The 72089-nt window shown below is 39.8% G+C and overlaps 1 protein-coding gene and 1 long non-coding RNA gene across 2 annotated transcripts; both read right to left on the minus strand.

The window, feature by feature from the left end:
• Window positions 1-1877: 1877 nt before the first annotated feature.
• LOC133662338 (uncharacterized) lies at window positions 1878-3992 on the minus strand. The gene is made up of 4 exons (XM_062066254.1): window positions 3793-3992; window positions 3399-3533; window positions 2918-3223; window positions 1878-2832 (listed from the first exon to the last, which is right to left on the minus strand). The coding sequence occupies exons 1-4, from the start codon at window positions 3976-3978 to the stop codon at window positions 2710-2712; spliced, it is 750 nt and encodes a 249-aa protein (XP_061922238.1). The 5' UTR covers window positions 3979-3992; the 3' UTR covers window positions 1878-2709.
• A 28316-nt stretch (window positions 3993-32308) lies between these two features.
• Window positions 32309-45089, minus strand: LOC133662340 (uncharacterized). The gene is made up of 5 exons (XR_009828092.1): window positions 44933-45089; window positions 33588-33636; window positions 32673-32809; window positions 32507-32585; window positions 32309-32418 (listed from the first exon to the last, which is right to left on the minus strand). It is a non-coding gene; the product is annotated as an uncharacterized LOC133662340 (long non-coding RNA).
• Between the last annotated feature and the right edge of the window lie 27000 nt (window positions 45090-72089).

A 72089-nucleotide genomic window follows, 5' to 3' on the forward strand; every position in this document is an offset into this window, starting at 1 on the left:
GAGGTACGTTAGAGTGAAGGACTAAAGAGGCAGTGCAGGGTGTATCTTTTTTCGCTCTGACCGTAACTTAGGTACAAGGGTTCATTGGATTCCACACTCTCTCCTTTTTCTATTGTGGATCACGGATTTGTATTTTAAACCACCTCGGATACTATATCCTCTTGAAAATGAGAGTCGAGAACGCGAAATGGACATTCACAGTGACTTTTATCTCCACGACAATACATCGTTGAAGCTCTTTAGCTACGGAGCTAACGTGATAGCATCAGGCTCAAATGCAGATAGAAACACAATTAAAAAAAAACCCTGACTGGAAGGATAGACAGAAGATCAACAATACTATTAAACCATGAACATGTAAATACACGGTTAATAATTTCCAGCTTGGCGAAGCTTAACAATTGAAGCTAATTTAGCTATGGAGCGGCGGCAGGCGTTGTAGCTTTCGACGACACCCCGGCCGCCATCAGAGTCGGCAAGAAACATATATTTCCCCAAAGTTACGTACGTGACATGCACATAGCGACGCGCACGTACGGGCAAGCGATCAAATGTTAGGAAGCCAAAGCTGTACTCACGGTAGTGCGTCTGCTATCCAGTTCAAACACAACACAACCTCTTGGTGTTGGTGTTGCTGTAGTCCGCCGCTAATACACCGATCGCACCTACAACTTTCTTATTTGCAGTCTCCATTGTCCATTAAACAAATTGCAAAAGATTCACCAACACAGATGTCCAGAATACTGTGGAATTGTTCGATGAAAACAGAGCAGTTTGTATGGTGACACATTGGGTCAGAATACTTCCGTTGCCGTCGTGACGTCACGCGCATGCGTCATCATACCGAGACGTTTTCAGCCGGATATTTCCTGGGAAATTTAAAATTGCACTTTATAAGTTAACCCGGCCGTATTGGCATGTGTTGCAATGTTAAGATTTCATCATTGATATATAAACTATCAGACTGCGCGGTCGGTAGTAGTGGCTTTCAGTAGGCCTTTAAATGTTCCATTGAAAATATAGAACATTACACATGGCACTCGAAAATCTATCAAAAGGTTTTAGTAGTAAATGTTTTAATGTCATTTCTAATATAAAGTAGTGTAAAGTCTTGTATCTGTCCGTAAACTCGCCATGAAAGTGCTAAAACATACCTGTGTAGTGAGTTTACCTTATTCACCTAAGGAACTTTAGTTATTAGAGAGTTCCAGTCGGACGGTTTTTCACGGGACACATTTCCTGTGTGGTTGTTTCCGGATGAGGAGATGCTGCGCCGTAGTTGAAGTAAAGTCCGAATATCATTAAAACAGTTAGCTCCATCTTTTGACACTTCCTTCCACTCCCGTCCTTGCACGCTACACCGCTACGACAAAGATGACGGGGAGAAGACGCTGTCGAAGGTGAGCCACGTAAATAAGAGCGCCCACAAAACGGCGCATCCGGAAGCGACTGTCAGAAAGCGGCTTGACGATGGTCTGTAAAACATAATCTATGCAACGTTTTGACTAGGGATGCAAATTATCGATTATTTCATTAATTGATAGTTGATAACCTTATCGATCGATCATCGATTAGTTGATAAAGCGGCGTTTTCCCCCCATCTGAGATTTCCCCTCAATAAGGTACAAAATCAAAATCAAAATTTTGCTGGTATAAAATACAAAGGACATTGTATTCCCTAATCAAATGTTTATTTGATACAAAAGTAAGTCATCTTTGTAACATGAGGAATATAATATAAAGTGCACTTTAGTCTTGTCACACATGCAAGACTTGGTAGTGGCAGCAGCCATAATAGCTAGCTTTATTTTATATAATCCCTCTTGAACTGGGAAAGGTGCCTAATGCCTATCTGTCAACTTGAAAAAATACAAGGAAGACATCCCTGAAAATTGTAACAGCAGGCAGCAAATAAGTAAGCCTGTTGGCTGTTGCAGTCTGCTGCAGAACTTCACCTTTGGACTCAGGTGAGGCTGACAAGAACTGAAGTGAAAAAACATGTCACTCACTCACTACTGTAAAGACAAGAAAAATAAAGTAACATCAAGTGCACAACATGCACAATGCACATCTTAGTCTGTCTCACAAACTATTAGAAGGCTAGCAGCCTGCAAGCTGCAACATTAATTGAATCCCTCTTGAACTGGGAAAAGTGCCTATATGACAGTCAACTTGAAAAAATATAAGGCAGACATCCCTGAAATTGTAAGTAACAGCAAAATAAGTAAACCTAAGCCTGCTGCAGAAGAACAGTCATTGATTCAACTTAACATTTGGGCTCAAGTGAGGCTGACAGAAGAACTGAATGAAAAACATGTCACTGCATAAAATAAAATAAAGTGCATGCACTATGCCCATCTTAGTTTGTCTCTCACAAACTATTAGTGTAAACATTAATGTAATAATCAGTCAGCTTGAAACAGGCTGACAACAACTTCAAGTAAACATTCCTGAAAGACAATGGTGATCGTGATAGTAAAATATTAAGCAAGCCAAGTTTAGCCAACCCTGGCTACAACAATCAACTTAATATTTAGATCATCAGGCAGGTGGACAATTGAAATTTTAACAAAGGGAAAAGTCACATTTTAGAGAAGGCTCTCTGCCTCATACATGTAACATGGCCCATGGGTACAATTGCTTATTCATTTTTATTCAAGTATATGAGCATGTCTACATGCTCAGGTGTGAGCCGTGAGCGCAGCTTGGTTACAGTAAGGCCACATGCTGAGAACACGCGTTCAGAAGGCACTGATGTAGCAGGGATACACATGTATCGTTTTGCCACTTTTGCCAACCTCGGATACCTTGCTTCATTTTTTCCCCACCAATCTGTGGGATGATTGGGATCAGAATCGAGGTTTGGCACAGCATCCTTCAGAAAACTGTCCAGCTCTCTCTCCACATCATTAGTGACCTGGTTGGTGTAGTAGGCACCCAGGAGTTGAACCATAGCAGATGTGTGTCTCTGTGGTGCAGCTTCCTGGACAGGCACGTCTGGCTGAGCCCCCTCCTCCTCCTCTCCAGTGGTACTGGCAGAGGCAGAGCTTGCTCCATCTGCTGTTGTGGATGTGGAGCTCACATCTTCTGCTTGAGCCAGTTCAAGCAGTTTGGCATTTGCTGAAATCCTCCTGGCTGGGCTGAGAAATGACAGGTGCTTGTGCCGAGGGTCCACCATCGTTGCTATCATTGGGGTTGATGTTAGGAAGTCATCAGATGCAATCTGTGTCAAATAAAAACAAATAAATAATATAACTTCAATTATTAATATAATAAGCAAGCAGTGCCACCTAACCTTACATGGGCAATGCATATTTTGTACAATGCTATGTATGTTTTGTATAGGTTATTTATTAGATGCTGCAATAATAATATTAATAATAGACATTAGCTGTTACCTTCATCCGTCTGCTCAGTGAAGCAGCCACTTTAGATTTGAATTCTGCCACTTTGCCTGAGTCTCCCTCGACTCTCTTCTTGAGGTGCACGTCGATTAAACCGAAGCTGATGGGATACGTGTTGGATATGGACACCTGAAGAAAAAAATATATATTAGTTGAGTTTAGTTCCTTTGTATAGAAAAGTTTCATAACAGTACAGATTCACAGGTTAGGTAAATAGGTACAAGGTCAACTAAAAGAAAGCTTACGTTTTCTTTCCCCCTCTTTTTTTTTACTCATAATATATGACATTGGAAATATATTACACAGAGAACAGTGATATGCATAAAGTAGCATTCAAATTCAAATGACAAAATCGTGCAAGGGGGGGGGGGGTAAAGTAATACTCTACCTCAGTCTCTGTAGACATCACGGTAGTTGCTGTCTTCAGAGCGACTAGAACAGGGCCCATTTCCTCCATGATTTTCCAGTGGTCGTCTCTGATCTCAAGTGTCCGAGCATCAGACAGCTTGGTGAACGTGCGGTCTGATAGTACGGCGCACACCGCCCACCGCTGCTCCACCAGTCTCGCAAACATGTCACAGACTGAATTCCACCTTGTTTTGCAGGATTGAATGAGCTGGTGGCGTTCCAAGCCCATTTGGCCTTGCTTGGTTTCCAGCGCTTTGGTGGCTTTAGTGCTGTGCTTAAAGTGTTTGACCAATCTTCCTGCAGCTGCGATGACTTGGTGCAGGGTCCCAGCGAAACCATCGTTGATGGCCAGTTGTAGGGTATGGGTGTAGCATGGAACAGAGGCCCAGTCGACTCGAGGTTGGCTGTTTGCTAAGACGATGTTACTCGCGTTGTCGTGAACACAGGCTATCACTCGCCCGGTCAGCCCCCATGCATGCACAATTTCATTCAGCCGTTCTGCTAAATTATCAGCCGTATGGCTCATCGGCATACTCTCTGTGGCTAGGACTGCCGACCTCATCAGCCAGTCCTCCATGTAGTGGCAAGTGACGGTGATATAGCTCTCTGTTGTATTTGACGTCCAACAGTCAGTGGTTATTGCTACATGCGTGTTGGCCAGTCGTGCTTTCAGCTCGGCTTTCTTTCTTTTGTAGCGAGCCTCTATGCGGGTTGTTATTGTTTCTCGAGAAGGGATTTGGTAGTCTGGCTCACAATAGTTCATCAACTCACGAAACCCCTTGCCATCCACAATGCTTATAGGCAGCATATCCTTTTCAACCATGTTGCAAATCCTCTGGGTGATGCCCTCTGCCCGTGCGTCATCACACACCGCTTTTCTTTTGGAAAACGCTTCGGCGACGGAGGGCTGGCCTGGCCGTGCTCCGCCTCCACTCTCTCCTCCAAGCACAGCGGCATGTAAACTTTTTAGGTGGTAATTTAACGAACTGGTTGAATTGTTGTACTTCAAAACAGCCTTACATATTTTGCACGTTGCATCGTCCTCTTTTAGGGTGAAATGTTCCCACACAGCACTTCTCTTGCGTCGCTTCATGTTTGTTTTTCTTCTCTCGCATGTGGACTCTCATGTGTACAGCGGACATGTAGGGCTGGTCACGTGATGGTGTTGCTGCTTGGAAAAAGTACAATAAGCAACAACTCCCTCGTGTGGACTAGCGAGGTATAAACTCAGCATTACCTTCACACAGAAAACCACCGCACCGACCGTGACAGAACGGAATTGTCAATTAATTGAAATCGTTAATTTTAATCGGGTAATTTCTTAACGGCAATTAATCGAAAATCGATTAATTGTTAACATCCCTAGTTTTGACCAAATAACAACCATTACATGTTATGTAGACCAGTGGTCCCCAACCACCAGGCCACGGCCCGGTACCGGTCCGTGAATCGATTGGTACCGGGCCGCACAAGAAATAAAAAAAGAAGTTTTTAAAAAATTTTTATTAAATAAACATAAAAAACACAAGATACACTTACAATTAGTGCACCAACCCAAAAAACCTCCCTCCCCCATTTACACTCATTCACACTCATTCGCACAAAAGGGTTGTTTCTTTCTGTTATTAATATTTCTGGTTCCTACATTATCAATATATATCAATACAGTCTGCAGGGATACAGTCCGTAAGCTCACATGATTGTATTTTTTATGACCAAAAAAACACCCGCCCCCCAACCCCGGTCCGTGGGACACATTTTCAAGCGTTGACCGGTCCGCAGTTACAAAAATGTTGGGGACCACTGATGTAGACCACAAGGAAGTGTTTTACATTTAAAAAAATAAATAATAATACTCCTTTAATACGCCCTGTAACCCGGTGCACCTTATCGTCCGGAAAATACGGTATATTTGCCGAGTTAAATTAATAATTATTTATTATTGGTCGACTTCAAAGTAATGCAGAGATTTAAAAAAATAGAGGTATTATTAGGGATGATGTTTGATAAGAAATTATCGAGTTCGAGCCTATTATCGAATCCTATTATCAAACCGATTCCTTATCGATTCTCTTATCGAGTCCAGATAGGTTGTTGTATATGGAAAAAAACACAATAATTGGTTTAACAAAAGCTCACTTTTATTATATAAGAAAACAATTTAATCTAATAAATAAATAAATATTGACTGTTACCCCCCTAAAAACATAAAATAAAATAAATAAATATTGATTGTTGTTACCCAAAGTATATTAAGTGGGATTTTTCAGAAAAACAAATATATACAGTAACACAAAAACAACCTGTCTCTGTGATCACTATAGGTGTATAAATAATAATATAGTGTTAAATAAAATCAGTCACTTTGGCACAAAACTGAAAATAATACAACTCTCCAAAAAGTGCACTTCTGCTGCTATTTGACATAACTGTTTGTTATGATGCTTTGACATGTTTGCACTTTATTTCTTTATTGAAAGAAACTTCTATGAAGAGAAAAGTTGTTTGCAAATGTGGTTACAAGTTAAAGCTAAAAAAAGAAATACACTTCATTGAGTTAACATTATTTCTTTATAGGGGGAAAGATGTGATGTTATGAGCTACGGAATATAACAACTACACTACCCAGCATGCAACGGGAGTGACGAGCATGCGCGGTAGCCCCGAAAAGTGTTGTTGCATGTCGTCACGTAAGAATGAGGTTATGAGCACGCTGTGAAAGTAAACGTCAAGAACTAAGCCAACACGCCTCGTCTGCATTATTTATAATTAGACAGACAACACATATACAGTGTGATTTTGTTTTGTTTACAAGGAAAGAAAAACAAAAGTTAAAAAAGGGAGATGTGTTGTATATATATGTATGTGCTGCGGTTGCTTTAAGAACGTTGTGACAGCTGCCGTAAAGGAGGTGCGTTGTTAGCCTGGTTGCTATGTTTCCGGTTGGTCGTAAAAGTGTTCGTCATGTGTTTGTAGTCTGCTCAAATATCTCAGTAAAGTTATTCATTGGATTATACCTTTTGTTTTGAACTTTATTACACCTTGGAGCGCTTTTTCCCGTCCATTTTTTTCCTGCTTTCGCTATCTGCGCCTAATGACTGAGCTACGTGACGTAATTTCTTGTGATGTCACACGGAGCATTTCTGGTCGGGACAGGATTCGTTCCGAGGGATTCGAATAAAGAACCAACTATTTTTCTTTACTATAGTGGTCTCGATAACTGGTACCGGTTCTCAAAAAGGGATTAGAGTCCGAGAACTCGGTTCTTTTCTTATCAAACAACCGGGAAAACCGGTTTCGAGTATCATCCCTAGGTATTATTGCCACAATTTCAACAACTTTTACTCTTCCGTCATTGCAATGAATGACGCATGAGGGCCCTAGTGACTCCCATCACGGTTTTTTTTTTTAAACAATGCACTTACTGTAACTTAAATCTATATCTGCGGCCTAACAAAAAGTAGACTTTTAAATACTGAATTTAAGTATTGTGAATTGATGTATTTGTTGTAAATAAAGTACTTAAATTGTTTTATTTGCCATTTAAAGCTGCTGAGCACATTGTTCAGGTTTTTGTACGGTTTAGAAATAATCAAAGTTTACTTATACAGTGTTAAATACGATTGGTTTGTTTTGTAAGTAATTGGTGTTTTGACATTGTTATTCAAATAAAGATTGTTAAAAGATAGGGTGAACGGTATACTGGTACTAGCATAGTATCGCGGTACTAATGAATCAAAAACGGTAATATGTTTGAAAATTACCAGTTCTATTTTTTTAACGGGCGTGATTGCGCGCCGTCACGTCATGACGGTGCTGGTTTTACGAGCAGAGGAGTATGTTCGGCAGCGCACAATCACAGAGTACTTACAATCAGACACGATGTGTAGACAAATAAGGGAGAACGGACGCATTTTGGCCTAAAAACTGATTATAAAGCTGAAGCTTTAACACTGTAACGCTTAAAGACATGGCTAGCTAACGAGCAGCTAACATCTATCCGCAGTCGGCAGTGTTTTAGCTACTTCTAAATCACTAATCCTCGCCTCCATGGCGACAAATAAAGTACGTGTCTTACAAGTATCATCCCTGCAGGACAAAGAATAGCTAAACATGCTTCACTACACACCCTAGGAGGATACAGTTCACTGGCGTCACCGCTAACAAAAGCTAGTGCCCCTGAATGTAAACAAATGCCATTGGTGGATCTACACTTGACATCCACTGTAATGGTACCAAGTACAATAGCGTATTTAGTCGATACTACTATGATTACATCAATATTTTTTATCGTCACTAAATCTTTTTAACTTTTTTCAAAATTCATATTTTGTTTATAAATTCAGTAAATATGTCCCAGGACACATGAGGACTTAGAATATGACCAATGTATGATCCTGTAACTACTTGGTATCGGATTTATACCTAAATTTGTGGTCTCATCCAAAACTAATATAAAGTATCCAAACAGAAGAAGTGATTATTACATTTGGACAGAAGTGTATATTGAACATGTTGAAACGAGATATAACCAGATATTAACAGTAAATGAACAAGGGGATTAATAATCAATTTTTACAACTTGTCCTTTATAATTATGACAAAATAATAGAATGAGAAATATAATATGTTACTGCATACGTCAGCAGACTAATAAGGAGCCTTTCTTTGCTTACTTACTACTAAAAGACAAGTTGACTAGTATTTTCAGTATTTTATTTAAGGTTTGTTCTTTGTTCTACGATTGCAATAAGAAACATATGTTTAATGTACCTAAAGATTTTTTGTTAAAATAAAGCCAATAATGACATTTTTTTGTGGTTCCCATTATATAGGAATGTATCAATATGTTTTGGTACTGGTACCAAAATATTGGTATCGGGACAACCCTGTTCCAAAAATAAAACCATGGTAACTGACGGGGCGGGCACGATCATAACGGCCGTAAAACGAGTTGATGGAAGTGACGTAGTCTTTGCACAGGCGTGGACCGATTGTGTCTTCCTGAACTGATCGTGTACTTAGAGTGAGAATCCTCAGACTTCCCAGTACAAATTGAACGCACCAGAAGCCAAGCCCGACGTCCTAATGACTGTAATGTTGGCACATTAACGGAAGTGTTTACATGTCGTTTCCAGGGAGACCGTCTGCTGCGTGACATGAAGGTGAAGGCCTCTTTCTCTGTACGTCTCCATGTTGGCTGTGGAGGACGTAGCTCAGCGTTGCATATCAGGGTGAGAGCCACCAGAGGGAATCGGTGAGTGTGATGATAGAGGTAAGTGACTAGTTTTACCTAAAGGCCTCATGAGAAACACTACATCTCTTTAAAATGCTGAAAACCGTTTTGGCACTGAGAATTGTCTGGTAAACGTTATTATAGCAGTGAAAATATGTTTTGTGTATACACATTAGAACAGGGGTCGGCAACCCAAAAGGTTGAAAGAGCCATATTGGACCAAAAATACAAAAACAAATCTGTCTGGAGCTGCAAAAAATTAAAAGCCATATTACATACAGATAGTGTGTCATGAGATATAAATTGAATTAAGAGAACTTAAAGGAAACTAAATGAGCTCAAATATACCTACAAATGAGGCATAATGATGCAATATGTGCATATAGCTAGCCTACATAGCATGTTAGCATCGATTAGCTTGCAGTCATGCAGTGACCAAATATGCCTGATTAGCCCGCCACACAAGTCAATAACATCAACAAAGCTCACCTTTGTGCATTCATGCACAACGTTAAAAGTTTGGTGGACAAAATGAGACAGAAAAAGAAGTGGCATAAAACACGTCCTAGAAAGTCAGAGAAAGTTATACATGTAAACAAACTACGGTGAGTTCAAGGACCGCCAAAATTAGTAGGACAAAACGGCGCTCGCCAAATACTCGAGTCAGTGAAGAATGTTTAATATAAACAGTGTGCTTTATAACAATTAGGGAGGTTTGTGTCATGTTTGTCCTCCTACAGACACTATATCAGGGGTCTCAAACTCAATTTACCTGGGGGCCACTGGAGCTAGGGTCTGGGTGAGGCTGGGCCGCATCAGGTTTTCAACAAAAAAAACGCATTTATTAAAAACAGAAAAAAAAAGAAAAAAAAAACTGTCTTCAATGCTTTTGCTTCTGCTATACCCTACACTTTTTCAGTGCTTTGGTTCCGGTTTTCCACAAGAAAAGCTCTGATAAAACATTCCACTGTTCTCAAATATCTTAATTTTTAATTTTCTACACAAAATAAGATGAAAAAATAAATAAACAAATAAAGAATAAAGAAAATAAATCAATCAATCAGTAATAAATAAATAAAATAATAATAAAACAGCAAATAAGAAAAACTTAAGAAACCACATATAGTTGGTGGGTAGAGAAATTATTTTTTTTCAGATTCAAATTAACAGTATTAACAGTTATTTAACCTTTAACATGAACATTAATGAAACTTTCAACATGAACTGTTCTGAACATGGCTTCTCTTGCCTACTTTTGGCTAGAGGTCTGGCAGCGCTTCCTCTCGCATAGCCGAGCCACATTTGGCTTGAGGGAGGAAGCAATTGAGACCCTCAGTAGACTTTGAAGATGCTCATCAGTAAGTCTGGTCCTGTACTTGGACTTATTGAAGTTCAAGGTGGAGAAGAGCTTTTCACACAAGTACGTGCTCCCAAAGAGGCACATGGTCCGCTTGAACATTCTGGAAAGCTCAGGGAAGCTGGGAGTCAATTCTCTCAAAAATTGCCCAAGCTTGTCTGCTCTTCCACTCACCTCCCTGAACTTGGCTTTGAGTTCAGAGTTGCACTGCAGGTCAATGAGCTCTATTTGAAGCACAGGAGGGGCATCTTGCACATCAAAGGAGAAGGGGTCCGCAAAAATTTGAAATGTGGCTCTGTGCGTCTTGAAGTCTGCAAATCTGTGGTCAAATTCCTCCTGTAGCTTCAAAATGGCATCAGCATACTTCTCACCACTGAATGGTGTGCCTGCATCCACAAGTGCCTTGCATGCTGGGAAATGGCAAAGGTTTGTCTGAGATAGCTGAACTTTCCATAGCATAAGTTTTGTGGAGAATGCTCTCACATTGTCATAGGCAGCACTGACAAGTTGCCCCTGGCCTTGTAACCTCTTGTTCAGTACATTAAGCTCATGCGTGACATCAACAAGAAAAGCTAAGTCCATGAGCCATATAGGATCACTTAACACAGGAACAGCCACCCCATTCTTCTCCATGAAGACTTTCACTTCTGCTCTCAACTCAAAAAATCTCTTCAACATGTTTCCCCTGCTGAGCCAACGTACCTCGGTGAAGTAAAGCACGTCCCCATATTCTGACTCCATTTCTTCTAAAAAAGCACGGAACCTTCTGTGTTTTAAGCCCCTGGATCTGATGTGGTTGATGCATTGCACAACAACAGACATCACGTTGTCAAATTTCAGGCATTTGCTGCAAAGGGCCTGCTGATGGATAATGCAGTGCAGAGCTATGGCTTCCTCCACACCCTCCTCTTCCAGTTTTTTTTGAACAAGTGCCACCAGTCCATTTTTCCTCCCTGTCATTGATGGCGCTCCATCAGTTGTTATCCCAACAAATCTCTTCCATGAAAAACCGGCATTCTCAATGGCATCACACAGCTGGTGAAATATCTCCTGAGCGGTGGTCTGGCCATGCATTGGCATTACTGTGAATAACTCCTCTGTCACTTCAAAATTGTCATCAACACCACGGACATATATTGCGAGCTGGGCAGTGTCAGTGATGTCTGTGGTCTCATCAAGAGCGACTGAGTATACACTGAAACATTTTGCTTTCTCACACAGTTGATCATAAATGTCACTTGACATGTCACAAATGCGCTCTGCCACGGTGTTGGCAGAAAGGCTGATGTTGCTGAACTGACCTTTCTTTTCTGGACAGACAATACTTGCAGCCTGTAACAGGCACTTTTTGACAAATTCACCTTCTGTAAATGGCTTTCCTGCTTTAGCAATCATCTCACTAACCACATAGCTAGCTTCGACTGCTGCGTTATTCTCTTTGGTTACTTTCTTAAAAAAATATTGTTGCTTCAGTAGACATGTTTTAAGATTGGCAACTCGGTTGGCTCTCTCATCTCCCTGGTATTTTGCATAGTCCTCAGCATGTCTAGTTGTGTAATGACGTTTCAAATTGTATTCCTTATGCACCGCAACTTTCTCTGTGCAAATAAGACACGTCGGAGTGCCCCTGTGCTCCACAAAGAAATACTGAATTTCCCACTTTTCCTGAAATTGTCTGTGCTCATCACCAACCTTTCTCTTCACTGCAGGCTTTGAGAAAGACATGTTTGGGGCTGTGTAATATATAATTTCACTAGGTATCGCTGTTGTGTTGAAGTTTAAGTTTTAGTGTTTAGCTGACGTACAAAGAACGTAATTTCCGCTGGTACCAGATTGGCTCAGGGTCCTGCGCCTGCATATGACGTCGAGCACGGCACAGTTAGTGATTGGTTGAACGTCAGAAACCATGGAAACACAAAGTGTTTGTGGTGGCCGTTTAATATTTATATTATAAGTTCTCCCTATAAACGTGCATTTTTTTCACACTGACAGGCTCAGATAGTTACAATAAGTGTCCGACAACATACTAGAAAGGAGAAATGAACGTATGTCTACCTTTAGCTTGAGATCGCTGTTTGTTGCGAGAGCCAATCAGTGTGGAGAGTCTCATAACGTTACTGCACACAGGTCCTGTGCGGTGTCCTGCAGGCTGCTGTGCCCGCTGCAGTTTATGGAAGACAGAGTTTACCGACAACCGTTTAACGACCAGGAGAGTTTATGTTTCGCAGCCGGCTCTGGAGGGAGAGAGCCGGTGAATCCCCTGTTTACTGACCGGGAGGAGAGAGCCGGTGAATCCCCTGTGAACTTCCCCTGACCGGGGGAATGGGACTGGACCGGAGTTCGCTGGCGGTTTACCTGACCGGGAGTTTCGGAGGGAGAGAACCGGGGGAAAACCGACGAGATTACATACAAAGTCAATGCAGACCGGAGGTTGTTTATTTTTTTCGCGGGACTGGACCGGAGGTCTGAACCACTGCTAGCTGGCAGGCAGCCGGCTCAGAGCAGCAGCACTGAAGGAGAGAACTGGGGGAAAAACCCACAGTTTACCGGCGGCCGTTTACTGACCATGGGAGTATTTTTGAGTATTTTGCGATTATTTTTGTCGCTTTTGCTGTGAACACCCCTTTAGTCCACACAGCAGCAGAACAACAACAAACAGCGATCTCAAGCTAAAGGTAGACATACGTTCATTTCTCCTTTCTAGTATGTTGTCGGACACTTATTGTAACTATCTGAGCCTGTCAGTGTGAAAAAAATGCACGTTTATAGGGAGAACTAGGGAGAATGTGACGCCTCCAGAGGGTATCATGTACCCAGAAATGACAGCGGAGCTTCGGACTTTCAGAGCAGTACAGCGCAGTGATGGTGGTGATCTCAGTCATGGATGATGAGAGAAAAAGCAAAACAGGCGGGCTCGCTCGCGTATGGGCGGGACAAAATCGTGTCAATTGTGTCCGGTGTGCACACAGCTTTAAGCTGTCATTTCTGGGTACATGATACCATACAGCATCCATGTCAAACTCGCGCGGGCCGCACTAACATTAAACTTTCATATCAAGGCGGGGGCCTCAAACTAGCGTCCGGCGGGCCGCATTTGGCCCGCGGGCCGCGAGTTTGAGACCCCTGCACTATATTAACACAAAAAAAATATATTTTTTCCCCTCATCTTTTTCCATTTTTCATACTTTTTTGAAAAAGCTCCAGAGAGCCACTAGGGCGGCGCCAAAGAGCCGCATGCGGCTCTAGAGCCGCGGGTTGCAGACCCCCGCATTAGAAGTAAATGAAATTGCCTACAATTTGGCCTACATAAAAAAAGTTGTATACGGATAAAAAACCTGATTAATACTAAAAAAAATCAGGGCTGCACTGTAATGGCCAAAATAATATTCACAATTATGATCAATAATTAAATCACAATTATTAATCACGATTATTTACTGTTATGTAAAACATACCGTATTTTCTGGACTATAGAGCGCACCGGTATATAAGGCAAACCTACTAAATTTTAGAATAAAAAAAAAATCCATATATTCGCTGCACTGAACTATAAGCTGCAGATATATACGTTGTTGAAATATTACAGAAATATTTTGTAAATGTTTATTTACATACATTACTTTTTTCCAAATGGTGTCTGTAACACGGCAGTAAAAACGGCTGATCAAACAAAATCGAAGTCATCGTCATGGACCCAGTGGCTGCTCAAGATAGCTCTCCAATCAGCTAAACCGACTCAATAACTCCCCGGTAACTCCATCTTTTGACACTTCTTCCACCCCCGTCCTTGCACGCTACACCGCTACGACAAAGATGACGGGGAGAAGACGCTGTCGTAGGTGAGCCATGTAAATAAGAGCGCCCACAAAACGGCGCATCCGGAAGCGACTGTCAGAAAGCGGCTTGAAGATGGTCTGTAAAACATAATCTATGCAACATTTTGACCAAATAACCACAATTACATGTTATGTAGACTGTTGATATAGACTTAGTAGACACAACGTATATTAAGTATATTGAGTTTTATTCAGACACTGAGGCAGCCGACATGTCAACATAGTTCCCTCCATGACATACCATATCCCAGCAGCCCCCACTGCCCCGCCTCCAGCATGAATAGCCGTAAAGGGAACCATAGAACTGTCGTAAAGTGTTCATTGGAGAACAACACACGTTAACAATCTCCCTCTTCTTTCTTTAAAATAAGAAAAACAAAAGCCAAGTGCAACAAGGGAAAAGGCAATTGAAAAACATTCAAGAAAATAACAAAATACAATCAGCATTCTCGCCTGTGTTTTTTTTTATTTTTTATTTTTTTTTATTTTTATTTTTTTTTAAACAACAATTAGGGTGAATTCCAATTAGGGTGGATTCCACAGTCCTTCACATAGTGCTTTCAAGAGCACTAGGGATGATGCCCCCTTTTTCGTCAGACAGTCAGCTAGTTGGGCTTTTGTCACTGACCAGAGCACCTTTTTGATTGTTTTACTCTGAATGAGCTCCTTGATCCCGCTTATATCCAACCGAAGTCTCTTCTCTGTGACCTGTTTAGTGGACTTAAGGGCATCATAAAGAGAGTGATTGTCAGTCACACAGACCAACGTGGGAGCATTTAATTTGGTGGTCCCAGTAGTGAGCTCCGAAAAAAGAGTAGAAAGGAAAATAGCATTGTCTATTCCATCCGACATAGCGAGTGTCTCTCCCGCAAGGGTGCTCCGCACCACACGCCTGATCCTCTTAGATTGCCAACAGAGAGGAGAAAACTTCCCGTTTTCCCCCATGAGAGTGATCAATGTCCCTCCTTGAGTACCTCCATCAGGCAAGTTTCCCAGCGAGGCATCACTGAAGACAGTCAAGTTCAAAGCATCATTATTACCCAAATGTTGAAATTTCAGAGTAACCTTTCCTGCTTTAAGTTTACGAATCACCTTATTTGCATCATGAATGGACTGCACAGTAGCATTTTTCAGAATAGATGCCAAAATACAAGCGTCAAACATAACATCAGGTCTAGTTTGTTTTGCAACCCAAAGAATTTGTCCTATTTTTGATCTCAGCTGCTCTCTTTCCGTTTCACTAAGAGCTGAATCTCTCTGTATAGCACGTGCTGGCTGCATGTTTATGGGTTGCATGTTGTCAATATAGCCCTGCTGATTCATCTCAATTACACCATTTACAGTGGCAATGTCCATTCCTACATAGCAGAAATTATCATGTTCCTCACGTCCCACACGGAACGCACACTTCAGTCGAGGAATCACATCAGTTACAAAGTTTTGTGAACCTGCCCAGAGAAAATCATCCACATGACATGCAAGTACCCCTTTTACTTTGCATTGTTCATCCAACCAATAAAAGACTGCAGGATCCACTTGTGACACTTTACCACTTGTGCTCAGCATTATTTCTTTCACTCTATTATACCAATAAAGTGATGCATCAGCAAGACCATATACACATTTCTTAAGTTTCCATAGCACCCCTTTACTGTTTGCTTCTGGGGGGGGGGTGAACATGAATGTCCCTTGATAACTCCATGCCTTGCAAAAAGGCAGATTTAATGTCCATAGAATGGACCTTCCACTGATTTTGGCTAATCACTGCTAGCAATAACCTCAGGGATTCAGAAGCACAGGTTGGTGAATCTTTTTGCACCTGTTGGATATTGAACTCTTCAAAACCCCTGGCTACAAGTCTAGCTTTAGGCACAATACCGTTCTCAGTTTCTTTTAGACTACAGACCCAACGGGTGGAAACACATCTTTGGCCTGTATCTTCAACTTCTTCAAAAACATTATTATTGTTCCAGTTTTCAATCTCTATTTGTTTAGCTTCATCAAATGATATGTCTTTTGTTATAAGTACATCAGCATCCATGACTTCTGAATCGGACTCAATGCTGAGACTATTCACACGTGACAGATCAACAGCTTCTTTTTGACCATGACTCCCATCATTTTCAATAAATTGCAGGTTATACCAATTTTTATACCCTCCTGTGGCTTTGCCTGCTCTACCTAGGACTTTTGCTTTACATAGAACACTTTCATCACTTTTCATAAAGGTTACAGTATGTCCCGCTTTTACCTTGACACTGGACACAGGAATAACAGGGTTATCATTATAGACATTGTGCTCCATTTGAGTTTGAATTACATCATTATGAGTCACTAACGAATGAGCTCCCTCTCCTGCATTGGACTCTCTGTCACTTTCCTGTTCGTTATCAGCATCTGTGTTTTGTGTACTGAATGAGCCACCTGTGGCTCTGTTCACTACATCTGTGTTTTCACTGTCTGCTGCTTGATTCTGTACAATTATCTCACTGTTTGTGTCATCGAGAACCTCACTTTGAGCAGTTGTGTGTAACTTATTAAGCCTCAAGTGATGTACTCTAACAAGGATACCACCATGTCTTACAAATACAACAGCCCCATCCTGACCAATAACTATCCCTGGTCCCTTCCACTCTGTACTGTCAGCTCGTTTGTAATAGACCTTGTCTCCTGTCTCATATTTTTCATCTGTGGATCTGAGCTGCTTACGTAACGCTCTCCTTATTCTCTCTGAACATTCAGCTTCAGTGAAAGCCTTCCTAGAAGCATGCAACGCTGATATGTGTTGTCCTACCCTTGCACTAACAGTAGTGCCTTCGAGTGCAGGTAGTTTATCAATTAATACAGAGGGAAGGTTAGGGTTTTGACCAAATACCAGTTGATGTGGGCTATAACCATGAACACTGTGCATACAGTTCTTAGCCATAAGAGCCCAGTCTAGGGCAGTGTGCCAGTCACATCCATTTTCCCGTCTCACCTTCAGTAGGATGTCGGTGAGAGTCTGATTGTCTCTCCAACAGCCCGTTGCTCCAGGGACTGTATCCTGCTGTTGTCCTCGTCTCGATGTTGAAGTTTTCGGCCATGTCACGAAACTCTTCATTATTGAACTCTCCACCGTTGTCGCTGTACAAAATACGAGGAGGGCCGTGAACACTTATCCATGTGTGGATGAGGGCGTTGACCATTTCAGAGGCCTTCTTTGTCTTCACAATGCTTCCTGCACTGAACCGGGTGAATTGGTCGATCACATGTAGATACCACACTCCTGGCTCCAACTCATGCAGGTCCACCGCCACCGTCTCATTATATTCTGTAGCTAGAGGCAGACCAACAGCTGGCCTCGGCTTCGCTTTGCTGTATCTCTGACATATGTCACAATCATGCACTATTTGTTGCAAAATAGTGAGGCAGTCCTTGTCTTTATTACCCGAGCTTTGAATTAGCCTCTGCAGCCTGTCTGCAGATGCGTGGCCAAACTGTTTGTGTAGCTTGAGAAGGATTTTGCGCTTTTCGGCTGAAGACATGTTTTCTGTCACTGTCAGGACTTCATCTTCAGCTGTCGCTGCAAGTATCACGTCATCTTTCATTTGCTGTGTTGTGCTGTTTTTGTCTCTTATGTCCACACAGTAGTGTCCTGAGCTGGTGAACTCAAGAGGAATCTGCTGTTTAAACATCACTGCTCTGTCATTCTCCATATCTAAAACAGTTCCTGCCTTCTTCAGTGAGGACTTACTCAGCAGCAGTGGAATGTCAGCGTTGACCACTTCTGTCTCAATGTGACATTTTGTTTGTCCTATTTTGGCAGGTAGTTTCACTTTTCTGGTGGAATATACTAAGTTGCCATCTCCAAAACGAAATGGTCTTGAACTGGTGTTTTCTGTCCTCATCATTTTGTCTGTCTGCTCTTGACTGAGACAACTAACATAACTGTCAAGCCATTTCTCCCCACATACTGTACGAGTGCATGCCGTGTCTATGATGGCTGATCCCAGGGATTCAGTTATGAAAATCTCAGCGTCAGACATAGGGTCATTTGTCAACAACGTTATGTTAACTTCTTCTACATTTTCGTCTTCTGTTAGTCTTACTTGTTCGTTCTTCTTGTAAGGACAGTCCTTGGCCCAATGAAATGTGCTTTGACAAACGGCACATCTTGAACGCTTACCGAACTTATCCAATGGGTTGGTGCCCGGCAACGGTGTCCTTTCACTCTTCTGTTGAAACGTGTTCCGTCTTCCCTGTCCTTGTCGTTGTCGTTGTTCAGTGAAGAAAGCTGCATCTTGGTTTAGTTGAATCCCGTGCGACAAACCTGGCGCCGTTTTCGCTCCAAAAATCCGCTTGAGTGCCGACTTCATGGACGCAAACTTTAGGTCGGGGCACGCCGTTAGTGCAAGTTGTCTGTTTTTCTCATCGAGGCAGGCCGTGTCCAACAACTTGAAGGCTAACACAGCATCTGGAAGCGCCATGTCGTACTTTTTAATTCGATTGTATCGCTGCTCAAAGTCAATTATGTAGTCTGCCATTGAAACGGAACTGTCTTTCATTAAACGATCAAACTGGGAATACGCTTCGTACGCGCGGTCCTTTTCTTCTTGCTGAAACACACCGTCCAGTTTTGCTAGTAATGTCGCCATACCAGTGTCTTTGTCCAAGTCGTCTGCTGGTATCTCCATAGCGATATCCTTGGCTCGTCCTTCCAGACCCAAAGCCACAGCAAGCGCCTGCTTCTTCTTGTCGAGTTCGGTAACTCGTGCCCATATGTTAACTTCATTTTTCCAACATTCATACGGCCTGGTTTCGTCAAACTTCGGCGGTACTCTGTAGTTCGCAGCCATCTTCAAACCATCCTCTGCTACCAATGTTGATATAGACTTAGTAGACACAACGTATATTAAGTATATTGAGTTTTATTCAGACACTGAGGCAGCCGACATGTCAACATAGTTCCCTCCATGACATACCATATCCCAGCAGCCCCCACTGCCCCGCCTCCAGCATGAATAGCCGTAAAGGGAAACATAGAACTGTCGTAAAGTGTTCATTGGAGAACAACACACGTTAACATAGACCACAAGGAAGTGTTTTACATTTAGAAAAAATAAATAATATGACTCCTTTTAATGCGCCCTATAACCCGGTGTGCCCTATCGTCCGGAAAATATGGTATATTTGCCGGGTTAAATTAATAATTATTTATTATTGGTTGACTTCAAAGTAATGCAGAGATTTTTTTAAATATAGGCATTATTGCCACAATTTCAACAACTTTTACTCTTCTGTCATTGCAATGAATGACGCATGAGGGTCCTAGTGACTCCCATCACATATTTTTTTTATAAACAATGCACTTATGTAACTTAAATCTATATCTGCGGCCTAACAAAAAGTAGATTTTTAAATATTGTATTTAAGTATTGTGAATGTATGTATTTGTTGTAAACAAAGTACTTAAATTGTTTTATTTGCCATTTAAGGCTGCTGTGCACATTGTTCAGGTTTTTGTATGGTTTAAAAATAATCAAAGTTTACTTGTACAGTGTTAAATACTGTAGTCTTAAGTAACGATTGGTTTGTTTTGTAAGTAATTGGTTATTTGACATTGTTATTCAAATAAATATTGTTAAAAAATAGGGTGAGCGATATACTGGACTCAATAACTCCCCGGTGACGTTTTGCTGAATTTACTGAGGAATTTGTGAAACTACAACAATACAAAAAGAATGCCGTTCTTTTTTGTTTTCCCCCAAATATTTTTATTGAATTTTGCAGACAGTACAGCATAGTGGATCATGGCAACAGCAAGTTGAGGTATCTGCACATTTTACAATATGTTACATAATAAACTCAACCCTTACAATACCCGCCCACTCAGTTCGCAAGGTAATTGTCCCCTAGTGTCCATAACAGATATAGACACACATGAATATATGCAAACATAGATTCAATCTAATGAAATATATTAAAGATAAATAAATGAATAGATAAGGTCAAATAAATAAATAAATAATACATAAGATATACCATAAAATATAACGTAAAAGTAAATAAACACAAGGAATGAGGGTCAGGGGGAGGGGGAATGGGGACTTCAGCGGTCAACTCTGTCTAAATTATGTTACTCGAATCGCTTGGGGTGAATTCAAGCTTGTCCCTAATAAGATCTCAGAGGGGGCCCCAAGTTTTATGGAACGATGACACAGATCCTTTCTGCGAAAACCGAAGCTTCTCTAATTGTAGACACCGCAAGACATCTGAACACACTTACATCATAATACATCACACAATTTCATATCATTTCATTTTACATCATGCCCGAAAAGGAGTAGGAAGAAGCAAAGCTTATTTAATCCTACCCCTTTCCCACTTCAAAGTGTTTACAATTATATAGAATCATTCACTGACCATTTTATACAATAAAATAACATCTATGAATTAGTATATACAACAGTTTTGTAATATGTAATTAATTAATTCAGTCATTAACATACTGAGATGAAGAATATATTATTTTCAATAAGGTTGGAAGTATTTCTCATTCTTCTTCTTTGTACTTTGTAAGCACTATTATTTTGAACAACCTCTTAAACTGGATCATATCAGTACAATTTTTAACTTCTTTACTTAATCCATTCCATAATTTAATTCCACGTACTGATATGCTAAAAGTTTTAAGTGTTGTACATGCATATAAATGTTTGAAATTATTTTTTCCTCTAAGGTTATATTTCTCCTCTTTAGTTGAGAAGAATTGTTGTACATTCTTTGGTAGCAGGTTATAGTTTGCGTTGTACATCATTTTAGCTGTTTGCAATTTTACCAAATCACCGAACTTTAATATTTTTGACTTAATAAATAAAGGGTTTGCATGTTCTCTATATCCAACATTATGTATTATTCTAACTGATCTTTTTTGTAACACGGTTAGCGAATGTAGCGCACATTTGTAGTTATTTCCCCATATTTCTGCACAATAACTCAGATATGGTAACACTAAATGGTAAATGGGTCGTACTTGTATAGCGCTTTTCTACCTTTTTTTTTAAGGAACTCAAAGCGCTTTGACACTATTTTCCACATTCACCCATTCACACACACACATTCACACACTAGCGAGCAGTAGAGAATATGAAGTGATTTTTGGCCCCGGACGTGTTTTGTTTTATTCATTATTGAAATGTTTTTTGCCACTTTATTTTGTATGTTTTGTATATGAGATTTCCAGTTCATTTGATCATCTATTAATACTCCCAAAAATCTGGTTTCTTTTACCCTTTCGATGTCTACTCAGTCTATTTGTATTCGTGTATGATGCTCTTTTCTACTATTACCAAATAGCAATATTTTAGGTTTACTGAGATTCAAAGATAGTCTGTTTTTGTCAAACCATCTTTTTAATTTGTTCATTTCTTCTGTTATTATTTGTATTATCTTCTGTGTGTTCTCTCCTGAACAGAAAGCAGTTGTGTCGTCTGCAAATAAAACTAACTTAAAGTCCTTTGTAACTTTACAAATGTCGTTTATATAAAGATTAAACAATCTTGGTCCCAGTATTGATCCCTGCGGTACACCACAGGATATATCTAGCCGTGTTGACATATTTTCACCCATCTTCACATATTGCTTCCTGTTGGTTAGATAGCTTCTTACCCAGTTCAATACCAAACCTCTGATGCCATATCATTCTAATTTTTGTATTAAAATGTCATGATTAATTGTGTCAAATGCTTTTGTTACGTCCATGAATACTGCTGCCGCACATTCTTTACCATCTATTGCATTGGTAATTTCCTGTTATTTTGATTAATGCTATTGATGTTGAGATATTTGCTCGAAATCCATATGGGTTCTCCACGAGCGTCCCACATGATTTTGGAGAATTGTGGAAGTAATGAAACTGGTCTGTAGTTAGTAAACTGGTGTACGTCTCCATTCTTATAAATTAGTACGACTTTTGCAATTTTCATTATGTCAGGGAATTTGCCGGTTAAAAATGATACGTTGGCGATATATGTCAGAGGTTCTAAAATGTCTTCTATAACCTTTTTTATCGTTACCATATCTATTCCATGACAGTCGGTTGAGGTCTTGGATATACAATTTTTTACAATTTTGATTATTTCCTCTTTTGTTACGCTTTTAAGAAACATGGAATTGGGATTTCTGTCTATGAGCTCACTCAAGACCTCAACTGACCCATCATCTGCATTTGGAATTCTTTGATCCAGATTTTTTCCGATATTAACAAAATAATCATTGAAACGTTCAGCTATTTGGTTCATATTGTCATTTTTTGTATTTCCATCTAGAAGGTACTGGGGGTAATCTTTCTTAGCACCATTTTTAATATGCTATTTAGGATGCTCCTTGTTGCTCTCATGTTGTTTTTGTTCTTGTTTAATAATTGACTGTAGTATTCCTTCTTACATGTTCGTAGTATACCAATTAGCTGGTTTTTATATTTCTTATACCGTAATTTCCGGACTATAAGCCGCTACTTTTTCCCCTCGTTCTGGTCCCTGCGGCTTATACAAGGGTGCGGCTTATTTACGGCCTGTTCTTCTCTGACACCGACGAAGAGGATTTCGGTGGTTTTAGTACGCAGGAGGAAGACGATGACACAATGATTAAAGACTGACTTTTCATATACCGGTAGGCTGGTTATTTTGATAACGTACAGGTGAGCACTTTGTATTACTTTGCACCGTTGTATTATTTGTACTCTGCACGAATGCTGTTCGCCATGTCAAAGATGTGAAAGTTTGATTGAATGATTGAAAGATTTATTGTTAATAAATGGGACGCTTTGCGTTCCCAAACAGTCATCTCTGTCCCGACAATCCCCTCCGTGGTAGCAGGAACCCCTATATACTACGGTAATTACACATCAAAACCCTGCGGCTTATAGTCGGGTGCGGCTTATATATGGAGCAATCTGTATGTTCCCCTAAATTTAGCTGGTGCGGCTTATAGTCAGGTGCGGCTTATAGTCCGGAAATTACGGTACTTATTTTCTGCCTCTATAGATCTGTGTTATAAATATTCGATACAATGTGTTTTTTTGTGACAAGCATTTTTCAGTCCTTTTGTCATCCACGGGTGGTTGTTTTTCTTTTGCTTCTTACTACGTTCTTTCCATGGGCAATGTTTATCATAGTGTTAGAAAGGTGTTGACAAAATTCCCATGTGCATCATCTACATCATCTTCATTGTATACATTGTCCCAAATTTGTTTCCTCAGATCCTTCTTGAAGGAAATCATTCCTTCCTCTGTGCATAGTCTTTGAAATGTATTTTTGTCAATGTTCTTCTTCCTGTAGTTCCCATCATAAATAGTAAAGACTGGCAGATGGTCGCTGATGTAGGTTGTTAACAAACAGTCCACTTGTTGTATTATTATCAAAGACATTAGTGAAGATATTGTCAATAAGTCTAGCACTGTGACTTGCAATTCTGGTTGGTCTTGTGATTTGGGGATACAAACTCATACAATACATTGTATCTGTGAAATCATTAATGGACTTTTGCTTGTTGCGGTTCAAGAGATCAATGTTGAAGTCTCCACATAAAAAAAGTACTTTTTGACTGATTCCTTTGAAAGTTCCCTTAATCCAGTCTTCAAATCCTTCAATACTTGAGTTGGGTCATTTATACAACTGATCAATACATTTTTTTTTTTTCATGACATATCTCACTGGTTATACACTCTAAAACATTGTCAATAGCTAGTGACATGTTTTTTACCACCTTGTAATGGAAGTCCTTCATCACATATACAGCAACTCCGCCTCCATTCTTATTTACTCTATTAATATGATTGAGTTTATATCCTTCTAGTCCAAAGTCCATTCCTTTTTTTGGATCCATCCATGTCTCTGATACAGCGATAATTTTGAAAGGTTCTTTAAATTGTTCAAAAATGATTTCATATTGTTAAAATTGGCATACAAGCTTCTACAGTTAATATGAATAATTGACAGTTTATTGGAATTAATGTTGGTGTTGTACTGTATTTCTGTATAATATAAACAATTATTGTCCATGTGAGAAAAAAAATGTGTGTCTGGATCTATAGCACTGTCCAATTCCGTCCTGTTATAGTCAATGCTGGAAAAGGTTATAAATTCTCTGTTTGATTGATTATTGTTTTTGTGTCATGGTTGTTTAATTTTTTTATCGTTATTGATATTTATCCAGCTCTGCTATTTTCCTTATGACTATTACTCTTGCTTCCTCTGGTGTTCCATTTAGTTTAATACATATTTTGCAGTTTGCTGTCCATGTTTGTTGTATTTTTCCTTGTTTTCTTAAGCTACGTGCTTTTCTGGCTATGTCTGCGTTTTTCTTTGTTAAATGTTCATTTATGTACACGTCTGTTCCTTTCAGCTTCCTCCCTTGTTTTAGTAATGCGGTTTTATGTTTCCTATTGACGAATCTCATTATTATTATTACTGGTGCCGAATTATCCTTCTTCTTATGGAGTGGGTGGCAAGCTTCCACATTTGCCATGTCCATGAATATACCTTTTGACTCCATGAACGTTGCCATTTGCCTCTCTGTGGAGATGTCCAAATTCCCGGGCTCCTCTCCACCATTGGCGGTCACCGCCAATTAAGTCCGGTCAGAATAAAATAAAAAATTAAGAGTTGAGCAGTGTCTTTTACATCATTACTTTCATCCAGTGCTAGTGAATATAGCTTAAATATTTTGGGTTTATGTGGCATATTAGGGTCCATGGCATCAAAGTGTTTAACATTTAAGGTTTATGTGACATATGATGTCCATGACGTCACATAGTGTTACAACATTTCAGGTTTATGTGACATGTGAGGCTCATTACATCACAGCGACTTTACAAAACCACCTGAGTTGGTTATAGTTCATGTGTTGTCATTTTAAAAAAATCTGAATCCATTGCTACTGTAATCTAAAACCAAGAATAGTTTAAAAGTAAAATGGGTAAAAATGTTATTGTGATTAGGTGTAATTACATATAAGAACATGTGAGCCGAGGATGTCGTTGTGGCTTGTGCAGCCCTTTGAGACACTCATGATTTAGGGCTATATAAGTAAACTTTGATTGATTGAACTGTATTGGTTTTGTGGATTTTGTCGCTAACAATAATCTGGAATAAATACGAAACACTTGCTTTTTTAATTGCTGGTAACATACTCAAACTACCACAGAACATGTGGAAAAACAAAAATGTTTCTTTGTTTTATTTCAACATCTTTCTTTTTTTTGATATGACTCTGTTATGGATGTAGTACTTTATGGTAAACCAATCTCTGTCCTGTAGAGCTACTGGTTCTTTCTGGAGGCAGGCTTCACAATCTTTTTTTACCTAGTACTTTGTTGCCAGTTATAAAATGCAACATGTGTCGTTCAACTGCTTCCACTTCTTCACCTGTCCACTTGCCTCTCACCTTTGCAGCTGTCATGAGGGAGACAAAACACAATGTCTTACTGAAGGAATAATGACTATAACACAGTGAAAAGATGCAAAACAGAATATAATATTATAGTTAGTAATGTGGATTATTTATTTACCTCACTTTCGAGTGGAGCACGTTGAAGAAGCTTGAGAAATACCCATTTCCAGCGCTGTGTCCTGCTGTGAACCTGAAAGGAAGAATTAGAAAACTGTAAAAGTAAACATTTAACGTATTGCACTTTGTACAAACCCTGTTTCCATATGAGTTGGGAAATTGTATAAGATGTAAATATAAACGTAATACAATAATTTGCAAATCCTTTTCAACTCATATTCAATTGAATGCACTACAAAGACAAGATATTTTATGTTCAAACTCATAAACTTTATTTTATTTTTTGCAAATAATAATTAACTCAGAATTTCATTGCAGCAACACGTGCCAAAGTAGCCACTGTGTTACATCACCTTTTCTTTTAACAACACTCAATAAACGATTGGGAACTGAGGAAACTAATTGTTGAAGCTTTGAAAAAGGATTTATTTCCCATTCTTGTTTTATGTAGAGCTTCAGTCGTTCAACAGTCCGGGGTCTCCGCTGTCGTATTTTACGCTTCATAATGCACCACACATTTTCGATGGGAGACAGGTCTGGACTGCAGGCGGGCCAGGAAAGTACCTGCACTCTTTTTTTTTTTTTTACAAAGCCACGCTGTTGTAACACGTGCTGAAAGTGGCTTGGCATTGTCTTGCTGAAATAAGCAGGGGCGTCTATGAAAAAGACGGCGCTTAGATGGCAGCATATGTTGTTCCAAAACCTGTATGTACCTTTCAGCATTAATGGTGCCTTCACAGATGTGTAAGTTACCCATGCCTTGGGCACTAATGCACCCCCATACCATCACAGATGCTGGCTTCTGAACTTTGCGTTGATAACAGTCTGGATGGTTCGCTTCCCCTTTGGTCCGGATGACACCATGTCGAATATTTCCAAAAACAATTTGAAATGTGGACTCGTCAGACCACAGAACACTTTTCCACTTTGCATGAGTCCATCTTAGATGAACTTGGGCCCAGAGAAGCCGGCGGCGTTTCTAGATGTTGTTGATAAATGGCTTTCGCTTTGCATAGTAGAGCTTTAACTTGCACTTACAGATGTAGCGACCAACTGTATTTAGTGACAGTGGTTTTCTGAAGTGTTCCTGAGCCCATGTGGTGATATCCTTTAGAGATTGATGTCGGTTTTTGATACAGTGCCGTCTAAGGGATCGAAGGTCACGGTCAATCAATGTTGGTTTCCGGCCATGCCGCTTACGTGGAGTGATTTCTCCAGATTCTCTGAACCTTTTGATGATATTATGGACCGTAGATGTTGAAATCCCTAAATTTCTTGCAATTGCACTTTGAGAAACGTTGTTCTTAAACTGTTTGACTATTTGCTCACGCAGTTGTGGACAAAGGGGTGTACCTCGCCCCATCCTTTCTTGTGAAAGACTGAGCATTTTTTGGGAAGCTGTTTTTATACCCAATCATGGCACCCACCTGTTCCCAATTAGCCTGCATACCTGCGGGATGTTCCAAATAAGTGTTTGATGAGCATTCCTCAACTTTATCAGTATTTATTGCCACCTTTCCCAACTTCTTTGTCACGTGTTGCTGGCATCAAATTCTAAAGTTAATGATTATTTGCAACAAAAAAAAAAGTTTATCAGTTTGAACATCAAATATGTTGTCTTTGTAGCATATTCAACTGATTATGGGTTGAAAATGATTTGCAAATCATTGTGTTCCGTTTATATTTACATCTAACACAATTTCCCAACTCATATGGAAACGGGGTTTGTACATAAACACAGACCACCTCCCCTGCTCTTACCAGAATCCTTGTTTCGGTCTCGACGTAGCAGCGTGCGGTCTGCTAGCTGCACCGCAGCGTCGAGGATTAGGGGGTGAAGCCAGGTTTCGGAATTGACCAAAAAACAACAGTCTTGGATGTAGCTTTTTCCAGCTAGCTCAAGTTTTAGCTCATCCATTTTGTGAGCGATGGATCTGGCGTTGGTGAGATATATGCTCGGCAGCGGAGGCTTGTGGGGTTGTTTCTTGATTCTCTCCAGGAGACCAGACCGGCTGCCCCGCTTTTTTTCATCTCCCGCCGCCGCCTGCGTCGCCTGCCGGATCCGATAACAATCCACGGAGATTCCGGTGGTCTTGCTATCTCGTCGGGTATGTTGTGTGAGCGGTGGAAATCGCTAGAAACGGCTATCCTGTGTTGAAAACCAATGTCCAGTAGGTTTTGACGACTGTGTTGTCGCGAAGGTAGACAGACATAACCAAAACAATATAAAAAACATAAAAGGAAGCACCGAAAGTGGGAGCTGTAAGCTGCTGCGTCCGTGCGCGCCACGGCCGGCCACTAACTTGGCCAGTGTCCAGTCCGCATGGATGAGCGAGGATGCGTCTAAGAATGTGTGTGTGTGTGTGTGTGTGTGTGTGTGTGTGTGTGTGTGTGTGTGTGTGTGTGTGTGTGTGTGTGTGTGTGTGTGTGTGTGTGTGTGTGTGTGTGTGTGTGTGTGTGTGTGTGTGTGTGTGTGTGTGTGTGTGTGTGTGTGTGTGTGTGTGTGTGCGCGTGCGTGCCTTTAAAAGGCTGTGCCTGTTGCCAAGTGACGTGGGACGTCAGCGCCCAGACAGAGCAGAATAGTTCAGCTGTGTTTGTTAGCTTAGCAGCGGCAGTTAAGATAGTTCTGTTGAATGTTTTCACTGTGTTGTATTACCTCTGGTCAATTAAGAGATGGAATGTGCCTCAATAGCTGTCATAAGTTCTTGTCCAAAAACGAGGTATTATTTACTTAAACTAAAGGTTGTCACCTTAACCGCTGATTAGTTCCCTCCTACACTCAAAAAAATGACTCATTGGATGAACTCAATTAAAATGAGGGCAGGATTTCCATCCAACAAATATATGTTGCCCCAACTCAAAATTAGTACATTCTCACAATACAATAAAAATGTGTTAATCCAATTTATTTTTAGCAAATAAATCCAAACTGAAATTATTGCAATAACTAAGCGAAATTTATTTACATTTGTCAGAATAATTTTTAACAAATACATCTAAAATGAAATTATTTTGGTTTCTAAGTGAAATTTTTTTATATGTGCCCAACTCAAAATTAATTGGAAATTAAGCAAGCTAAAAATCACTCTAGATCCCATAAAAACACATCAGACAAAACCTGGTTGGTATTTTTAATGTAGAATAATTCTTAATTCAACAATCTTGAATATAACACCACAAGATGTCAGTTACTTGCAAACACAAACCAAAATGTTGCGTTTGAGTGAAAACAAAACATTAAGAAGTCAATTTTACATAAAGATGTCAGATTTGCTACCAACACATACCAAGAACTTAGTTTTATATAAACAAAGATGTCAAATTGACTTGATACAAAGCACAGAGAACTCAGTTTTAGTTATAAAACCCCCAAGAAACAGTTTTACCTTTTCTTAAATAACTCGAGGCAAACTTTATGAGAAATGGTTCTCCAAAATAGTTTAAAGTGGTGTAAAATTAACACTCAGCGCCACAAAGGAAACTGCAAAAACACATCTGAGTCCTGCACAAGTGTGCTAAAGGAACCATTAGCCTTAATGTACTTAGAGTTCCATCCATCCATTTTCTACCGCTTGTGCCTTTTGGGGTTGCGGGGGGTGCTGGAGCCTATCTCAGCTGCTTTCAGTAAAGAAAAGAAAACAAGGCAAATACAAAATTCCCATGCATCAAATTGGCAACAAACAAAAATAAATAAGAAAAATTTAACATTCACAGACCAGGAATCTGATACTAATGGGATGCTAGTAGCAAATATCCTTTGAATGTAAGCAAGTAAAAACAAAACATGAGACAGTACTAGCTATTAAAAAAATAAATAAAAAATTAATAAAATCCAAAATCTTGAATCGAACTTAATCCATTTATCCTGAGTTGAGTGATGAAACGGAGGAGAGAAATGGTTGCGAGAAGTGTGGAGGGTAGTCACACTCAGAGATAAAATGGGGAGGTAAAGTTCATCCAGTCTAAACCCTAAAGTAATCGCTCTCCACTCCCCATGACTGCATTTCAAATGTTAATCGTGTACTTCCAGCAGTTCAGTAAACAGCCTCTTCTTCCCTGTAACTTAGTCAATTCTGAGTCCAATTCTCAAGTTCAAAATGTTGTAGGTCATAGATTGTCTTTAAATGGGGTGAAAATGAAGGCAAAAACAATACAACCAAAAATAAAGATCTGATGATGAACTTTGTCAACAAGTGTTCACCTCTCATGCAAGCAACTTGATTTTCAGCTGCTGTATCTTTGTGTTCAGCTTGTGCCCATCCAGGTTCATTAGGATCTTCTGGAAAAACTCAAATGTGTACTTGAAGTTGTCTGGAAACCTTAGATCAAGGGCATAAATGAGCCCAAACATCATTATGATTCCCATGATGACGGTGTCCACGTTGCTCAGGACTTTGATGCCTTCGATAACAACTCCATCGCCATCTCCACGGATTATGTATATCTCATGACTGTGAGGGCAATGTCCTTTTCTGAATCCTCAGTGGCGGAGGCCTGAACAACAACACAAAAACAGAACACTTGTGTTAGGTAAAATGCTGAACACCACTAGCAGAAAATTAATTAGCTGTTTTTTTTTAAGTCCTGTTTGCCTGTCAAATTAATCATTTATGTATCATGAGTTAAACGTGATTGGAAAGTTAACCATATATATATATATATATGTATATATAAATATATATATAATAATAATATAATGTTTGACATTGGCCCGTAAATAACTTCAGCAAGCAGCCATGAACATAATGCAATTGCTGCAACATGATCCTTTAGGCCAGTGTTTTTCAACCACTGTGCCGCGGCACACTAGTGTGCCGTGAGATATTGTCTGGTGTGCCGTGGGAAATTATGCAACTTCACCTAATTTATCCCAAAAATATTTTTGGCAAATCAATAATTAGAATCTGCCAATAATGTGCCGTTGCTTAGTGTCTGTGCTGCGTAAAACCCGGCAGGGTAACCACGTAATACTCCATGTCAGTAGGTGGCAGCATTGCTTTGTAAAAGTCGGAATGTGTCGGGTGAGACGAGGATGGTTTGTTGTGATCCCGATATGCAGACCACAGTGGGAGGCAGGGTGCAGGTAAAAAGGGTATGTAATGCTTAAACCCAAAATGAATGAAAGGAAAAGGCTATGCAAAACAAAAGTCAAACTGAACTGGCTACAAAGTAAACAGAGACAAAATGCTGGACGACAGCAAAAACTTACGGCGTCTACAAAGTACATCCGTACGTGACATGACAATCAACAATGTCCACACAAAGAAGGATAGCAACAACGTGAATAGCCTTGCTTGCTAACACAAAGCAGGTGCGCGGAGGCAGGGTGCAGGTAAAAAGGGTATGTAATGCTTAAACCCAAAATGAACGAAAGGAAAAGGCTATGCAAAACAAAAGTCAAACTGAACTGGCTACAAAGTAAACAGAGACAGAATGCTGGACGACAGCAAAAACTTACGGCATCCACAAAGTACATCCGTACGTGACATGACAATCAACACTGTCCACACAAAGAAGGATAGCAACAACGTAAATAGCCTTGCTTGCTAACACAAAGCAGGTGCGCGGAATAGCGCTCAAAGGAAGACATGAAGCCACTACAGGAAAACACCGGCAAAACAGGAAGGGCCACCAAAATAAGCAAGACAAGAACTAAAGCACTACACACAGGAAGACACCAACACACTCAAAATAAGACACAACGACTTGGTGGAGTTACATTTTTTGTAGTTTTCTGCTGGTGCTGTGCCTCCGGATTTTTTTAATGACAAAAATGTGCCTTGCCTCAAAAAAGGTTGAAAAACACTGCTTTAGGCAACCACATCCCTATAGAGATGGACCTGTGGGACAGAAATAGCTGTTTTACTCCACAGGGCCTCTGCCCGTTTGCCACTACTAGCTTAGGAGACTCTGACTCTCTTTTCTTGCACCTACCATTGATTTCAAACAAAAATTTAAATTCAAAGAGCCCCATTGTTTACAAAATGCCAGTTATTCAAAAAGTTGTAGTGTGTTGAGCTCAAAGGACCACAATATATGTAAATAAGAATGGGTAACACTATTTCATGCTGCTGTGTAACACAAACTATTAACTTACCAGATATTCCTTGAAGAAAGTGTCTGGATCTTCATTGAGGTAGATAACAAGGCTTCTCAGGATGCACTCCCTCCTGATGTCAATGTCGTCACACTAAAGCAGGGTGAAAAATCAAAACAGAATTTAGCAAAATATTGGTGCAACAGTGGCACAGGGAGGGGGGCAAGTTGACGAGAGTGTGTAAAGAAAACTAGATAAACCAATACAGCTTCTGAAGACTAGAGTATAGCATCTTTAACACATTTCTGAGCAGAGCACACAACCATAAAATAAATAAGTGTATGTGTGTGTGTGTGTGTGTGTGTGTGTGTATATATATATATATATATATATATATATATATATAAATTAATAAAACAGTTCTACCATTTCTACTTACCAAATCTATGTTTGCCAGAACTTCTTTGATTCGTTGCCCCTTCACCTCCTTTGCTTTTGAAGATGTACATCAGCTTGAGTGAAACGTGGTCCAGTTGTGACACAAACTTTGACTGCAGTGGCTTTGTAGTGATCCACAAGAACTCCTCATTAATCTAAAAAATATTCAATAAAATGTATTTAGAAAAATTTGCCATTTTCTTACGGTTAAATATCAATACATAAAAATACAAGTTAACTTACTTCACTCTGCTGGAACAGGGCAGGCCACCGGTTTTTGAATCCCTCTATCATGGGCCTCTGTTCAACGACCTCTCGTTGTCTGTGGGAGAAGGTTTTTTCCATTTTTGCTTTTATCAGCACTTATTGTCACGCTTTTTTATTTCTGATAACAAAGCCATTCTCTTACTTTCCAAGCTTTCTGTGGTTTGGCCTTTTGGGTGCAGTGGTATGTAGTAAACTTCAGCCTTTTTCGCTTTCTTGAAGTTGGCTGCAGCTTTGCCTTGGCCTTATTCCACTGGTCATCTAGTATGTACTCAACTGGCTCTAAAACAGAAAAGTGAGATGTATAGTACTGTTTACATTTATATGCAGTAACAAGGGGGCCATCCTTTGCGATAGCTACGCCTAATTGATTGGCATAGGACTGTGGACAGCTCATCAGTTAGTGACTCTTGAACTTGTAGTTTATGATGCTGAAATACATCCCAAACTAAAACTTTTTTGACAGGCCAAGAAGTTGTACTTAATATGTAGTGAAATTCAGAAAGGACCTCATCAATAACTGACTTTAGAATATGAACAATATTTTATAACTTCAATAAAATACAAGCAATTTCCTGTTCAATAGATATTTGAAGGTTCAATTATGTTGCATCATCACAACTAAGTGTTTCAAATTCATGATCTGTATCGACAGACTCTATTGGCCCAGCTTCAGATTTGTCTGACATTAGCTTTAAAATCTATCAATGAATGTTGGTTTTGTTTCCTATATTTGTGTGTGTTAAATGTACTGTATAAATTTGTTTTAAATGAGCAACCTAAAAACATACATGGAACCGTTTCATTACGCCTCAGATGTTGATTTATGTGTTGAAAATCTGTTTCTGTTGTAAGGTCTTTGCATGTGCACACATGACACTTGAATGTAGCTACTTCTGCTGTTTTGGGAGTTTGCCGTTTACCATTAACTTTGTATGTATGATTTAGTAGCTTACTCAATGTACTAAAACTGCATGGGCAATCTGTATATGGGCATGGATAGTGATAACTGCCCCTTAAATGCCTATGAGTCTGCCTAAAATGCTGCAACAACAAATACCTGCTAGCTAGTTCCAAACTGCATTCTTTATACTGCCACATTCATAATCCTGAAATAGAGAATAAAGAGAATTAAAGCTGCAAGCAGCATTGGTCGGGTCCGCATTTTGGCAGGTGCTAGTCCTAGGTGTCCAATACTTTTGTCCAGTGGTAGTCCTGAGTGAGACCTACATAGAGGTGTTAGTTTCGTTTCTCTACGATATTGGTACTGGTAGTAGTTATAGCTGTAATACCAGTAGTAAAACTAGTAGTTGAGGTGTTAGTAACAATTGTAGTATTATTAGTAGTAGTTATAGTATTACTATTAGTAGTAGTAGTAGTAATTGTATAATTACTACTAGTAGTAGTAGTAGTAGTAACAGCAGTATTATGATTAGTAGTTGTAGTATGACTGTTAGCAGTAATTGTAATAGCAGTATCATTAGTAGTCGTAGTAATTGTAGTATTACTATAGGCAGTAATTGTAATAGTAGTATTATTAGTAGTAGCAAAAGTAAAAGTATTTGTAATATTAGTAACAGCATTTGTAGTAGTAGTAATTGTAGTATTAGTAACAGCATTTGTAGTAGTAGTAATTGTAGTATTAGTAACAGCATTTGTAGTAGTAGTAATTGTAGTATTAGTAACAGTAGCATTTGTAGTAGTAGTAAGTGTAGCATTGTGACCGGTAGGCGTAGTAATAGTATTATTATTAACACGTATTGTAATAGTAGTATTAGTAGCAGGTATTGTATTATTAATATGTGTAGTAGAAATAGTAGTAGTAGTAGCAGCTGCAGTTATTATTGTAGTAGTTGTAATTGTAGTATGTGACACGTCTTGTGGCGTGGGGTTCTTTCAGGACCGACAGACTGACAGCCAGCCGGCTTTTCCAGGTTTACAATCGTTTATTTCTCACAATGTCTTTTCTCCTTCAGAAAGTATTTCTTCTTTTTTCCTCACAAAGTCTTTCCTTGCTTCTCAGCTTCTGTGGTCACCAACGCTGCTAATAAAGACACAGGTGATTAGATAACTGGATAACTGGCTCCAGCAGAGATATCCACTCACCTGACATCTGCTTCACAGCCGGCTCCTGCACATGCCCCGTGTATGTCACGCTACGCTGGTGCTTCCTGCCATCACCCAGTCATATCATTACCTGCACATTACCTACCTTCTCTGTATCCTGGTATCTGTACATTTAAACCCCATACAAACAAGACGTGCAAACAGTCCCTGAGAGAATATAAAGATGTACAGGTGGGATCATTGGTTTCCCCAGGTGAACGTGGGTACTGACAGGGGACGCGACGTGAACGCTGATCCATTGTCCCCCAGGCATGCAAAGGTAGAACACGGAACAAAGCACGTACTTATTGGGGTGTTACCATTTAGTGGTGAATTGTACAGAATATGTACTTCACTGTGCAACCGAGTAATAAAAGTGTCAATCAATTAATCAATCAAAAAGTACTTTGTTCCGGCATGCAAAGAAAAGTGGCAGGAGATGGCGTGAAGGTAAGGGTGCAAAGAAAAGGCGCGCACAAGGCGGAGACAAATGAAACTAACACTTAGCGTCAACTATAGACATGAAACCAAAGTCGCTAACTGTGGCTATGAAAAAAACAAAACAAAAAAACATACTTTGTAAGGCATGCAGCATGAGAAGAGCAGAGGTATTGCATGAAACAGCATGAAGAGAGCAGGGAAAAAATCGACGACACCAGAAGGACCAACAGAAAAACCAGGGACATAGCGAGGACTGGGGTTGAGGTATGTTATTACGGCATGCAAAGGAAAGTGACGGGAGATGGCGTGAAGGTAAGGGTGCAAAGAAAAGGCGCGCACAAGGCGGAGAGAAAAAAATTAACACTTAGCCTCAACTATAGACAAACAAAAGTAGCTAACTGTGGCTATGAATAAACAAAACAAACATACTTTGTAAGGCATGCAGCATGAGAAAAGCAGAGGTACTGCATGAAACACCATGAACAGAACATGAAAAAATCAGCGATGACACCAGAAGAAGCAAAACATGCAAACACCAATCTAAAAGCTGCGGTCAGGTGCAAGCCTGGCTAAGGGAGGAGGACGCCTATCAGGAGTGCAGGATAAAAAAGCACTAAGGTGCATATATAAATAAATAAATATATAAAAATACTCTATAATAAATAGATATATATAATAAATAAAAAAGCAATAAGGTGCATATACAAATAAATATATAAAAATACTATATAATAAATATATATATAATAAATAGATTACTGTACAGATAAATATATTGCACTTTCACATGCATGTTAAAAATGTCTGTTATTCCAGCAAGCTAATCCATCTTGGGGGTTGAGACGATGCTTAGGGACCCTCTTCATCAGCAAACTGCTCTGCAAACAACTCCAAATTAAACGCATCACCTTCATCTTGACCACGAAAAGCACACAGGATGGCTTCGTGGTCACTGAAATAAGTGGACAGCACTGCACAATCCACAGCATACTGCGTTGTTTTGACATAAACGTGGTCAATTAATGTCCCATTCTCTGTAGTCGCTTGTGTTACATGCTGCGAAAATCCATTTTGGCCCATTAATTTAGAAATTGATGAATGTTTGAGAATGTCTTCATTAAAATCTCCCATTATAACAATTGTGTTACTGAGTGGAGTGACCCAATCAAGTAACTTCACCAGATTGGATTTAAACAGTAAATTTGGGTAACTTGGCGGACGATAAATGACTGCCATCAAAATGTTTTCTTTGGTAAACAGGCACACCAAACACTCCAGATTTAAATCGGGCACCTGCAGAATCTCACAGTCCGAATTATCTACAACATATAAACCTACTCCGCCATGTTGTAAATCTCTAATCTCAGCTAATTTGAAATCATTGCTACTGTAACACAAGGCTCGGGGACGACTGTGGAAAGTGTATCCCTGTATTTGGACACAGTCTGTTGAGGAATGTGCAGTGAGCCACGTCTCTGTGACAGCAATACAGGTAGGCTGTAAATGCTGCGTACAAGACATCAAATGAGCGGCGTGGCAAGGTAAACTTTGGACGTTCAGTAAATACGCGGAGAAACTGCGGGGTTCTAACGAGGGCTGTGGCTGCTCAAGTAGAAATGGGGGCATGCTATCCAATGCCTCCTTGACGGCGTCCTTGCAGTAAATGGCCTTTTCCTTAAAGTCAGTAATGACAAGGCCGGATATATCCCTGACACGGCTGAGGGCGACATACGCCTGCCCAGCTGCAAAAACTTTGTGTAAACACACGACAGCCTCATCTACAGTTAGACCTTGCACTTTGTGAACAGTGCAGGCCCACGCGAGTTTAAGCGGAAACTGACGACGCAAACCGCCGCGTTTTGTCGCCGAATCCTCCACGGGATCAATGGCGGTAGAATGCGGGCATTCTACAGCAGCATGGGAACGTTCCTTTCTCCTCTGTGAGCCTATTTTTGGGTCATCAAATTTCACATAAACCGTGAGGGGGAAGTCTTTATCGGCTCCAAAATGAATATAAGTGACCGTTCCACATGCGCCATTGACCAGACCGTCTGCCACGGCAATGTTTTTGCACAGCATTACACGTGCGTTCGGAGCCAAGCACAAACTCTTGACCAAACACGTGCACGACGTTTTAGCGTGATGATCAGCCACGCGCTCTAATTGACCCGTCTTCCTACTGTTGATAAAATCTTGCGCCTCGATTGTAACATAATCTGGACAGATTGCGAATAACCTCTCCAGATTATGGTGGCTGGTTTGCATATTCGTGGGATAAATATGCAAAGCTGCGCTCTCTTCCCCCGTCTCCCGGGACTTGAGGATATCGACGTCGCTTTGCAATAAGGGGGTTCCCTTCGCCCGAACTCTAAGCCTATTGAGCAGCTCAGAAAAGACACTATCTTTTTGCCTCACAACTGTTGTTAGTGCTACTTTTGTAAAATGACACCAGAGGTCCACACCCACCTGACTGGCGTATAGCGGCCTCCCTTTAACGGGCGGCAACTGATAAAAGTCACCGACAGCTACAACGCTAACGTTTCCAAATGGAGAAAAGTCCCCCGTCTGCTTCATTTGCCTTAACCGGCCGTGCACATAGGCTAAAAGATGGTGATCTACCATACTGATTTCGTCAATGATGAGAATTTGTAGGTGACCAAATTGAGCCCTCAGGGAGTTTATCTTATCTTCCCCCAGAGGGATATACGGTAAACTAACCTGTATGCCAATACTGAAGGTGTGGTGAATAGTGGCTGCATGTAAACTGTATGCAGCTATGCCTGTGGGGGCCGTTAAGAGCACGCAGGTTTCATCTGGTTTGTACAGACGCGACAATAGTCTCCCTGCCTCGTACTGGATAGCTCTAATCAAATGGCTTTTTCCAGTACCTGCCCCACCAGTTACGAACACATGGAAAGGTTCCGGGTTTTTTCCCCTCACCTTTTCTAAGCACCATTTCCTAATCCTATCCAAAATGCTCCTCTGCGTCTCATTGAGAGAATGGAGCAGAGCTAAACCCTCCCTTCTAGACAAAATGTTGGTGTTTCTCTCGATTGTAGCTACTTGTTTACCACCAACAAACAAATCGGGGACATTTTCCTCAGATTGAACTAGCTGCTCGTCACTAATTTCCCCCTGCTGCTGCTTCTGCCTCTCCTCTAAACACTCCATGTGTTCGATTTCCTGTTCAGGACGAAGGTCCCCCCACGCATCCTCATCGACATTAGGACCTAACAGATCCGCAAGCTCCTGCGCATGCTCTAACCGAGGACAGTCCACTTCAAACTTTGCCCTGTTGTCATCGACGACGTCTCGCACCGGCCGTGCGGTCCCGCCAGCCAACGTCACATTACCTTCGTCGTGGAACTGTTTGTAGAAGTCAAAGCCTTCCGGCTTGAGTTCACAATCAGTTCTATAAGGAAGGAACAACTGCAGCAAACTCTGAAAGTGGGCTTCCTCCTGTTTGTCTAATTTAAAGCGCATGTAGCGGACGACGGCAAACTGAGTTCGTGTTCTCCGCAAGATGAACCCTAAACCCCCTTGAAGTGCAATTTTTTTGTCAGAGTCTTCATTCTTGGTGAGAACACGATACTCCGAACAAAACGTGGCTATGCACATATCGGCAAATACGACACCGTCGGGCCTGTTCTGATACCTCTCGACAACACTCGTCATCCACATGTTTTCGGACCTGAGACCCTCTGAGGAAGCCCTTTGCAACAACACGCTGAGGGGTAAGCTCATCCGCACAATGTTATTCCCTGTTGGAATAAACACCACCTTCCTGGAACATTCTTTCAAATGCATGCTCATTAGCCTATATACTGCCTCCTGAGCGCAGACATCTCTGTTGTGTAAATATACACTGCCCAGTTTCTTTAAAGCCTCTTTAGCAGAGAGATTTCCTAGCTTATTGGCTTCTTTAAGGGCATTGCTCAATAACAGACCAATTTCATTCTCTGCTTTTGTGATGTACTTGATTATGTAGATGACGACTGCGTAGGCGTCAGTGACAAAGCTAATGTCCATGTTAGCGTTCCAACACTTCAATAGATTCTTATTGTACTGGTTAACCCAGGTGTCGTTTACCCCTCGCCTATAAACCACCTTATTCTTAGTCTCCAGCCGCCAATAAGCGAGCTCAAAGACGTCCTGGTTGATGCCCACACTGGCAAACAACTCTTCTACGCTACCAAAGGGCTCCTCCCTCTCCATGGCGTCCATGACTTTCTCCATAATCATCTGCGCAACCTCCTTTCGCATCTTCTTGTCCTTATCCAAACAGGTGCACTTTGGCCGGTTTTCTGGAAGGCACTCACTCTCTGTCCCCGTTGCCTTTTTAGGACAAACACATTCTGGGATTTTGCAGATGAATGTGCGTGCAGAGATGGGTTTGGGAAAATTGAAACGGCATTTGGTGTTATTTTTACGACACGACTTTGAATGCCGTTTCGAATGCAGTTGAACCGATGACACAACTTCCGATAATGTGTCATCGGCAGAGGGTAGCTCACATGTCACATATTGATCAATAAATTGTGCGACTTCTAAGTCGGTGTTTTTATAAAACTGGGGAGCTCCCTCAATCCAAAACAGCGCATGAACATGGGGGGACCCACGCTGCTGGAACTCAATGCGATAAAAGAAATCCAAAATCTTGCCAACAGGGTTAGACGGGGACATGAGTACTTCCTTCAGAAAACAGTGCCACCTGTAGTCAAACATCCTCGCGGCTGTGGCCGGGTTGCGCCGCAACAGCTCGCACCTATCGGCCCACTCTAGCTGTTCTACTGTCTGCTGTCTGCCTTCCTATCTCAGGATGCTGTTCACTTCCTGTTCTCAATGTATTCACAATATACTCCATAAGTAATAAAAAATAAAAATAAAAAAATAAAGAATAATAGGTGAAGTAAGTTATATTTCATATGAAGAGATAAATAAGAAAATTTAGACAATGAAATAATGGATGGATTAATAAATTCTGAATGTTTATCATGTTTCTTCTTTTGTTGGATGGATTGATTGAAACATTTATTAGTAGGTTGCAAAGTGAAGTACATATTCCGTACAATTGACCACTAAATGGTAACACCCCAATAAGTTTTTCCACTAGATTAAGTCGGGGTCCACTAAAATTGATTCATGATACAGATACTATCAAATACTATCAAATATATACTAACATCATAATACAGTCATCACACAAGATACTCATCAGAGTGTATACATATAATTATTTACAATGGTGTGGGATATGGAGGGGGGGGGTTTGGTATATAAATATATATATATAAATATATATATATATATATAAATATATATATATATATATATATATATATATATATATATATATATATATATATATATATATATATATATATATATATATATATATATATATATATATATATATATATATATATATATATATATATATATATATAAATATATATATATATATATATATATACTTTTGTCCAGTGGTAGTCCTGAGTGAGACTTACATAGAGGTGTTAGTTTGATGTTTGTACGACATTCGTACTGGGAGTTACAGGCAGTTTTCCTATAGCGCAATTTAGATTTGTGGGGTGTGGTTTTAAACTAAAGTGTTTGGGGCACGTTTTTCTATGTGTGTGTAAAATTTGGTGAGTTTTGAAGCATGTTAAGGGGGGCAAAGTAGTGCGCAAAGCTGCGGAATAAGTAGTCCTAGGTGTCCCAATACTTTTGTCCAGTGGTAGTCCTGAGTGAGACCTACATAGAGGTTTTAGTTTCATGTCTGTACGACATTCGTACTGGGAGTTACAGGCAGTTTTCTTCCTAGGGGGCGCTAGAGCGCAATTTAGATATGTGGGGTTTGGTTTTTAACTAAAGTGTTTGGGGCACGTTTTTCTATGTGTGTGTAAAATTTGGTGAGTTTTGAAGCATGTTAAGGGGGGCAAAGTAGTGTGCAAAGCTGCGGAAGAAGTAGTCCTAGGTGTCCCAAAACTTTTGTCCAGTGGTAGTCCTGAGTGAGACTTACATAGAGGTGTTAGTTTCATGTTTGTACGACATTCGTAATGGGAGTTACAGGCAGTTTTCTTCCTAGGGGGCGCTAGAGCGCAATTTAGATTTGTGGGGTTTGGTTTTTAACTAAAGTGTTTGGGGCACGTTTTTCTATGTGTGTGTAAAATTTGGTGAGTTTTGAAGCATGTTAAGGGGGGCAAAGTAGTGTGCAAAGCTGCGGAATAAGTAGTCCTAGGTGTCCCAATACTTTTGTCCAGTGGTAGTCCTGAGTGAGACTTACATAGAGGTTTTAGTTTCATGTTTGTACGACATTCGTACTGGGAGTTACAGGCAGTTTTCTTCCTAGGGGGCGCTAGAGCGCAATTTAGATTTGTGGGGTTTGGTTTTTAACTAAAGTGTTTGGGGCACGTTTGTCTATGTGTGTGTAAAATTTGGTGAGTTTTGAAGCATGTTAAGGGGGGCAAAGTAGTGCGCAAAGCTGCGGAAGAAGTAGTCAAGAAGTAGTCCTAGGTGTCCCAATACTTTTGTCCAGTGGTAGTCCTGAGTGAGACCTACATAGAGGTGTTAGTTTCATGTTTGTACGACATTCGTACTGGGAGTTACAGGCAGTTTTCTTCCTAGGGGGCGCTAGAGCGCAATTTAGATTTTTGGGGTTTGGTTTTTAACTAAAGTGTTTGGGGCGCATTTATCTATGTGTGTGTAAAATTTGGTGAGTTTTGAAGCATGTTAAGGGGGGCAAAGTAGTGCGCAAAGCTGCGGAAGAAGTAGTCCTAGGTGTCCAATACTTTTGTCCAGTGGTAGTCCTGAGTGAGACCTACATAGAGGTTTTAGTTTTATGTTTGTACGACATTCGTACTGGGAGTTACAGGCAGTTTCTTCCTAGGGGGCGCTAGAGCGCAATTTAGATTTGTGGGGTTTGGTTTTTAACTAAAGTGTTTGGGGCGCGTTTATCTATGTGTGTGTAAAATTTGGTGAGTTTTGAAGCATGTTAAGGGGGGCAAAGTAGTGCGCAAAGCTGCGGAATAAGTAGTCCTAGGTGTCCCAATACTATTGTCCAGTGGTAGTCCTGAGTGAGACCTGCATAGAGGTGTTAGTTTCATGTTTGTACGATATTCGTACTGGGAGTTAGAGGAAGTTGTGTCTGAGTTCACATTGTCATTATAGGGCAGGGGTGTCAAACTCATTTTAGATCGGGGGCCACATGGAGGAATATCTACTCCTAAGTGGGCCGGAATGGTAAAATCACGGCACGATAACTTAAAAATAAAGACAACTTCAGGTTGTTTTCTTTGTTTAAAAATAGAACAAGCACTTTCTGAAATTGTACAAATCATAATGTTGTTGTTGTTGGTTTTTACAATTACCTGTTGCGGTTAATAGTATATACAGTATACTTTATATGTCTTTAGTTATATTTTCTGAATAAATTATGTGATAATGTTCTTTAGTCAATTGATTGATGTTAATTTTCAATCTATGAAGATAAAATAAATATATCAAAATCAAATTACAGTATGTTATATATGTAGTTTGCTCATTTTCCTCGACTGATGTCCTAACATCATGTGGTTTATTTTGTACATACAGTATGTAGCATCATCTACAACTGGGGTGTCAAACGTACGGCCCAAGGGCCGGATCAGGCCCGGCAACAGATTTTATCCGGCCCACGGGATGAGTTTGCTAGGTATAAAAATGTACCTGAAATTTTTGAATGAAAAAAACAACTGTTCTAAATGTGTCCACTAGATGTCGAAACAGCAATTATTTGTATATTTGTAGATATAAATGATAAATGGGTTATACTTGTATAGCGCTTTTCTACCTTCAAGGTACTCAAAGCGCTTTGACAGTATTTCCACATTTACCCATTCACACACACTGATGGCGGGAGCTGCCATGCAAGGCGCTAACCAGCAGCCATCAGAGGCAAAGGGTGAAGTGTCTTGCCCAAGGACACAACGGACGTGACTAGGAAGGTAGAAGGTGGGAATTGAACCCCAGTAACCAGCAACACTCCGATTGCTGGCACAGCCACTCTACCAACTTCGCTGCTACATATGTACAAAATAAATCCCATGATGTTAGTACACCAGTCGAGGAAAATTATCAAACTACATAAATAACATCCTGTAATTTGATTTTGATATAATTTTATCTTGATTGAAAATTAACACCAATGAGTTGACTGATGAACATTATCACATAATTTATTCAGAAAATATAAATAACGACAAATAAATTATCAACCGCAACAAGTAAGTGTAAAAAAAAGCCAACAACATTATAATTGTACATTTTCAGAATGTACTTCTATTTTTAAACAAAGAAAACAATCTGACGTTGTCTTTATTTTTAAGTTATCGTGCCGTGATTTTACCAGTCCGGCCCACTTGGGAGGAGATTTTTCTCCATGTGGCCCCTGATCTACAAAGATACAAAGAATTGTTATTGCGACTGATGTACTAACATGTGGTTTATTTTGTACATATGTAGCATCATCTGCTAAGATACAAAGAATTGCTATTGGACACATTTAGAACAGCGGTTTCTTTCATTCAAAAATTTCAGGGTCATTTTTATACTTAGCAAACTCATCCCGCGGGCCGGATAAAACCTGTCGGCGGGCCTGATCCGGCCCTCGGGCCGTACGTTTGACACCCCTGTTATAGGGTATTGTGTGTATTGAGGCCAAAGAAGGTCTAATTGCATTTTCGTTGCCATTTTTGGCACCGGAGCAGCATCAGTGCTGCGGGTCTTTGAAGGCTCGTAAAATCAAAACGGTAGCACTTATTAAAACTCTTTCGTCAACTTTTAATCAGAAGGGTTCAATCTCTCTCCTGTAGCAGTTTGAAGCCGAAACGACAAACGCGCTCAGAGGAGATAACGTTTGATGTTTGGTGACCGTTTGTAACAAAAATTTTGTTTTGAAGGAGGAATAGCAAACTTCCTGTTGATTTTCGCTGAAGGATGTCAATCTATGAAATGTAGGTGTAGGCAAGACCTACATAGAGGTATTTGTTTCATGTCTCTAAGACGTTCTTACCGGAAGTTATAAGCAGTTTTGTCTGAGTTTTCCTCTAAAAAGCAGTTTTTTCTCTGTTTTATTAAAAAATTGCTCTAGGGCAGAATTTTGAGTTTCGGGGTTCGGTTATTTTTTGAGATCGCAATTTCTACCAGTCCCGATGTGTGTGAGAAGTTTGGTGAGTTTTGAAGTATTTTAAGGGGGTCAAATTAGAGGTCAAAGACGTAAAAAGCAGTGTTTTTAGTACATTTTTGTCTTGAAGGGGAAATTGACAACTTCCTGTTGGTTTTCGCCCGAGGATGTAAAATTATGAAATGTAGGTCTAAGTCTGACCTACATACAGGTTTTTGTTTCATGTCTCTACGACCTTCCTAGTGGGAGTTACAGGCAGTTTGTTTTTTTTTTTTCCTAGGGGGCGCTAGAGCAGAAATTTTATTTTTGGGGTTAGGTTTTTGTACTAAAGTGTGCTGGCACACCTTTTGGATGTGTGTAAAAAATTTGGTGAGTTTTGAAGCATGTTAAGGGGGGCGAAGTAGTGCGCAAAGCTGCGGAAGAAGAAAGAAAGAAAGAAAGAATAATAAAACATTACAATTTCAATAGGGTCCTTTCGTCCCATTGCAAAAGGACTCCCTGTGGGATTCCTTTTGAAAAGGTCCTGTGCGGACCCTAATTCAATAGGGTCCTTTCGTCCCATTGCAAAAGGACTCCCTGTGGGATTCCTTTTGAAAAGGTCCTGTGCGGACCCTAATTAGCATATATCACATCAAAAGGATGACAATGATAGAGATCAACTTGTACCACCATTAAACACATAACCTATTACTTACAATCACTAGGCTGCCACAAGGAGCTTGGTAACGCTTAACATTAGGAGGCTGCCACATGAAGCTTGAAAAAAATTATCAATCTGCAAAAGATGATAACATATTAAGTTGTGAGTGCAAGTACCAGAATACCTAGAAATGCAGACAAGTTGAAATTGAATAAAAGCTTTAACCAATATAACAAGATAACATTTGAACATTTAGAATAGACTACCAATTATTTGACAAACAAATAAGTTTAAATAATTAAGTTAAACACATGAAATTATTTCAAATTCTGCCATTTTATTAAAATATCAAAACACACAGGAACAATATTAACCTTCCTGCATGTATTCACTGACCATGTGTAACCTAGAATCTACATTTACTGCTTAATCGACAGCTTTACTGAAGGAGAGAGGGTTTAAGAGGCAGAGAAAGGCGGAGATGATGGAGTTCAACAAAACAGGGCAAGCACAACATCAACCGGATCTGGTGCCTAAACTTCAACCAGATCCGTGTGCGTTGCGTGTCTGCTCCTGTCCGTCAAGGCTCCGTGCACCTTCGACCGTCCTCAAACACCGGCTGCGGTCTCCCTCCGCATCACTGCGAGCACAGCCGGTCTGCTGGAGTGCCGAGACAAACGAATTCTCGCGATAATAAAAGAGATTCACTCGCGATAGCGTGAGATAATACTCTGTATGAGATATAAAACACTATATAATCCTTATAAATACATATTCAATCACACATACAGGCAGTTTCCGGACAGCCGGAGCTGACGCCCAGCAGACCCAGAGGAAGCACACACATTGAATAAAGTCAAACTACACGGGCAGATATTTATCTCCGACTGTCGCGTCAATAATCTTCCCCGCTCACGCTGCTCCTCACGTTCATCCCGGCATGATTTATGTAATATAATAAGGGAGGGAAAGTTGGTTCACCTCACAATCATCTTGCAGTTTTCCGACTGTTCATGTGTGGACTATTAAGCTAGTGGCCATGGTGGAAGTTACCAAGCTAGCATGCAAAGTCGGACTTTAAAAGTAAAGTTTGCCCCCACAAACAATTCACGAAATGTGGTATAAACTTTATACCATGAATACACTAGCGGTACAGTCTACAGCTACAGTCTACTACAGCTATATTAAAAAAAAAGAATACTTACCAAAGACCGAGCTGAGCTCCAACCTGCTTCCCGGTTCCTGCTGATTGCGGTGCACTCCCGCCAGAAGACATTATGCTAATGAGTAATGCCCGCGAAGATGATATGCGCATGCGCAGAAGGTGGCTCCATGTTCTAAACTCATTTATTTTGCGTTGATCAACATCAAATCAATCCCATAGGATCAATTATAAGAAATGTTATGTTTCACTGACTAAATATATATGTGTATATTTTAAAACTAGATATTTTTGAATAAATTCAACAATACTTAAATGTGTCACATCTAAGAACGGCTTGAATCATTTTTTTGAGTGTAGTTACTAGTAGTGTATGTGTGTTTGCGGGTGGATGAGGCCTCTTTCTATTTGATATCAAGTTCATTTTCGTAATTACTTCTGGGTGTTGCTTTCATTAGTAAAAAGATATTACCTGCACTAAACTTGCTGTGCTTCTGACGCTGTCTTGTTGACATACAATCCCATCAAAAGTAGCATGCCACATTACATCAAACGCATCGTAACGGCGTTGTAACGTACATACAAGTAATTAGATTACTCGTTACCGGTAAAAGTAACTGCATTAGTAATGTCGTTATCATATACCGCTGTTATTCCAAACACTGCTAATTAAAGCCATATTATACAACATTTATTAGACAGTAAGGAAATTATCCAAATGAGATGTTGATGCAATTACCGTTGATATGATACATAACAAGACATACCTTTCCAATCATTGATCCACTGTGCCTTAAAACAATACTTGTCACATCCAGATCAAATAAACTCGGTGGCTTCAACCTCAGGATTACGTCTCGCTCTTCTTTTGGACAGATATCTACATCATGTGTTGATGCGCCTAACAAATTCACTCCTAAAAATGAAAAAAGTCAGTGACACAGAAATAAAACAAATAACTAAACCCTTCAAAAACTGTTAAATTTAGGCTCAGTGCAGTCATGAAGCTTCTCAAACAAAGTACTAAAGTAACAACATCAGTAACATGCCTACTCGACAGTGCTTATCAGCTTGAAATATTTGTATTTGAGAACGGGTATAAACAATTTGAAGAACTCTAGTCTAGTCTGTCTAGTTTAAAATTAAGAAAAGGTTTACTAGCATACCGCTGCTGCTCACTGCTCCCCTCACCTCCCAGGGGGGGATCAAGGGTGATGGGTCAAATACAGAGAATAATTTCGCCTCACCTAGTGTGTGTGGGACAATCATTGGTACGTATAATCTTCCATGCAGCCCTTATTGTCCTTCAGCTTAATTGGCAACAATTTAAAAAAAGTTAAATGCCTTGGCCTTGGCCCAGACCTGAAATGCTTTATTTAACCTCATAAAATCAAATCTGACTACAATTAATAACAAAAAAACATTTAACTGTTTATAATGAACTATTTTTCATTGTTAAAAAACATTGGTCTATTTATTTACGTTAAACTCCATTTTATCCTCACCTGATTCAACCATGCTGCTGTAGACTGTCAAAGATCGTTTGTGGCCAAGATAGATGTCTTCCTGCAGTGCTGTTCACCGAGCGCTCTGTTGTGCTTAAAATCGTGTGTGAAGTTTTCTATTCCGGTTATAAATGGTCCTTTTGGAAAACCTTTTTTATGTATATACTGTATATATATATATATATATATATATATATGTAATAAGTGTGATACGTGAGTTATATAACTTCCACAATGAAAATAGTTAGTGATTTAGCCCTCTGTTAGGACCAGACATAGTCCACCGGCCAATCAGGCGGTGCCTAACTGAAAATCTGACCAATCAGACGCCGAAACTCTTCAGAGTGGTGGAAGTAACCATCTTGAACACAATGTAATGTGAATACCTCCAAGAACAATCGCTAATTTAATCCTAAATTTGTCCCAAAGATAAAAATACCAAAACCATGTGCTATTGTAACCATTTGAAGAGATTAAATACTATGTGTAGTTTAACTTGCATTTGATTTATTGCCTTAGTGTCAATCAAGGTTGAAGGTTTTTTGGGGGCCATTTATGCAAAAACCTACATTTCAGGCACATTTAAGGTAATTATTGTGTGGCATTGTATTTTAGTCAACAGAATAGCAAAAAGCCCAATACAGTAAAATACTGAATTAAAAAAATAAAATCATCACCATAATCACTTTATTACTAATGGTCTTGCCCAAATCCTCTCCAGATAAACCAAATGAGTACCGTATTTTCCGCACCATAAGGCGCCCCGTGTTATTAGCCGCACCTTCAATGAACGGCATATTTCAAAACTTTGTTTACCCATTAGCCGCACCGGGGCTATTAGCCGCACCTACGCCGCGCTAAAGGGAATGTCAAAAAAACAGTCAGATGGAGGTCAGTCAAACTTTAATATATTAAAAACCAGCGTTCTAACAACTCTGTTCACTCCCAAAATGTAATGTGCAATCAAGTAACGTGCAAATGTGCAATCACAAAAATAGTAACACTCAAAATAGTACAGTGCAGAGCAATAGCAACATCAATAACTCAACGTTGCTCGAACGATAATGTCACACAACACACAAAATAAACATTTCAAGCTCACTTTCTGAAGTTATTCTTCATCCATAAATCCCTCGAATTCTTTTCTTCGGTGTCTGAATTAAAAAGTTTGGCGAACACGGCATCCAAAATGGCTGGCTCCGTCTCGTCGAAGTCATCAGAGTCAGTGTCGCTGTTGTTGTCCAGCAGTTCCGTGATTCCTGCCTTCCGGAACGCTCGGACCACAGTTGAGACCGATATATCCGCCCAGGCATTTACAATCCACTGGCAGATGTTGGCGTATGTTGTCCGGCGCTGTCTCCCTGTTTTAGTGAAGGTGTGCTCGCCTTCGGTCATCCATCGTTCCCACGCCGTTCGCAGTCGAGCTTTAAATGCCCTGTTGACACCAATATCCAGTGGTTGGAGTTCTTTGGTTAATCCACCCGGAATGACGGCGAGTGTTGAATTAGTGTGTTTCACTTGTTTTTTTACACCATCACTTATGTGGGCACGCATGGAGTCGTAAATCAACAAGGATGGAGCTGTGTGAAAAAAGCCACCCGGTCTCTTCACATACACTTCTTTCAACCACTCGCTCATCTTTTCCTCATCCATCCATCCCTTCGAGTTAGCCTTTATGATAATGCCGGCTGGAAAGTTCTCTTTTGGCAATGTCTTCCTTTTGAAAATGACCATGGGTGGAAGTTTCTGTCCATTAGCATGACAAGCTAGGACCACTGTGAAAGACGACTTCTCATGCCCTGTGGTGCGAATATTTACCGTACGTGCTCCTGTTTTATCCACGGTGCGGTTCACAGGAATATCAAAAGTGAGGGGAACCTCGTCCATGTTGATGATGTGCTCTGGCCGGATCTTTTTTTCAGCTATCTTGTTTTTACAATATGCGCGAAAAGTAGCCAGCTTTTCTTGAAAGTCTTTTGGTAGTTGCTGTGAAATAGTAGTCCGTGTGCGGATGGAGAGATTGCGTCTTTTCATGAACCGAAAACACCAAGAAGCACCACCTTTAAAATCATCCAAGTGAAGTTCGCTTGCTAGCGCTGTTGCCTTCATTCGAATAGTGATGGTACTAACACTTCTGCTTGCTGCTCTCTGCTCAACAACCCACTGTTCGAGTCTGTCCTCCAACTGTAGCCATCTTGCTTTGTTCCCTCGGAAACTCAGTTTTGTCTTCTGTACTTGGCGCAGGTCATCTTGTTGCTTCCTCCACCTACGCACCATCGATTCATTTATGTTCAGTTCTCTCGCTGCTGCTCTATTTCCGTGTTCTTCTGCGTGACTGATCGCCTTGAGTTTAAACTCTGCGTTGTACGCGTGTCTCTTTGTAGGAGCCATTTTGTGGTCGTCTTTACAGTAACACACAAAAGAAATGAATCGTATTTTTCGCGCGCTTCCTTTTCTACGGGGGCGGATGCTCACCTTGGCTTACAGTAGAAGAAGAAGCGCTTCCGCCTCTATGGGGGCGGTTGCTTATCGTAGAAGAAGAAGCGCTTCCTCTTCTACGGGGAAAAAGATGGCGGCTGTTTACCGTAGTTGCGAGACCTAAACTTTATGAAAACGAATATTAATCCGTACAAAAGCCGCACCGGATTATTAGCCGCACTGTCAGCTTTTGAGAAAAATTGTGGTTTTTAGGTGCGGCTTATGGTGCGGAAAATACGGTAGATACAACTAACATAAAAAAGGTTCAGATCATCAGATCAGTTCAAAATGTGTTGCTATTTGATTTAGAATTCAAGAGTATGTTCATTGCTGTAATAATTAGATGTTCTTCAAATGTTGGAGTGTGTGACTTTCTGGCCCACATGACATATGCGCGCGTGCGTGCGTGTAAGAATAGCAAACTTGGCCACTAGAGGCAAAATCGAAGGTGAGCAAAAAAATTAAACACACTTTTACACACTTTTTCCGAAAATTTGACAAATTAAGACTTTAGAGATTTTTGGTCTGGTAACATGCTGGGGGGGGGGTGTCTAGAACACGATAGAATGGCGGGAAAAATGAAGACCTGGAAAATGTCCTCATTTTTCAACAGATCCTCATATGTAAGGTCAGATTTCATAAAAATGTCCTCATATGTCACGTAGACAAACGCGCACGCACACACACACATACTGGTTATGTGGAATGGGGACCAAGTTTTTCATCATCACTTGTAGATACAAGGGAAAAAATATATTAGTTTGAACTAAGGATGGATACCATACAGAATTATAGTACTATTAATACTAGGATAACACATGTTTCACTTTTCAAGAAAACTTATTTAAACTTTCATTTTTACTTTTTATTTTGAACAACATTGAACATAAATAACATTAAAAAAAACTGTTCTACTTCACCAGTCTTGCTGATTATCTCGTAATCTACTATTTTAGCTGCAATCTCCTTTGGTAGGCCGTAATGCAGTTGTACACATAGAACTTCAATGCTTGCCATTCCCGGTTTTGGAGAGCTTCCGGTCCGGCCCTCAAACATTTTAAACAGTCACTCTTTGCTGGTACAATACCAGAAGGGATGAATCGCTTCATGTGCTTCTCGACAGCCTTCACCTCTTTGTGTCTGGGCAGCTTTACCTGCAAGTGACCATACAAAATATTTCCAGTTCAATTTATCATCAATCATCATACCTAGAAATTTGGTTTCATTTACTCTTTCAGTTTCTTAAGCTTATAATTGATGACAACATACCATTGGAAGAATGTCTCACTGCACGATGTTGTGATGATGCATCCATGTCTTTTAAAGGTGTCAGTCTCTTGGGTGGCGGGATGTGTTCATCATCAGGGGTTGGTAATGCCACCTCTGTTGTGGTTTAAATTTAATAAACATTCAGTGTCATGTTTACTATAGGGCACTTTTAATAAACCAGAAAAATGAGTATTAACTTACCATTGTCAGGACATGGATAGTGTCCTTCCTCTCTGGTGATATCTTCCTCATTCTGTGGTACACATAACATGTTAAGCTTCTAATTGAGTTCAAACCAAACAAACAACAAAAATGACAACTTACCATTTGGACCAATTGTGATTTCATCCAAGTTCTTTCCATGGAACTCAGATAATCGACCTTTCTCGAGTGCCATCAAAACTTTGCTGATTTTTGCCAGCTGCAATGTCTTTTCCGGAAGTCTATAGAACTCACGATAGATTCTAATATCATGGCCAAGAGGTTGGCCAGCTGGTCCTTCTCTGTGTCTGTCATGTTTAGCACAGTTGAAAGGGTGGCAGCATGTTTTCGTAGTTTTGTGGATGTAAGGGGAACAGGACACTTTGCATGACATGCTTTTGCATAGTCTTGTATGCAGTCAGAACCACGGAAATGTGTCATCGCTGTGGGTCTTGCAAACAGGTAAGTGTTGTCTTTGAGAACCCCACAAGTTTCCCTGTACTTGATGAGAAGTTCTAATGTACACACCATTTTTGGAGTCAAAATAGAAACAGGTCTGCCTCGTTTTCCCCTGATGACAATCCTTGAAAAATGTCTGCAGTTTTTTTTTTCCACTTCAGAGAGAGCCCAATCAACATCCTCAGGAGGATCAGTTGTCTTTTGACAAAAAAGCCAACAGGGGCATGGCTGCTACCTCTCCTTCCCTTCGTCTGTTAAAGAGGATGATCTGTGTCAAACATACTTTTGTCAGGTCTGACCAGGCCTTTGTGGAAGAATTTTTTGCATTTAACTGAGAAACTGATGCATTTTTTTGAACATCCTCAGTGAAGGGCATAAGTTGTGGTACATTCCACTTTTGTACGGCTATATTCCTCAGGGCTGGTGCAGAGATCAACTCGTTCCACTTCTCACGATGGACATCTTGGAACTGAGTGGCATTCCTGACCAAATCTTCATTGTTGTTTATCAAACCTTGTGCTTTCAAAAGTTTGCTGACTTTAACCAGGGAATTCCCAAGTTTAGTTGCCAGTGATGGAATGCAGAATTTGTTAGTGTCACTATCGTAGCCACAAGTACATTTGACAGCTTTGAACATCTCCAAGTAGTTCTTAGGATGCACACAATCCTCCATTTTTTTCAAGGTAGTTACTCTCCTGGCATTATGAATCAGTCTTCCTAATTCCCGCATCTTCTCTCTGACACATTGTTGATTATTTGCTGACATACCACTTTTGTTCAACGGGTGCCTCCCAACATCTGTGATGACATGGTCATTTTTTATTATTTCTGTGATTGGATCAGGAATCATGACACTTATTACTCCCCGCAGTTGTTTGGATACACTTGAAGGCACAGGCCCAGTATATATGCAGAGAGACTGGACACGGTTCTTTCCTGGTTTTCGGGTGACTGATGAAGGTTCGAGTGGGCAACTTCGCATGTGTCTCCACAGTACCTTTCTGGTAAACAGTCCTTGGCACTGTGCACAGTGAATGAAATCATTTATTTTAGCTTCTTTAGGTGGATGTTTGAATGGCACTAGTTCACCCTTCCCTAACTCCATAATAGCAGCATTGTGAGCGTAGTTCCCTTTATTACGAATATTCTCTAGCTGTTTCCTTCTCTCCATGGAACTCGTTGGAAAGCTAAGGGCTGTGGCTACTTCCAATTTGTTTTTTGTGTGCACTTTTTAGATGTCGTGCCAGCTTGGCATAAGGCTTACTTAAGCAATACAAGCAATAATGTCTTTTGTTGTAAACTCTTTTTCCATGTTTTGTAATGGGAGGGCGAACAACTACATTGTCAATCGTTTCTTGACTTGAGCAGTATTCCTCTGTTCCAGTGACATCAGGTGTTATGCTGTTTATGTCTAAGTCCATGTGATCTACTGTACATATGTCTTTCATCTAAAATGTGTGAAACAAAATCAATGTGAGGTTTTTAAAATGTCCTTAATCTCCAATGTCAATCATAGCTATACATATAACTTCTTAAAAGTCCTTATAGACAACCAATTAGCATTAAATTAGAGCTACTTTGACTATAAACCAGTCCAAATGCCAAAAAATCAAAAACACAAAGTGATTCACAAGCTATTTTTTGAGCAAGGCTCATGTTCTTTATTAAATGCACTCGTTGGAAAAGGTTAGCTTTGTTGCTAATTTTTTGGCTTATCTTGGTCATAAACACATTAATCTTCTACAAATGATAGTCAATAACCTCCATTTATAAGAAATATGTTCTTACCTTTTAGTTTAAACGACTTGCTTCCGTGTCTCGACGTCCGAAATGTAGAACTCCTTCCTGTACTGCGCTCACGCTGCCTCTGTGTGGCGCGCCAGGTGTTAATTGTTAAAGTAATCAATGAAGGACCAGCCAGTGTAGTACCAGCTGCAGCCCGATTAAGGGGCTGCTTTGCACATGTATCACACTCAAAACTAACCAGTAAACATGTTTTATGAAAAAAAAAAAAAGCTTAAATCACTTAGGCATCTTCAAAATGAATCTGACTATTTAAAAAGATTTACCTTTAGGGGACCTGTTTTTTTGTCCCCATAACGTCAAAGGTCCCCTAAAGTGACTTTGTAAACAGAGCGACGTCTCCAATAAGTAAGCATTGCCAGAACACACACACACACACACACACACGCACACACACACCCACACACACGTCTTGCCTACTTTGTGTGGACCCACGTTTGGTTTGTAGGTTGTGAGGGCCCCCCTTTCCACTATAGCTAGAATGATATCTAGCACTAGATGGGAGTAGAGAGTTGCAACCTTACTTCAGAATGCAAAACACACAAAGTAAAAAAAATATTTTACTTCTGTAGTTGTGAGGACCGACCGCTGTTGCTAGGTAGATTTGACCGTACACACACATAGTAATAAGTTCTGTGAGTCAGGCATTTTTAAGGACAGCAAAGTACTCAATGAAGGTAACACATCTAAATTGAAAATAAATCATATTTTGCTCATTTCTCAACCTATTTTTATTCAGATTACATTATTGTATAAATGTACAAAACATGTACTACATATACAAATGTATGTATATATATATATATATATATATATATATATATATATATATATATATATATATATATATATATATATATATATATATATAATGAAACCTACACAAAATGTATACATAAATACATAGAGTACAGTATATATGAATATATACATATAATAAAACATAAATGTATACATATACAGTGGGGCAAAAAAGTATTTAGTCAGCCACCCATTGATTGTCAATGGGTGGCTGACTAAATACTTTTTTGCCCCACTGTATATGACACATTATAGTCATATAGTGGCAGTAGAAGTAATAGCAATACATTTACTTCTTGTAGTGCTAATACACCAACAACTACTGCTGATAATGGCTTTGCTACTGCAGCTGGTAACACTATTACAAATCATGTTACTTCTACAACTTGTCAGCTACACTAACAACTGCTTTTACTTTTAGTATTACCCTACTGCTGCTCGTACAACTGTATTACAGCTATTATTATTGCTGGGATTTGACTTTCAGGCTGATAGCTCACATTTTATTTGCTTTTAAGTAACACATTATGATTACTTAATTACTGTACTCAAGTGCAGCTTTGGGCCTTTTCCAGGCAAGCATATCATGTCAGGTTTGCACTATTCTACCTCTAAAAAAATCTGGAATATTCTGACACCTAATACTATTATTGTTTGATACCTTTATAAAAAAAAAGATAACATAATTAATGAACACATGAATGTATTAGCAAATTGTAAGAATTAATGAAATATTTTACACAAAATGATAGCAAAATTGCTTTATTATAATGCAACATAGATCAACTGAAGAATGATTTGTCCACAATACTCTAACCACAATGAATCGAAAGCTTCATAATTGTTATCAATAAATCAACACCAGCTTAGCAGGAACTCAAATACTGAAACAGTGAGGCAAAGAACCTCCTTGAACATTTTTAAATTGTTACCCAACACTTTTTAAAGAGTGCATTAATGCAATAGACTGATATACTCAAACTAGAACCGTTTCCTTTTTTGGGATGTGATTGAATTGTACACCTGGTTCTTAACATCTCTCCAGTCGCGATTGCTGAGTATCGGTTCTGCATCAAGAGCCTTGAGACAAAGTTTTTTTCCAGGAACTCTAGAGTGATGTGTTGTCCTAGCTGTCGCCATACTGCTGCCTTTTCTTCAAAAGACCAAGGCCATTAAAATACATTGTTATCCAAATTTTGCACTTGGATAAAAAATAACGAAAAGCAGTAAAATATCTTAAAAAAAACGGGCTTAAATATACATAACTAAAACAATAAATAAAATAGCTAAATAAAGTATTGACAAACAAAGTTGCACTTCAATTTTGCACATGTAAGCAGAGGTCGAGTTGTACATTACCGTATTTTCCGCACCATAAGCCGCCCCGTGTTATAAGCCGCACCTTCAATGAACGGCATATTTCAAAACTTTGTTTACCTATTAGCCGCACCGGGGTTATTAGGCGCACCTACGCTGCGCTAAAGGGAATGTCAAAAAAACAGTCAGATGGAGGTCAGTCAAACTTTAATATATTAAAAAAAGCGTTCTAACAACTCTGTTCACTCCCAAAATGTAATGTGCAATCGTGCAAATGTGCAATCACAAAAATAGTAACACTCAAAATAGTGCAGAGCAGAGCAATAGCAACATCAATAACTCGACGTTGCTCGAACGATAATGTCACACAACACACAAAATAAACATTTAAAGCTCACTTTCTGAAGTTATTCTTCATCCATAAATCCCTCGAATTCTTCTTCTTCTGTGTCTGAATTAAAAAGTTGGGCGAACACGGCATTTTAAATGGCCGGCTCCGTCTCGTCGAAGTCATCAGAGTCAGTGTCGCTGTTGTTGTCCAGCAGTTCCGTGAATCCTGCCTTCCGGAAAGCTCGGACCACAGTTGAGACCGATATATCCGCCCAGGCATTTACAATCCACTGGCAGATGTTGGCGTATGTTGTCCGGCGCTGTCTCCCTGTTTTAGTGAAGGTGTGCTCGCCTTCGGTCATCCATTGTTCCCACGCCGTTCGCAGTCGAGCTTTAAATGCCCTGTTGACACCAATATCCAGTGGTTGGAGTTCTTTGGTTAATCCACCCGGAATGACGGCGAGTGTTGAATTAGTGTGTTTCACTTGTTTTTTTACACCATCAGTGATGTGGGCACGCATGGAGTCGTAAATCAACAAGGATGGAGCTGCGTGAAAAAAGCCACCCGGTCTCTTCACATACACTTCTTTCAACCACTCGCTCATCTTTTAAATGATAAATAAATGGGTTATACTTGTATAGCGCTTTTCTACCTTCAAGGTACTCAAAGCGCTTTGACAGTATTTCCACATTCACCCATTCACACACTGATGGCGGGAGCTGCCATGCAAGGCGCTAACCAGCAGCCATCAGGAGCAAGGGTGAAGTGTCTTGCCCAAGGACACAACGGACGTGACTAGGATGGTAGAAGGTGGGGATTGAACCCCAGTAACCAGCAACCCTCCGATTGCTGGCACGGCCACTCTACCAACTTCGCCACGCCGCCTCATCCATCCATCCCTTTGAGTTAGCCTTTATGATAATGCCGGCTGGAAAGTTCTCTTTTGGCAAGGTCTTCCTTTTGAAAATAACCATGGGTGGAAGTTTCTGTCCATTAGCATGGCAAGCTAAAACCACTGTAAATGAGGACTTCTCATGCCCTGTGGTGCGAATATTTACCGTACGTGCTCCTGTTTTATCCACGGTGCGGTTCACAGGAATATCAAAAGTGAGGGGAACCTCGTCCATGTTGATGATGTGCTCTGGCCGGATCTTTTTTTCAGCTATCTTGTTTTTACAATATGCGCGAAAAGTAGCCAGCTTTTCTTGAAAGTCTTTTGGTAGTTGCTGTGAAATAGTAGTCCGTGTGCGGATGGAGAGATTGCGTCTTTTCATGAACCGAAAACACCAAGAAGCACCACCTTTAAAATCATCCAAGTTAAGTTCGCTTGCTCGCGCTGTTGCCTTCATGCGAATAGTGATGGTACTAACACTTCTGCTTGCTGCTCTCTGCTCAACAACCCACTGTTCGAGTTTGTCCTCCAACTGTAGCCATCTTGCTTTGTTCCCTCGGAAACTCTGTTTTGTCTTCTTTACTTGGCGCAGGTCATCTTGTTGCTTCCTCCACCTACGCACCATTGATTCATTTATGTTCAATTCTCTCGCTGCTGCTCTATTTCCGTGTTCTTCTGCGTGACTTATTGCCTTGAGTTTAAACTCTGCGTTGTACGCGTGTCTCTTTGTAGGGGCCATTTTGTGGTCGTCTTTACAGTAACACACAAATGAAATGAATCGTATTATCCGCGCGCTTCTTCTTCTATGGGGGCGGGTGCTCGCCTTGGCGGTTGCTTACCGTAGAAGAAGAAGCGCTTCCTCTTCTACGTGGAAAAAACATGGCGGCTGTTTACCGTAGTTGTGAGACCTAAACTTTATGAAAACGAATATTAATATTAATCCATACAAAAGCCGCACTGGGTTATAAGCCGCACTGTCAGCTTTTGAGAAAATTTGTGGCTTTTAGGTGCGGCTCATGGTGCGGAAAATACGGTACTTAACTGAAAATCAAGTTAGGACATTGTTAAACAAAAGTGCAGAGTAACAATATAAACACTACACTTTAAGTAGATGTATTAACAGCTCACATGCAAAACAACTTTAGTCTGGCAGATTACAAGTGAGGAACACCGACATGACAAATGTCAAACGTTTAACACTTTTAAAAATGCTAGTTTTATAATTGAGTTTGAGTTTATTTCGAACATGCAAGCATACAACATGATACATCACAATTTCCAGTTTCTCTTTTCAACATGTTCGAAAAGGAGTAGGAAGAAGCAGAGCTTATTTAATCCTACCCCTTTTTCTTTTGCATAACAGTTGCTAAACTTTTTTGTTCACTTCCTGTTCTCAATTTATTCACAATGTACTCCATAAGTAATCACAATAAAAATAAATAGATAAATAATAATTGGTGAAGTAAGTTACATTTCATATGATGAGATAAGTAAGATTATTTTGAGAGTGAAAGAATGGATGCATTAAATAAATTCAGAAGGTTTATCATGGTTCTTCTTCTTTGTACTTTGTAAACACTTAAAGTTTGAAGAGTTTCTTGAAGTGTATCATATTAGTACATTGTTTGATTGCTTTGCTTAATCCATTCCATAATTGAATTCCACATACTGATATACTGAAGGTGTTAAGTGTTGTACATGCGTACAAATGTTTTAAATTACATTTTTCTGTAAGATTATATTTCTCCTCTTTTTTTTGAGAAGAATTGTTGTATATTCTTGGGTAGCAGGTTATAGTTTGCTTTGTGTATAATTTTAGCTGTTTGCAAATTCACTATGTCATGGAATTTCAGTATCTTTGATTCAGTAAATAAAGGATTTGTATGTTCTCTATATACAACATTATGTATTATTCTAACTGATCTTTTTTGTAACACCGTTAATGAATGAAGTGTACTTTTGTAATTATTTCCCCATATTTCTACACAGTAACTCAGATATGGTAACACTTGTGAGCAGTAGAGAATATGAAGTGATTTTTTGTCTAGAACATGTTTTGCTTTATTCATTATTGACGTGTTTCTTGCTACTTTATGTTGTATATTTTTTACGTGAGATTTCCAGTTCAATTTATCATCAATCATTATACCTAGAAATTTGGTTTCATTTACTCTTTCAATTTCTTTTCCGTCTATTTGTATTTGTGTTTGACTTTCTCTTCTACTGTTACCAAATAGCATTATTTTAGTTTTACTGAGATTCAAAGATAATCTATTTTTGTCAAAACATCTTTTTAATTTGTTAATTTCTTCTGTTATTATTTGTATTATCTTCTATGTGTTCTCTCCTGAACAAAACGCTGTTGTATCATCCGCAAATAATAGTAACTTTAAATCTTTTGTAACTTTACAAATGTCATTTATAGAGATTGAATAATTTAGGTCCTAGTATTGATCCCTGAGGTACACCACAGGATATATTTAGCGTTGTAGATGTGTGTTCGCCTAGCTTCACGTATTGTTTCCTGTTCGTTAGATAACTTCTTATCCAGTTTAAGACTAACCCTCTGATGCCATATCGTTCTAGTTTTTTGATTAAAATATTGTGATTAATTGTGTCAAATGCTTTAGTTAGATCCATGAACTCATGAATTTAATAGTATTAAATGGCAGCATGTCTTTGTTTACACTGACCTGGCCTGTTCAATAAACGCCTCAGTGAGTGTAGAGAGTCGAGTGATTGCAATTCAAGTGGGCGTGCAGGTTTATTGTATTAGCGCACATTCGCCAAACTGGCTCATCTTGTTCCAAAGGTTTAAATTGAAATAATCCCACACTGGTGCGATTGCATTTGCTTTTGTAATAATTTTGTCCATGTTAGCTGCTACATGCCAACTTGTGGCACTGTATAATGCTAGCAGGCCAGCCACATCGCCTCACAAAGAGTCAAAGACACTGAGGACAAGATAATTTACCCCCTTCATTCCATTCCACTATGCTACAAACGTGTGTAGCTGCTGAAAGCGACAAAAAGTGTGAATGCTATTGAGGCATGCACATGGCTATTTATCCACTTAGACTCAATTTTGATTTATAGTTGGTTAATCGACTTATCGAAAATGACTGCCTCAACGACTAGTAATGTTGCAAATGTTCATATCAATAAGCAAGCATATCTGATAGAAAACACTCAGAAGGGAAGTAAGGCTCTACTTCTCAAAATGCACTAGCATAATGCTAAATTACATTAAATATGCCATATACATGCTACCAATTAGCATTAGCAATTTTCATTGGCTATTTCAACACCTCCAAATTTGTTAATAAAAACTACAACTAAGATGCATGTTACAATCAACCAGCTGGTGTGTAGTAAGTACAATACGGTTTTAAAATTTTGTAGGACTCAACAAAACACAAGACTCGCACAATCAGCTTAATGGCAAAGACTATTTCTTGACTACAGCAACACACCTTAGTCTATACACTTCTTCCATCTAGGAATTGCAAATGCATGCAAAGATTACATCAAACTTGCAAATGAGTCAAAGGTGTAAGAAAAAACAACAACTTGACAGCACAGTTATTTGTTCAATGTTAAATGGTAATTAAAACACATTTTTAGTAACACATACACATACTGAAGTACCGAAAATTATCACAGTTGAGTACCGGCATTGATTCTCATGTACTGGGAATTGGTACTGTATTGGTTAAAATAGTTAACCAATACAGTTGTTGTTGTTGTTGTAGCCCTTTTCAGCTTGCCTAATGGTCTTGGAGTTTAGGATTTTTTAGTCAGAATATCTGGTTCTGTTAAATGACAAGAAGCATTAATTGCAGGTCGTACTACTGGCACTTACAGTGCAGTGCCACTGCATTTTACTGTAAGTTCATACCATCGGACTCTTGAACAAGCTCACAAATGCTTCTGTTCCCATTTTCTTTGGAGGACATTTCAAGGTAAGGAAAACAAACAGGACATCATCATTAGTGTTTGCATTGTTTCAGTTACGTACATGCAAAAAATGTTTTTTCTTAGACACTTTATCTACTTGTTGGTATTCGTTTTGCGTCCTGATAGCGGTATATGAATAGTCGTCTGAAGAAAAAAGAAAAGGTGTCTAAGTAGGGATGTATATTAAGATTTTATTGATACGATACCCTTATCGATATCAGTATTTATCAGTACTATATGGCATTGGTGTAAATAAAGATGTGGAGAAAAATTTCACAGCAGGGAAGTCTTATCAACACCTGCTTTTTTAAGTCTTAAGTCAATTATGTTTGCTAATGCAGTTGTTATGTCATCTTGTAAAGATCACTTTTTTTCTATTGATTTCAATTGCACTCAGCTGGAAATATAATTTATGCATTCATGTTCAGATTACAGTCCTTTTAAAAGATATACCATAACAAATATATCATATAAATCAATACAATCAATTATATGGGTTTGCGTTTTTTGTGGCGAAAGAAAGTTTTGTTTATGTTGCACAAGGACATATTTGAGTGACAGACAGGAGGCTTTGAGTGTTGACAGATACCGACCTATGTATGTGTTATGTGAATAATAAAAATAAAAAGACTCAGTGACCACATGTAATGCTAAATGGTCCAGTTGTAGGGTCAAGAGACAGAACTAACCAAAACACATTAAAACAAGGTCTGTTTTGATGCCACGTCACAACCGAAACACGATGGAGTGACATCAGATGGCGACGACAGACCTGTCAGTGGATGCTATATTGCTTCAGAGCAACTTCATGGATTATTGTATTACTTATTTTTTCCACTTATTTAAGTGCATTATTATTGGCCTGTGGATTACTAGATTGCTGAAGAAGGTAGATTAAGCGCATTAGCGGCGGTCAGGAGTTAAGTGGCATTCACTTGAAACTGTATAACTCATATTAGCGTGCATTGTTATGACAGACTTTTGAGGATGAATTGTGTTACAAACTTTTGTGTGGTGTTGCTTCTTATTTGTAATTATTTAAAGGCCTACTGAAATGACATTTTTTTATTTAAACGGGGATAGCAGATCTATTCTATGTGTCATACTTGATCATTTCGCGATATTGCCATATTTTTGCTGAAAGGATTTAGTATAGAACAACGACGATAAAGATCGCAACTTTTGGTATCTGATAAAAAAAAGGCTTGCCCCTACCGGAAGTAGCGTGACGTAGTCAATTGAACATATACGCAAAGTTCCTTATTGTTTACAATGATGGCCGCATGAAGTGAGAGAGATTCGGACCGAGAAAGCGACGATTTCCCCATTAATTTGAGCGAGGATGAAATATTTTTAAATGAGGAAAGTGCAAGTGAAGGACTAGTGGGGAGTGGAAGATGCTGTGAGAGCCGGGGGTGACCTGATATTCAGCTGGAAATGAATACAACAGTAAATAAACACAAGACATATATATATACTCTATTAGCCACAACACAACCAGGCTTATATTTAATATGCCACAAATTAATCCCGCATAAAAACACCTAGGTGTTTGTTATGCTAGCTCCTAGTTACTAGCTCAAGCTAGTTATAGCTCGAGCGGGTAATATGGACGGGATCCTGTATATATAACCCGCCAATACAATTCAAACACCTGCACAACACACACACTCACTCAGCCCAAACAACCGTTCACCTAACCCAAGGTTCATAAAGCTTATATATTTAATCAAAGTTACGTACATGACACGCACGTACTGGCAAGCAATCAAATGTTTGGAAGCGCGCGGGTGGGACCTGATATTCAGCTGGGAATGACTACAACAGTAAATAAACACAAGACATATATATACTCTATTAGCCACAACACAACCAGGCTTATATTTAATATGCCACAAATTAATCCCGCATAAAAACACCTAGGTGTTTGTTATGCTAGCTCCTAGCTACTAGCTCGAGCTAGTTATAGCTCGAGCGGGTAATATGGACGGGATCCCGTATATATAACCCGCCAATACAATTCAAACACCTGCATAACACACACACTCACTCAGCCCAAACAACCGTTCACCTAACCCAAGGTTCATAAAGCTTATATATTTAATCAAAGTTACGTACATGACACGCACGTACGGGCAAGCAATCAAATGTTTGGAAGCGCGCGGGTGGGACCTGATATTCAGCTGGGAATGACTACAACAATAAATAAACACAAGACATATATATACTCTATTAGTCACAACACAACCAGGCTTATATTTAATATGCCACAAATTAATCCTAATGCTAGCTCCTAGCTCCTAGCTACTAGCTCGAGCTAGTTATAGCAAGCGATCAAATGTTTGGAAGCGCAGCTGTGTACTCACGTTATCGCAACTGTGTATCCAAATCAAAGTCCTCCTGGTAAGAGTCTCTGTTGTCCGAGTTCTTCCATCTTGACTGCATCTTTCGGGAATGTAAACAAAGAAGCGCCGGCTGTGTACGTATTGTTGCTGACTTCCCTCGCAAAATAGACACTTCGCACCGACAACTTTCTTCTTTGCTTGCTCAGCTTCTTTCTCCACAATGCAATGAACAAATTGCAACAGATTCACCAACACAGATGTCCAGAATACTGTGGAATAATGAGATAAAAACAGAGCTATTTCGTATTGACTTCAATGGTGTCCGAATACTTCCGTTTCAATGATTGACGTCACGCGCATACGTCAACCCTCAGAGGCGTTTCGAACCGGAAGTTTAGCGGGAAATTTAAAATTGCACTTTATAAGTTAACCCGGCCGTATTGGCATGTGTTGCAATGTTAAGATTTCATCATTGATATATAAACTATCAGACTGCGTGGTCGGTAGTAGTGGCTTTCAGTAGGCCTGATTTTAATGTGTAGCAGTGGCAGCTCAACCGAATGTGACAGCGTACCAATACCAATAGCAGTATCATTAGTCCAGAAACTTCACGGTCCATGAGGACCAACCCAATTAGAAACTGGTATTAAAAAAATACCTGTTCTCAGTATAAATTCCTAGCTGTAAGACTGTAATGAACTTGGTCAAACAGTTGATTAAGACGTATACACTGATGTATGTCATCTGTGTGCATCCTAACTTTATGGATATAAAACATTGGACAGGGTTGTTACTACACAGCAGTGGGAAGAAATAAAAATAAGATGGCGAAAGCATTTACCCGTTTTCTCTGTCCTTTTTGGAAGGCCGGATGGTCTTGGAGGTGACGTCTTTTGAGTGAGAATGTCTTGTTCTTCTGCAAGAAAAGAACACAAATCATTAAAGGCCTACTGAAATGATTTTTTTTTATTTAAACGGGAATAGCAGATCCATTCTATGTGTCATACGTGATCATTTCGCGATATTGCCATATTTTTGTTGAAAGGATTTAGTAGAGAAAATCGACGATAAAGTTCGCAACTTTTGCTCGCTGATAAAAAAAAGCCTTGCCTGTACCGGAAGTAGCGTGACGTCACAGGAGCTAGTATTCCTCACAATTCCCCATTGTTTACAATGGAGCGAGAGAGATTCGGACCGAGAAAGTGATGATTACCCCATTAATTTGAGCGAGGATGAAAGATTCGTAGATGAACGTTACAGTGAACGACTTGAGAGGCAGTGATGGACGTATCTTTTTTCGCTCTGACTGTAACTTAGGTACAAGCTGGCTCATTGGATTCCACACTCTCCTTTTTATATTGTGGATCACGGATTTGTATTTTAAACCACCTCGGATCCTATATCCTCTTGAAAATGAGAGTCGAGAACGCGAAATGGACATTCAGTGCCTTTTATCTCCACGACAATACATCGGCGAAATGCTTTAGCTACGAGCTAACATGATAGCATCGTGCTTTAACTGCATATAGAAACAAAAAAAATAAACCCCTGACTGGAAGGATAGATAGAAAATCAAGAATACTATTAAACCGTGGACATGTAAATACACGGTTAATGCTTTCCAGGCTGGTGAAGGTTAACAATGCTGTGCTAACGACGCCATTGAAGCTAACTTAGCAACTTAGCAACCAGACCTCACAGAACTATGTACTCTCTCCTTTTTCTATTGTGAATCACGGATTTGTATTTTAAACCACCTCGGATACTATATCCTCTTGAAAATGAGAGTCGAGCACGCGAAATGGACATTTAAAGTGACTTATCTCCAAGACAATACATCGGTGACACACTTAGCTACTGAGCTAGCGCGATAGCATCGTTCTCAAATGAAGATAGAAACAAAATAAATAAACCCCTGACTGGAAGGATAGATAGAAAATCAACAATACTATTAAACCGCGGACATGTAAATACACGGTTAATGCTTTCCAGGCTGGCGAAGGTTAACAATGCTGTGCTAACGACGCCATTGAAGCTAACTTAGCAACCAGACCTCACAGAACTATGTACTCTCTCCTTTTTCTATTGTGAATCACGGATTTGTATTTTAAACTACCTCGGATACTATATCCTCTTGAAAATGAGAGTCGAGCACGCAAAATGGACATTTAAAGTGACTTATCTCCAAGACAATAAATCGGTGACACACTTAGCTACTGAGCTAGCGCGTAGCATCGTTCTCAAATGAAGATAGAAACCCATCAACAGCCGAAGGACTTCATCCGTGGGTTTGGCGGCAAGCATCGGCTAGGCGTAGTAAGTAGTCCTTGTTGTGTTGCTGTAAGTATTGTAATGCCCCGCAGTGGAGAAGGAGTCACACAGACGAGGAAGCGCTGCTCAATCGCTTTATTAAAAAGCGGTAAGTGGTTGTAGTTCAAAAAGTAACGCACACACATACACGAGCTGCTGTTAGCCAAAACTCACGCTCACACACACAAGTTCTCCGCCAACTCACTCGCGCATGCGCGTTCCCCAAACCCTTAAAGACAGTACACTAATGCAAATATCACAGATATTACAGTATTGTACTTAGCCGCTAAGACACCGATCGATCCCACCTACAACGTTCTTCTTTGCAGTCTCCATTGTTCATTAAACAAATTGCAAAAGATTCACCAACACAGATGTCCAGAATAATGTGGAATTTTGTCGAAGAAAACAAGAGGCTTTTCTATCGGGTCCGATGGGGTCCAACCACTTCTGTTGCTTTTGTGACGTCACGCGCATAAATCATATCCAAAGGACTTTTTCAACCGGAAGTGTGGTGGGAATTTTAAAATTGCACTTTATAAGTTAACCCGGCCGTATTGGCATGTGTTGCAATGTTAAGATTTCATCATTGATATATAAACTATCAGACTGCGTGGTTGGTAGTAGTGGGTTTCAGTAGGCCTTTAACTGCAGCTTATCTTACTCGTTAGATTCTAGGGCTGGGTGATTATATGATCGTGATCAATGATTGTGATAAATTTCAGGTCATCAGAGTGATCAGCTGTGCGCATATAGAAACTCAATCCAACATGGTGGAAAAGCCATTCAGAGTCAAACTTTTACTGCCCTACTTTCAATTACAAGGTACACAGAAGTAAACAGAATGATTAGGTTTGCTCTTTGTAGCTGAGGGTCGTGACCTCAAAAGGCAGGAGACAGTAGGCAGTAGTGATGGGTTGATGAGGCGTCATGAAGTGTTTCGACACATTGCAAAACTGTATTGATACTGTGTCACTAAATACTGACATCTGCCGGACATTAAAAATCCCTACAGGCAACCTGTGGACCGACTCAACTGACACTGATTTTATGACCTAGTATATACAATAATATAAACCAAGTCATTGTATTTCATTTAGGATTATTTCATATCTTCATTTAAATAAAAATATATTTTTATCTTTTTTAGATACAGTCAATAAATAGTGTGAACATGTATCATAACATGGAAATCTAAGAGAACGTGTTGTGAATGAGGATGCTTGTGGACTGGGAATTTTTTTTAGACATTTTTATTTAAAAAAACTGTTTTTCCAACGTATTCAATTTTAGACGATTTCTCTTCTTAGTTATTATTTCTCCGGCTGTAGAAAAGACCCGCTCACAGGGCACAGAGGAGGCGGGAGTGCAGAGGAAATTAAGTGCTAGCTGGAAGAGGTTTGGGAAGGTGGTCTTCTGTTGGTCCCAGTTTTTCAATGGGTTCTGGGACCTAGCTACATTTCCCTCTGCCAGGTAACGTTGGACCTCTTGTATGGCATCTGCAGTAGAGTTTTTTTTTGTCTGCCTTCCCACTTCCATATCCAGATGTTTCCAAAGGTTATCTTAAAAACAACAAATATGCATTTTATTACATGATTTCAAACAAATAATGCTGAATAAAATGCCTGAAGTGGGTGCAGACAGCTGTTCTGCAGATGGTCCTGGCAGGGGCTCATTTGTGCGTCCGATGACAGACGCACATTCGGAACGTAGCCAAATGATGGCGTCATTGAATTTACAAGAACTGCGGAACCCGAGTGATTTAAATCTGGGGTCAAGAAGTGTTGCTATGGTCAACACACTTAATGACTCCAGATTGGAAGCAGTGTCTGTGACTCGACGCTTCAAGTGTTCATAGAGGTGTTTGGCTGCCTGTGTTTGCAAGGTTGAAGCACTATGCTCTAGTGCAACGTAGAGCATTTTCATCATCGGGATGACCTTTGACCCTGACACTCGCCTCTCCTCAGACAACTCCACTGTGGCTTGATGGAAAGGAGCAAGCACAATAAGTGTTTCTCCTACGATGTTAAACTCATCAGCTGTAAGTGGAGTCAAATCTGTTTTTAGAGAGGCCAGAGATACCCACACTGACTCCTTCTCATCATGTAGCCTTGACAGCATTTCATATGTGCTGTTCCAGCGTGTTGCCACCTCATTGATGAGTTTCAGGGTTGGCCGTCCCATCTGTTGCTGCACTTGAGCAAGCTTCTCCTTAGCTGTAGTGCTCGATCTAAAGTATGTGACAATGTGCCTAGCTTTGTGTCTGATGGATGCAAGTGTGGGGATCTGGTCACATGATTTTCTAACTAATAAATTAAGACTATGTGCAATGCAAATTGAGTGTCGAATTTGGAGCTGTATAGTGGATGCAATGATGTTTGGTGCTGCGTCGGTCACAAAACACTTTACTTTATTAGTTATGGCCCAGTCCGCCATCATGCCCCTTTTGACCTGGGCCAAATTGTCAGCAGTGTGACTTTGTGGAAAGTATTGCACCCCCAACACAGATGTACACAACTGCAAATTATCATTTATGTAGTGACAGGTAAGAGCCAAGTAAGCCTCCATGTTTACAGATGTCCACATGTCAGTTGTTATACTCACTGCCACAGCTCGCTGTACTTCCAATTTCACTCGTTCCCGTTCCTCCTCATATTTTTTCACCAGCATTTTTTTGATGGTCTGAAAATAACACCAAGTCAAACCAAAAGCAACTCAACATATTCAATTTAAATATTAAATACATTGGATGTATCAACTACAACTTTAAATAATTTCCACACAAACCTTTCTGGTAGGCAAAACATATGATGGCTCAAGGACCTGCACCAGTTCCCTGAACCCTTCACTCTCCACAATGCTGAGGGGCTGGCAGTCCTTGACAATGAAGTTCAGCAGAGACTCATCAATCATCTGCTTCCTGGTAGCTTGATGGTTAAAAATTAGATAAAGAAGAAGGGAATTAATTATCAAAAAAGAAACTGAGTAAGTTGTAGAATGGCTGTATACCTGAGTTTATCCTGGGTGTCTCTGGAACTTCATTTTCATGCCTGGCCCTATAATGCCTCAGTATTGAGCAGGTGGATTTGTTAATGTACGACAATTCTGTCGTACAAATGCGACATTTAACCTGCAGAAAATATGAATAGTAAACTAAGAATCATTTTGAAGAGATTTTGAATTCTAATAGATCAAGTGGAAACTTTGAGAGAACAGGATGAAACGACAAGGAAATTAACACAAATACCTTTTTTTCCGATATATGATCAAAATATTCAGACACGGCGGAAATCTTTCTTTTTGCCTGAGGCTGCTCCATGATCTCTGACGACGATAAATGACAAATGACCAACGACAGAAGTGCAGCGATTCTGTTGGCAGCAGCATCTCGTTGACAGATGCGCTTCCTTGTAAACACAGTTTGGCGCGCAGGCGTCAGTTCGACACAGTTAGCGTATCGGTCACGTGACCGAAACAGCTCATGATCGGTCACGTGACTTTCTAAAAGCGGTACGCACACCGATACAGGGTTTTGCTCTATGTGCTCGACGCATGCGCCGATGCATCGGTGTTGCCGGACCCATCACTAGTAGGCAGCGTACCGGTGAAGAGTATTTAATTACACAGAAAAGCAAAGAGAAAACTTTGCAAGAAAAAATAAGAGTCTCAGAGAGAGCTTCACAAATATAAGTAAAACAGAAAACAAGAATATCAAAATACTACCAACTACGTTCGCAACTCCAACAATGATCTCACACCGACAAAGACATGTGACTGTCTTATGTACGGCCCAGGAGATGATTAACAGCAGGTGAAATACATAATACTAATTGCCCCCAGGTGATGAAGAGAGCACTAAACAGCAGTGTGGGCCAGGGGCCAACACTCTAGCTGGCAGTCTTGCACCCTTCTCGGTCCATTTCTGTGCCTGCCTCTGGGACACAAGGCCACCTCAAGCTACGAAACTAACTCCAAAATACAGAGACTAACTGTTCCCAAAGGACTTCTGTATGTCAACTTTTGGAAGTAGTCATCAAATTTGCAAAAGAAACTTCACCTATGTGAAAAACATACTTCTACTACAGCTAAAGCTAGCCAGTTGTGGACACCACCACCAATGCAGCGCCTTAAACATCTTCATTGGTTAGTTAATAAGTTGACAGCTTCCAAGACTATATAGTTTGGCCAACAGTGTTGAAATAACTAATGCATCCTTGTGTGTGCTTTCTTTTATTCTAAAGCATGTCAACTCAAAGCATATATTACATTTATGTTATAGTGCTTTTTCCTATTTAATTCATTTTATTTACCCATTATGTTAATAAAATAATGAACTAATCTCTAGTTTACTTCGTTTTTAGTAAAGATGTTCTTAAAACTGGCAGGTTAAAAATTAGTTAAAAAATTGTGATAACTGAGATCGCATATTAACAAAAATAATTGTGATACTTTTACAATAGTGCCCATACTACTAGGTACCTGATACAATCATACATAATGTCGCTTGTTCCACTTGCGTTTTTCTCCTTTGATGCAACATTTCACAGTGATTTGGGACTTTTTCTCATCCTCCTTTTCATTGTTGTTGGCGCCATAATCTATGTCGTGGTCATTTGTATCTTTGTCAATGTCATCTGCATTGATGACTCTTTCATCTGATTTGGGTAATTCTTGCGTTGCAGTCGTATCAGCTTCTCTTTTCACGAGAGCCAACTTCGTGTTAATCGTGTGGCAACTAGAATCTGAACTATTGGACATTGGCGGGATATAGTCACTTTCTAGATCATTGCTGGATTCAGATAAAGAGCTGTTCGTGTCCATCTAAAAAGAAATAGATCAAACATTTTACTGACGGTACACTAACTTGTGAATTCTTTAAGAAATTCAGAAAAAAACTGTTGAAAGACTGAAAAAACACATAAAAAACAGTATCATTATCTACCACAACATCTCATATTTATTTACCATTAAAGAAACTACACTTTCTCAATGCTAACAAAAGGTGTGCAGTAAAAGTAGTGATTACTTTTGTTCAATGTCACCAGATTATGTTCATGTTCGATGCCACAACAAAATGAAAAACAAGTCAAAACATACACATACCTGCTCCTCATTTTTCTGCTACGCATGTTCCTCCTTTTTTCTATTCATTGTCTGTCATGTAAAATGATAAATAAAATGCAAATGTTATCGATCTTTATCAATGACATACAGTATATATAGATACATTTAGTGTCCACTTTATCAGATTTTATAGTGCAGCAGATAACATATTTTAGAGGAGTAGTTCAAATGTGTCACGACTTGGACTGTGGCGAGGTTTGTTCTCCCGTGGTGCAAATGAATTGGACCGGACATGGCGTGAAGTTAAATACATAATTTAATAATAGACCATAAAAAGTATAAACAAAGGGCGCGCATAAGGCGGGGAACAAACTTGGCTAATAAAACAAAACTAGCACAAAGGCAGAACTATGGAAAAAAGGAACAAACAAAAAGTGCTCACAGCGGAGGTACAACACAGTGACTTGAATAAACAAAAAACTTACGTGGCAAGAAAAGAGCAGCATGAACTATGACCTGGACAGAGTAAGCAGCGTGTCAAGAGTGCAGAGCATGAATGTGATGTCGCCAGCCGACCAACAGAAAATGACAGGCTTAAACAGTCATGTGGTGATTGAAAACATGTGCGTGAGTTCAAATTAATCAGTTGCGTGAGTCCAAGACGTGAAACAGGTGACACTAATGGTTGTCAAGGTAACAAACAAACAAGGAAGTGTAACCAGGAACTAAAAAGAGTCCAAAAAACAAACAGCACATGGCCAAACAAAAACATGATCAACAGACATGACAAAATGGTGATAAAAGCACCAAAATTGGCAAAGATACTTTTAAGTGGCCCGCGTACTTTTTCAAAACTGTAATGTCTAAAGAGTGTTTTTACAAATTTTGGCGGTTATATCACAATTTGAACGATTGTTTCAGTTATCTGCTGAACTATTAATGTAAAGTAACTTCAAACGTTTTGGTGACTATGTCAAACTTTTAATGACCTGGTTAAAGGTGGTGTTGCACTGGACAAAATTATTCTAAACTGGATTAGCCTTACTATTATTACGCTTGGGTGCAGCACCCAATCAATGTTTAGAAAATGATGCTGTCATCAAATAATGAATATGTGCAGATTGATTGATTGATTGATTGAGACTTTTATTAGTAGGTTGCACAGTGAAGTACATATTCCGTACAATTGACCACTAAATGGTAACACCCGAATAAGTTTTTCAACTTGTTTAAGTCGGGGTCCACTTAAATTGATTCATGATACAGATATATACTATCATATATACTATCATCATAATACAGTCATCACACAAGATAA

This window comes from Entelurus aequoreus, linkage group LG12 (genome assembly GCF_033978785.1).
Source record: "Entelurus aequoreus isolate RoL-2023_Sb linkage group LG12, RoL_Eaeq_v1.1, whole genome shotgun sequence".
NCBI lineage: Eukaryota > Metazoa > Chordata > Actinopteri > Syngnathiformes > Syngnathidae > Entelurus > Entelurus aequoreus.

Coding starts and splice junctions, on each gene's coding strand:
- LOC133662338 (XM_062066254.1), bottom strand. CDS start 3,978: ATGTTTGCGAGACTGGTGGAGCAGCGGTGGGCGGTGTGCGCCGTACTA. Junction 3,534..3,792: donor TGATGTCTACAGAGACTGAG/GTAGAGTATTAC, acceptor TTTTTTCTTCAG/GTGTCCATATCCAACACGTA. Junction 3,224..3,398: donor CACTGAGCAGACGGATGAAG/GTAACAGCTAAT, acceptor TATTTGACACAG/ATTGCATCTGATGACTTCCT.